Source organism: Oxyura jamaicensis, chromosome 15 (assembly GCF_011077185.1).
Source record: "Oxyura jamaicensis isolate SHBP4307 breed ruddy duck chromosome 15, BPBGC_Ojam_1.0, whole genome shotgun sequence".
NCBI classification, from domain to species: Eukaryota; Metazoa; Chordata; class Aves; order Anseriformes; family Anatidae; genus Oxyura; species Oxyura jamaicensis.
In genome coordinates, this window is record NC_048907.1 from 5363396 (window position 1) to 5420951 (window position 57556).

Here is a 57556-nt window from a genome sequence, read left to right on the forward strand (position 1 = left end):
CATCCCCTACCACCGATGTCACCCACTAAGCCGTGTCCCCAAGCACCGCGTCCAGCCTTGCCTTGAACACCCCCAGGGACGGTGACTGCACCACCTCCCTGGGCAACCTGTTGCAACGCCTGGCTGCTCTTTCTGAGAGAAATGTCTCCTCATTGCCAACCTGAACCTCCCCTGGCACAGCTTGAGGCCGTCCCCTCTGGTCCTACCACAACTAATCTGTGAGAAGAGGCCAACCCCCAGCTCCCCACCACTTCCTTTCAGGTAGCTGCAGGGAGCAATGAGGTCTCCCTCACAGTGTGTGTACAGGGAGAGGCTCTCCCCTTCCTCTCGATGTGTGTATGGGGGGATGCTCATCGTTTCCTCACAGTGTTTCACTAGGCACAGCCAGCCCAGTCTGTCCTCGGCAGCCCCGCTGAGGCAGCAGGGTGATGTGGTGGCCGGGGGGGGGGTGAGGCTCTGTGAGGGTCAGCGCTCAGGAGTGGGGCCTTCCTCAGGAGCTCTCCTAAAACCTTTGGAAAAAGAGCAAACCTGGCTAAACGCCACTGTTACACGCAGGTCGATGCCTTCCTTTGCTTCTGTGACATTCAGCTCAGCTGCAGGGACATGTGTGGCCCCTTGCCATGGGTAGACGCGCTGTCCAAGCCACCCCGAGCAGCCTGCAGCTCCTACGGCATGAGGTAATGGAGAGCAGGGAGCCAACAAGAGCTGCAGGAGCCAAAAAACACATGGAAGTTGGGAGAAAACTGATAAAGCAAAAGGGATAGGAGTGCTAAGCAGCAGAAGGGCACCACAGAGCTTGAGAGGCGAGCGGCCGCCCTGTCAGAGCGCAGATAGCAGGGAAGGGTCAGCAGGAAGCATCGCAGCTTCCAAAATGAAGCCTTAGCGAAGCCTTGTGCAGGGGAGCTCCTTTTCAGCTGCACAATTCGTATCTGGGTCTTGTTGCAAATGTGGTGGATCGTTAATGCTTTATTTTTATACATATCTTTAATTTACAATACAGTATGTAGGTCAGGATGTACTTCTGAGAGATAGTTCCACCTGCTCATGGTTGCCTTGATCTGAAATGAAATACTTGCTTGCAAGTAACTATAAAATGTACTCCTAAATTATCCACAGGACTCTCCCTCTGAGTCCAAGGCTAGTCATTGTAACAGATGGACTTCAGTCTGTCATTAAGTCATATTTAAGCTGGAAATGGCATTAATGTTTGGAGAGGACAATACAAAATACAGGATCCCAGTGTCTTTAGACTCAGATATAAGCCACACGGTGAGTTGTTTTCTAGTTTAGTTCCCTTGGTTGGGGACAGTAAACATTTGAAAGGAAGTTAATGAGCCCCTCTGAAAGGATTTTTTTCCAACAACAAACCATCATCTGAATACAAATGTGATCTAAAAGTCAATATGTACCTTCAGAGAAACTTTGGAAGAAATACAGGTAACTGAAGGGAAAAACAGGATTCCTGGCTTGTTTATACCCAAAAGCAATGAAAAAAAGTTCTGCCAGTATACCTGTACTTCAAAAGGACATGTGTTGACAGCATTAGGAAGCAGAATGCAAATTTTGAAAACTCCTTGTTAATTGTTTGCTTCTGCAGCATGCCTGGAAGGAGATCAAATGTGACCTACTTCAGGAAACTGAATCCTGGAGACCCAGGGTTTCCGTACAGAATAACCTGCTGGTTGCTCCTTCTGTTTTTGAAAGAGAGGGAACAAGCCGGAGTGCTATCACTGCGACAGCAAGGACTGAGGAAAAGCTTCCAGTTGCTTATTTCAGTGACACAAATTGTCTTCTTCAGTGTTATCTGTACCAATATGCTTAAACAGATTGCAGGCAGAGTGTCTACATCTTGTGCTCTATCTCCGTTTCTTGTGTTCCAATTTATTTTTTAATAAATGTTTGGTATGGCCCCATGTTAAATGACTTTTGCCACTATTTTCTATGACAACTGGGGCAAAGGATGATAGCTAAAGAGAATTACTTTATGGAAGTAAAAGCTTCTGTACCCAAAGGGAGAGCGAGGCCCGTGAGAACCTGACACGCAGCTCAGGGAATAAGGTGTTCCCAAGCCTTGTTCTGACAAACCTGGAACATATCCTCACTCATCCGTACAAAGTTTTTAATTTGTCAGAGTGGTACTGACTTACTGAGGAGCCACCAAAGCACTATCTGTTCTTAACCAGGAGGAAGAAAAGCAGTTCAGTCATTACACACCTGTTTGTCTGACCTCAGGAACATTAGAAGCTTTAAAATTAATGTAAAGGAAAAAAGTACTTGGGGAGAGACATGTAAGTGGTAAACAAAGTTAAATGCAACATATCTGTACCGAAGATAGATAACATTAAACTGACAACTTTATTCAATAATTGTTTTCTAGGCAATGGATACGCAATAGATGTGATCTAGGTGGATTTAGTAAGATCAGATACAACACCACATGGCCAATTGTTTATCTGGGGAGCTATTCCGTAGGTAAGAAATTAGTGACAGAGATTACAATAGTTTGGGTGGAAAAGTAGACTCTGAAGGTGGAGCTGTGCTCTTTAAGAAATGATATGGAGCAAGACTGTCAGCAGGCTCAAAAATTTATTAAATAAATTTACGAGTGCCGAGGGAAGGGATAGGAGCAAGTGGCTGGGCTCCTGTGCCCAGCTCTGACTGCTTCTCAGCGATGGAGTACTGGGCAGCAGGGACCGTCAATCAGGCTGACCCAGCAAACCTTTTCTTCCAGTCTTTTCATCTTGCACAATATTTTTCAGGCAGGTTTTGGAACAAAAAGTAGGAGCAAGCTGACTGCATTTGCTGATGGCACAAAGTTGGGAGGCAGCAGCAGTACAGAGGGAATATCTGTATTGCTGGACGAGTTGGATAACATTGAGTGCTGGCACATTAGAAATGGGATGAAATTTAATAGTGGAAAGTACAAGGTCATACACTTGGGAATTGCGAACAAGAATCTCTGCTGTGAGCTGGGAGCTCATCAGTTGGAAATGACAGAAGAAGAGAAAAATCTGGGTGTATTTGTTGATCTCAAGATGACTGAGAACTCCCAATAGGAAGCAGCTCTGACAAAAAGCATGTATCAACTGAGATATTTCCAGGAGAAGGGGAAAATGTTAGTACCATTATACAAAGCTCTGCTGCAGCCTTCTCTGGAACTATGTGTGCAGCTCTGGTCACTTTCAATCAAGGGAGACAAACTTAAAATGTGACTGGAGGATAATTACAGGGTAATTCAGAGTTTTTCTTATGTAAAGATTTTGACATAATTTCTTTAGCCAAAAAAAAATGAATGCTGAGAAGGGATACGGTCACTCTCTATGAAACTTCAGGGAGTAAACACAGAAGTAAACACATCTCCCTTAAGAGCAAGGGTGATGTTAGCATAAGAGCAAACAAGTATCCGGTGGCCATGAAGAGTCTGGGCTGAAACATGAGAACGTCGGAGCTTCCAACAGCTCAAGTCCAGAGGCTCTGGATCTTCCTTCCAGAGCTGCCTTACCTTGATGCAGTTGCCACTGACAGCTGAGAACTGACCCTGAGGACCCAAAAAGTCCTTTCCAGACTTCTCTTGCTGTTGGAGACACACTCACTGAGCTACTAGTTGGCCTCTGAAGAAGAGAAAAGGGATACCTGATGTGGAAGGATACTCTTTGGGGTGCAGTCACAACCCAAATGTCATTTCAGTTATTGGCTGTATTTGGTAAGGGCACATTTAAAATCTACATGTGGTCAGGATGCAGGCTGTCAGCACCCTGTTCTGGATCATCCCACCCCAGTCCCTCCGATCATCTTCCCACGGCTGCTGGTTCCTTCGCCCATCACGTATGTGAGGTGCAATCCTGCACCTGGCACAGTGGAAGTGGCAAAAACATACTTGTTCTAGGCACTTTCCTGCCCCTGTTACCGTCAAGTAACCTTTAATATACTTCATTCTCGTGATCCAAACAGCCAAACTCAGACTTTGTGGGTTGTTTCTGTTATGATGAGAAACTGATGGTAAGGTTAGATATTACTTAAACAAAACAAAACAAGTCCTGATCCCATAAGAACAGGAGGATCATGAAACACAGGGTAGTTTCAGGACTCCAAACCGGCTCATTCAGCCAGCTTTCTATCCAAAAGCAGCTCTCTTCATCCTCTCTCTCCTGTTTTTTCCATCCTTCACTGTGACATTTTACTCCTTTTACTCTGTTTCCCTTTTTCCTTTGGTTATTTTTAACCCATGCCCGAACAGAACGCTGTGCTCAAACATGTCTCTGCCCATTGTTTTCATACTGCGCTCCTCTTTGTGCAGGTGCTTCCATTCTTTCCCCTTCCACCATGCAGCTATTTCATTGTTCACTTCATCCGAACGGCAGGCGGTGAGGACAACAGGGGCAGCATGGTGTGAGGCTCCCCTGATTAAAATCTGCCAGCTGAGAGGCACCCGGTCATCCTGATGAGACCTGAAACACGGCTGCTCTGAATGACTGATCCCTTTGAAAGGTAGATGAATCATTTGAAAATAATGAGATTTTTATTACATATGTGTATATATATATATATTTGTAGGAACATTTTCAACAGTCTTAAGATTTTATATCTTAGTATCCCTGTGTTAACTAGTGACACTGTTGAAGGGAACATAGCATGAAGTTGTCTTGGTGAAGGCTGCTCACCAAGATGATTATCAGAGGACTAAGCAAATATGAAGTTTGAGGGGGCTTCAAGAACTTCAGCTCCAGTGGAACAGCTACAGCACTTCTGAGCAAATACTGAAAATGGCCTTGGGGACTGTTTCCAGGTAGGAGCACAACAGTCCGAGCCTGGCTCAGCACTGATGAGCGAGCTAGTTGACTCGTGAGAACCCAGGTATGCCCAGCAGATCAGCTGAAGACATACTGTGCCCGTCTGTGAAATGACAGACAGCACTGGAGTATAGAATTTGCACTGAACATACTAGTTCTGCTTGGGTTTGCGAGCACAGAGCATTCCTCTGCAGATGATGAATGACACTGTGTTGGTGCAAGGCATTTCTGTACCTGGAAGTAAAAGCTGAGGACATCAATATTGAAGATATACCAGTGTAGGCAGAATGTTTGGAAGTCTTCTTTTATGTCTGCTTACATTATTTTCTCATTCTTAAAAGACAAAGATTCTTAAGGTCCATATTGCTTGCCAAGCAAGCTAAAAGTAAGTAAAATGTTCAAAATATTTTATACAGAACGTGCCTACTTGGAAAACTGATCAGACAACTTTCAGCTGTGTCACGTTAAGTTGCTACAACAATGCAGCCTGACAAATGCTTTTAATAATAAAGCATATATGTTTTTCTTAATGAGCACACTAAAGATCCTTCCTTTTAAAGCTAGTAATTATCCCATCATACAAAAGAAAAACACGGGGCAAAGAAGGGCTAAGGAGCTGTCTGATCAGAAGAGCTGCTTTGAGGATCATTAGGAAATGGCATTATTTTAACTGGTAAATCTGTATCCTGTAAAGATACGGTGACAAAACACTCGGGTCTGTGCCCACTGTGGTAAGCAGGGGGCTGAAAGGAGGGAGTTCCCACCCACAGGAACTTGCACCATTAAAACTTGCAGAAGTTGAGCAACTCCCTTGCTCTGCTGGGCAGGCAATGGTTGTAGCAGCAGCCTCTCAGAACAGAGGGAACCGGTGCTCCTGCGCCTGGGCAGAAGCAGTTCCGTGCAGGGAACGGACTGAGAAGTGTCTTGGGCCATCCCCTGCGTCTTTCATTGAGACCAACATAAAAAAATACCCAACAGTGAGACTTTGTGCTAAGAATATAGTAAGAGGGGATTAGTTGGAGAATGACGGAAAATTGAAAAATAAAGTATTGTAGCTTCCATCAGGTCAGTAGCTTACTGATAACACCTCTGTCTTTATGACTATCCACAGCATGCTGCCAACAGCCTCTAACTTCTGTCAGTCCTTGACAAGCTGATGTATACATCATTATGATAAAATGTAAAAAAAAAAAAAAAAGGAGAAAGTGGAGCTGGGCTGAAAAAGTGCAAAGCCCAGGGCTAACCTGATTCATCACTATTACTGTAATTGCATTTCAGCTGCTTAGAAAATATAGCGACCAATTTCCCCGGCTTTGCAATTGAGTATTGTGGTTATGTCTCTTTTTCAGATCCCAGTGACATTTTCCTCCGGTCATTTCATAACCCTTTCATTTTACTTATATTTTCAAGATGTGCTGAGAAGTGACGGTCCACTGGGGTTTCCTGTGCCCTCGGAGCTGCACGTGAACACGGCACGGGCAGGCTGCTGTCCTTAAACCCTCTGTGATTTCCTTTTGGAAAAAGAAAGGGACAACGGGGGTGCCTCGCTGTGTTTGCATGCAGGGAAGCTGGTCACTTGGCCCTGTAACAGCCGAGACTCGTGTGTGAGCAGGAGGAGAACATCTATCTTTCATGACTGTACCACAAATGAAGCAGATATTCTAACCAGCCCCCGGGCTGTCATTGGGGACTTTCAGGTGGAATTTGAAAAAATGCAGGAACCTTGAAAAACAGCTCAAGAGACAGGATGCCGTACTGTAGCGCTCATGACAGACCAACACAGAAAACACTGACCTCAGATAGCTGTGTGACTGGGGGAGCTCTAGCATTTCAGTCCTCTTGGTGCTTTTTGCACTGCCTGAAATTAAAAGGCTGCTTTTGTGTCTTGTTGCTAGCCAAGCCAGGAGTGTCCTTACCACGCAGACAGAGTCCGGGCGATTATTGGTGCCTATCTGTCAAAATACCGACAGAGCTACCGGAACCACGGCAACATTCTTCCCAGGCTTTGACTTGTGACATCTGATAATCTTCATGGTTACATTCAGCACTGAACAACTTCCTCCCAGCCATTAATCATATTAAAAGAAGGACCTTTTTGCAAAAAGCTTCTTCTCTGAGAGCTTTTGTCTGGACAAGTTCTCCGCTGAGGATCTGATCCAAAGCCCACTTGCCCAGTAACTTCAGGTGGCTTTGGAGCAAACCTGGGAAGAGGGATTTTCCTGCAGACCTCAGCAGCCCACGAGCTATTTCAGTGCTTTGCTTCTCCATGCAGCCAGGGCCAGTAGTTACCCTGCGCTGCTGGAACTGGGACGTTGTGCAAGTGGAAGGCAGCTTTTCCTTCTGATTTGCATTAAAATGACATATTTGACTTCTGCCATCCTGAAGTATTAGCAGTTTCTGGCATGTGGTACACAGGTGAGCAGAGGCACTATTTTTTTGTTGTTGTTGTTGACTTGTTTAATTTCTATTAATTTGCCAGGTTAAATTTAATTTGTACAAGGAGCATGTATACATACCATTACAAACCTCAGCTATACACACATAGTAGCGCCAATAATTTGGGCAGAGGCTCCAAGAGTTCACAGTGCTTTAGGAAATCAAGCACGTAATACACAATCAGGAAGGTAAAAGGACAAAAAAATATGTAATAATAATAATAATAAATAGTAATAATAATCATAAAATAAAACAATAATAATAATTAAAAAAACACACACACACACACACAAAAAGAGGAATTGTGATTCAAAGCAGCCTGATGGAAGATTCTAAGCCCACTGAGTCACTTGGCATCTTTCCACCAGTGCTTTGGAGGCAGGTTGGCAAAGAAGGGGAAATAAACAGATGCCTTTGCAAACGAATTATGCTTCAATTGCCAAATATTATCCTCCACTAAAAAATCAGAGCAAACCTTGAACCTGACATAATTACTGGAGTTTTGTTCTGCTAAGTGTTTCGCACAGCACGTTGGTGCCGGCGTCCTGTCTGAGGGCCTGACTTGTCTGCGTGATGTTTGAGAAATAAAAATACTAGATAATTCTTTAAAAAATAGTAATTCAAAAGGTATGGCTAAAGATCGGCTACAATTGCAGGCTCCCCGACAACCTGGTGTGACATTTAAAGTGCAAATCAATAGTACCCTACGGAATGTGAAACGCAACACAGCCTGTCCATGCTGCGTTCTTGCTAGAGAGAAAATGCCAGCATGCTAATAAGAAAATACCGAATGTGACAGTGTTGGGAAGGAGAAGCTGGCAGCCAGGTTTCTCCGTGGAGCTGATGGAGGCCCCTTGGGTGTCCTCCCCCTTCCTTCCTGCTGCTGTGTGTGTGAAATGCAGGAGCAGGGACATCCGTAACGTGATTACACACCGAGATACTGGCTGTCCGGTGTTTCTGAGGGCGTTGGATTAGGGGACTGGGAGCTGGCACCTCGTTACCATCTGATTCCTAATTAGCCATGTGACAGAGGGCATGATGTGGTCATCTCAAGTCTGTGTGAAGTTTAGGAGGAGGTCCCTGCAGCCAGGGGAGAGGCCCAAGGATGCCTGAGAGCACCTGTATGGCAGTGAGAGTTGGATGCTTTAAGTCCCAGACTTTATCCACCCTTTCATCCCAGAGGTGATTAAAGCAGGCTGAGCAACGTCTGAGTTTGGAGTTTATAAGCTTGACTAATGTAATCTCTTGTTAAGATCACCAGAGCTTGGATTAACCAACATGAATTAAGCTTGTCCTGCAGCGTCCAACCGGTGGTATCCAGTAACCTCCCTCAGCAGCAAGGGGAAGACAAAGCTGAAGAAAGGGGCAGCGTGGCCACGGGGGCTGCTGGCCGTGCCGCCTCTCCGGGCCCTTCACCCCGGGGCTCTCGGTTCACTCTAAAATGACAGAGAGCCACCGGGGGACGGGGTGGCCAGCTGGCCCAGCTGGTTTCCTTTCGAAGGATTGCACTGTGCTTTTCCTCCTCCTAAAAGACAATGCTGTGGGTGCAAGTCCCAAATATATATATATATATATTGTTTTATTTTCCTGCTCTTGGTGGGATGCTGTACCTACAGCTTGCCCGTGGCCCCCTGCATGGTTCTGCGTGGGGACCGATGTGTGGTTACAGACGTGTCCCTCAGAGGGGCAGCGACATGGGCAGAGGGAATCCTACAATCACAGTCATTAGTGTTGGAAGAGAGCTCCGAGGTCACCTGCTCCAACCATCCCCTACCACCGATGTCACCCACTAAGCCGTGTCCCCAAGCACCACGTCCAGCCTTGCCTTGAACACCCCCAGGGACGGTGACTGCACCACCTCCCTGGGCAACCTGTTGCAACGCCTGGCTGCTCTTTCTGAGAGAAATGTCTCCTCATTGCCAACCAGAACCTCCCCTGGCACAGCTTGAGGCCATCCCCTCTGGTCCTATCACTAGTTATCTGCGAGAAGAGGCCGCCCCCGGCTCCCCCAGCTTCCCCTCAGGGAGCTGCAGAGAGCAGTGCCCCCCCCCCCCCCCCAGCCCCCTCTGAGGGGCTGGAGGAGCCCGACCCCCTCCACCCCCCTCAGCCCGGCCAAAGGGGGCGTGGCCTCCAGTTGCCCCGCCCCCTTCTACCAGACCCCGCCCCCCGGCGCCTCTCCCGCACCCGGCCTCCCCCCCCCACGCACTTCCGGCCGCCACCGGAAGAGCCGCTGAGGTTCCGGAAGCGCGGTGCCGGCTGCCCGCGGCCGCACGGTGACGGGGCCGGGACCGGGGGCTGGGGCCGGGGGTGTCGGGGGGCGCCACGGAGCAGCGGGGCCCGGCAGGGGCTGCTCCGCGGCTTCACCGGGGGTCTCAGGGCAGCGTGCCGGGCTCCCAGGGTGGGCTCCCCGCGCTCGGGGCCTTCCAGGCCGGGCCCGAGCGTCCGTGCGGGCAGCGCGGGGCCGGCCCTGAGGCGCCTCGGGGGGCTGGCAGGGGACAGGCGGTGCGCTGCTCCCTGCTGCGAGCCCTCGCTTCTGCGTGGGGCGTCAGGAATAACCCCGAAATTACAAGAGCCGCATAAACGTTTCTCTCCGCTTTCCCAAGCAGTGCAACGTGTTGGTCTCGGGTATTTCTTTTCGGTCTCTTCACGAAAACATCGGGCCCTGAAGCGTTAGGTGATGCAAGTTTTGGCCAAATCCGGTCTCTGGAACTAAAAAAGTTGCTGTAGGCTCAGTGCTGTTCGGGTGCAGAGACACCTCTTGTCCCAGGCAATGGGAACGGAGCTGAGCAGACGCGTAACGACACTGGTGGCGTGAGATCTTAGCAGCAGCGTCACGTTTTAGTGTCGTTTCACAGACATCATCCTCGTAAGGAACGGAGGGAATGGGAAGCTTTGTTAACTGGCTATTTCCATTTTTTTGTTACTATTTGAAGCTTTGAAAAAAGGCACGTCAGATTTATTTCCACTAACTAAGGTTTGACTTAGAGTGAATTTCAGAGCACTGATCAAAATACTTGTGTTGACAATTCAAAGGTGGATCTCTGAGCACACGCAGGAAACGGGCAGGGGAAGGGAGGCTGTGTCTCGTGAGCTCACACTGTGTCCCTTACGTGGATGAGTACTGAGGGAATCTCCCATGCAGGAACCAAAACTTTCCTTCCAGTAGTCTGTGGGCAAGCTGTCATTTGGTTGCTTCTCCAGCTCCTGATGTCAGGAGACAGGCTACAGGCACGCCAACAGACTGCCACGCGGGCAGTTCAGCACAGCTCTGCAGGAACCAGGTTTAAAGATGAAGCTCCCGTAGAGCAGCTCTCTGTTGTCCCCGGGGATATGCGTGCCCCCCCCCTGCTAGGAGCAGGGATGGAAGCACAGCACCGTGTTACAAGTTTCTTCCGAGGCGTGTGCAGCTGGCTCTTGGGTGTTCCTTAAAGGCTCGGTATTTGGGTGGTGTAAAAATTGCTCAGTGCAGGCGTATTTCTGTGGTACGGGGGGGGGCTGTGACCTCTTTGGTTGACTGACCTTGTAACACGCTTCCTGTACTGCTTTTGTTTTTCTGTTTGCCGTGGACAGGAACAAGTCAGCACGATGCCAGCCCTGCCCCTGGATGAACTCCAGCTGACAGAAAAGGATCCCAAGACGGGGAAGCTGAGAACGTTACCGGCACTGGTGAGCTGCGTTTTTCCTGAAAGCCAAACAAGGCCTTGAACAAATTGCTGTCATATATCGAGACCTGGGTAAAACTAGGCTTTGGCCTGGGATATGGGGAAATTTGGACGGCTTTCCTGTTCAGGCCGTTGTTTTACTACGTTCAGGTAGTGAGTTTTCATTTAACCACCATCAAAACAAAAATTCCCAGCTGTGTTCAACATCGCCAATAAAAGGTGTTCTCCTCAAACTCCTCATCCTTTCAAGGAGCAGCCTGGTTAGCAATGTAAGCTGCTGCAGAGGAGAGAACGCTTTGGGAGCTTTTGCAGGCTGTGTGCAGCGTAGCTCAGAGCCGGGACAAGTCTGTGCTTACCGAGACCTCCCGCCCTGTGGCTTCGGTGGGAACCGCGGGGTGGAACTGGAAGTCTCTGCCTCGTGCTTGTGCCTAGCACGAGAATGGCCTGGCTGTGCTGTCACATAAGGACATCAAAAGTCATGCACAAAGTGACATCCACAGCTGGCCTTTTCTTCCAGAACCATGGAGGCCTGGGCAGGGCCTTCTCCTGGGTGTGTTGCAGAAGCGGGGCCTGCTGCTGACGCTGCTGGCTCAGTTTACCCCGGGTGTTTGTGTGGGCTGAGGCAGAGCTCGGAGCTGCTGCTTGTTATCAAAGCGCCTCTCGTTCCTGGCTGGGGGGATCTGGGCAAACTGCTCGGTAACCCTCGGGAAGGGCAGGAAGAAGTTTCTTCTTCGTATATGGTGGTCATATCGGGGTGACTTTGTGGAATGTTGTTCGAGAAGTAGCTTGGAGGAAAAAGAGAGGGCACAGACAGCATTTCAAAGGCATGACATGAAGCTGCCGCTGTTTGTTTTGGAGGTGTGGGAGGGCTGCTTCGCAAGGCTTTCGGTTAATGGAGTGCAAGGAGCATCATCTGCTGAATTGCAGAGGTCTGAGAGCGTTGCTGAAAAGTAAGGACACAAACCTGCTGATGGGCTGTCTTTAAAAACCAGAAAATTGGAAGTTGTCAGGGAACTGAGTGACAAATTGTATCAGAGCGGGACTTTTGTGTCAGCTTCCAAAAGTTCAGCGAGCAGCGCAGATGGTAACTGGGCATTCCTGTCGCTTCTTCTGTGGTTTTAATCCAGTCTTTTGGCTTTCTGCAGCACCCAGAAATAAAAGCAGATCGGTCTTTTGTGCTATACAGACCGCCACCTGTTGTCAGAGATCCTGCCTTAGTGGAAGAGTTCCTGGAGCGAGCGAAATTCATTGCAGATGACCTGGACTGGCTGCTGGCTCTGCCTCATGATAAGTTTTGGTGCCAGGTAATAACAGGTTGTGGATGCTGGAGGAAAAATGTGAATGGTGGCAAAAGGCGTGGATTTTAAATCGTCTTCATAAAGACTTGCACATCCTCAGTACGTCCTTTATCAAGCATTTTGGGTACTGCACCTGAGATTGCAAAGGAAGCAGTATTTCCCTGTAGGTTCTTCGTTGCTGATTTTAAAAGTTTGTGTTTCATGGGTGGGTGAATCTGAAGTGCTTTGGCTTCTCGGTTTAACTGGGCTGCCCACGAGTGCGACCTCTGACTGTGCGCCGTTCCCTCCTTTCCCCTTCTCCTGTTGTGCCAGGTGATATTTGATGAGACGCTTCAGAAGTGTCTGGACTCCTACCTGTGCCACGCTCCTCGCAAGTTTGATGTGCTGTCGGATTGCCATCCAGAGGTGAACGACATGCAGAAACGTCTTCATCAGAGCGTCTTTCTGACTTTCCTGAGAATGTCCACTCACAAGGAGTCCAAGGTAAACATGTCCTTGCCCGACAGGCACACCGGGCTGTGTAGCTTAGGAAAAAAGGCAACTGGAGAAATTAATCGTGTTTCTTATTTGCATGTCCTAGCTGCATTCCTCCCCCTGTCTATTTTTATCAGTCTGCTGCTCTGTGTGGAGTTGATAACCACTCAGAGCTGAGGCATCCGAACTATGTGATGATTTCTTAGGAAGGAGAGGCAGGCAAACAGCTCTGTAATAGCAGGTTAGCAATGTGTGGTGCTCCGATACGCTGGGGTGAGAGAAGAAAGAGCAAGCTGGCCTTTGTGGCTGCGTGGCATACTGGCTTTTCAGGCTGCCGCTGGCTGAGTATTCACTGCCTTGGTCCCCCTGTGCCTGTGCCGTGCGGTGTCACGTCATCTGTGCTAACGCTCGTCTCTGCTTGAACTTTCTCCGTGTTTTGGACGCACAAAGAAATTGCTCTAAATTACTGTTTTCTTGGCATCATAATTGAGAGGCGTGCTCATCCCTAATTGTGAGTGCGACTCCCATGAGCAGCTGTGGAATTTTCGCAAGCCTTTGGGCAGGATGAGGCACCTTGTGTTGTGGTGATTACTCCCTTGATATCTTCCTTGGCTCACTTGGTGTTATTTGGTGGCGCGGTGATTCGTGTGATTATCGCAGTGGTGACATTCGGACACGGAGGAGAGGTTTTGGGGTGGGAGTTGGAGCAGGGAGGGAGCAGGTGAAAGGAATGCTGGAGCCTGCAGCTGGCACCGCCTCAGCAAAAATACTCGACACCTCTATGGTGTCTTTCATTCCGGGATCTGATTAAAACTTACCACCCCAATGAGGCAGACAAGCATCTGAAACCATTTCATAGCTGAGTAATTTGAAGAGAATGAATGGTCTGTTGTCATGCAGGCAGTCTGCAGCAGTTCTAGAAATTGAACCTAGCCAGCATAAAGCCCAGGCCTTCTGCTCTGGCAGGGAAAACGTGCACACTGCCTTTCCCTGTGATTGAAAACGTTTGCCATCCCAGGCAAATCTGTCTTCTGAAAATCGCTGGCTCCAGAACTGCATTTCAGCTTGCTTGCTTTCCAGTGTCACAGACAATGGAATTTTTGTCATCTAGAATTTGAAAAGAAATTCCTTGAGCGCCGTGAGTCACGTGTTGGACAGAGATTTTAGCAGTCAGGTTGCAGAGCTGCAGTTTCTGAGTTTCCTTCCTACTTCTTGTCACTGGTGCAGTCATCTTTGCTGCCTCGGTTCTTCTTTTCCAGGATACCAATAGCCTCGGGCTGGGATTTCATGTGGATTTTTTCAGCATCCATGCCAGTTAAGCTCTTCCTATGCCTGGCTACTTATTCCTACTCCTGAGCTGAGCCTTTTTTGTGTCAGCCCAGCTGTTCATTTCACCATGTAGTGAGATAGGACTGAGAACTGAACCAGCCATAAACCAATTGCCTTTTGTTTTAACTTCAGTTCAGGGCACAGCTTAGCTGAGTAAGCAGAGGTGCAAGGCCAGTGGCATGGTGTGGTGGCAGTGACAAGCAGCTGGGAATGGGGGGATAGAAAGGTCTGCAGAAACTGGTGTAAACAGAGTTGCTGCCTCCTGTGAAGCAGAACCTTCAGTGCACATCTTAGAGATGTTTTAACAAGACCTGCAGCATTATAATGACATTTGTAAAGTAAGATATGGAGTTTCCTTTATGTGATGTTTTTTTCTTTGTAGGATCACTTCATCACTCCCTCGGTCTTTGGAGAAATTATTTACAACAATTTCCTGTTTGACATCCCCAAGATTCTGGATCTCTGCGTGCTCTTCGGAAAGGGCAATGGTCCCCTGCTCCAGAAGATGATCGGTTAGTTCAAGCCAAAGAACGGCTTGGTGCTTTCAGGCTGTTGCTTGCCTAGGATGGCAGGCAACAAATGAGGTTTGATGCTCTGAAAACAGCTAGAATACTGTTCTTAGAATAGTTGTTCTTAGCCACAGTGTGAGAGGACTGTGAATACTCTGCAAAATCTGATAGTGTGGCTGTGCAGCTTACTGGTGCATGAAGTGGGAGAACTTGAAATTTCGATGCAGGCATTGATTTATGTAGTGCTTTCAAACTGCAAAGCACTTTGGAGCATTGCTCAAGCTGTGCTTATCCCGAGATATCTGTATCTGTCCAGTCACCCGCAGTGGCAAGTGCATGTTAAGCAACATCTCAGCCTTGGATGCTAGAATCTGGTAAAGAAGAGGGTGCGTGTTGGTTTAGCTCCTGTGTTTGTCCCGTGCTCTCTTCCCAAGAGAGCTACTTGTGATCTTTAACATCTACCTGAGCAACAGGTGGAAGAGTACCTAACCTTGGATTAAGGGAGTCTTTGTTCTTAAATGCCCAATTTGTCTGCAGTTCATGTCATGAAATATTTTTTTTTTCTTTGGTGGCTATTTCTGTCTCGTTTCCAAGTAAACTAGCACGGGAAGCGCTGGAGATCATGTGACACAGCCAAATTTCCAGACCAGAAAAGCTTGGAAGCTTGGAGTCTTTCAATCCCTTTGTCCTTTTTCACTAATTTTCCCTCTAAATTTAGCTGTCAAGCCTCAGAGGTGGGAAGGAAGCATGACAAGATAGATAGTTCTCTTTCAGATGTGAAATATAAATTATCTGGGTATTAAAATATTCTTCAGAAGACTCAAGTGTGTGAAACCTCATTTGAATTTTACGTACCCTCTGGGGTGCGACGCAGTAATGCTGCATGTTAAGTGACCAATGATTTGTTCACCTGATTATTTGCTTTATATTGTCAAGAGTAATGGCGTGAGCAGTTCTGCAGTGTAATTCATAACTTGATAAACTTTAGGTTCTTCTCCAGGAATAAATTTCTTTGAAACCTGTCTCATAACTCTTACCCATGCTCTGTCCTTGCTGGAGAACTCTGTTAATTTTCATAGTCTGAACAGTAATTCACAGGAAAAGAGGCAGCCTCTGCACTTCCTTGGTCAGGATTTATGGTGTGCCATTACTCAGAGTATTTTGTGAAGGTAATGAAGTCCTGGTAATATAATAGCAGGTATTACTGAAGCCTCATTACCTTTAAGAAATATTCTACAGAACATTTTCCAGTGTATGCTGAACTGTTATCAGTAATTAAAAGTCAACTCCATTTGTTAAACAAAGGAGCTAGGAATGTTTAACGATCGTATTTGCATTATTCATCGATTCTGCCTGAGGCGTGAATCTTCTGACATCTCCTTTGCTCGGCTGCGCATATTTTTGTTAGCGGCCCTCCAGTTTTACTGAGGAGCTGACGGAACAGCTTTGTAGGAGCGGGCACTGTGCGCGAGTCGAGAAGTGAATCTGTGCCCAAGTCCTAAATGGGGGTTAGCCACATCTGGACGGGACGAGGGGTGTCAGTAGTGAAAGTGTATCTTCTGGTTTAAATTTGCATGTTGACATGACTGTCTGAACTCATGGGAAGTGGTCTCCTTCACCCTCTCTTCTCAGAAAATATCTTCACTCAGCAGCCAAGTTACTTCGGTGACCTAGATGAAACTCTGCCCACTGTCCTCCAGGTACTGCTTCTTTGCTTAGCCCAGGGCTGAGCACAGGGGCGTAGTTTTGGGGACGGGGGGAGGGAGTGAATGTGGTCACAGGCAAGCAGAACGTATTTGTTATAGCTCTCATTTGTATTTGTTCTCTCTCATATTGTGATGTCTCTCTCTTGTATAGATGATGGTAGAAGTGGTTAGTAAGATAAAGCATGTCCCACTGCTTTCCCCAGTCTTTTTTTAACACCTTTCTGCTCTCTTGATCCAGGTGTTCAACAATATTTTGCATAAGTGCGGCTTGCAATGTGAAGGAGCCTCTGCTGAGCCCCAGAAACTGGAAGAAAGAGTAAATGTGACTCCTGGGAACATGCCCCTCCAGGTGAGCTGTTGCTCCGTGCCCTTTACTGTTTGTGGTCCTGCAGACTGAACGGTCTGTGAAGCACTGAGACCACAGAGGGTCATTCTGTTCCCATGTAGCTCGTACAGCATGTCAGTGTGTCATTGTTTTCTCTGCTTGTCATATGACTTGATGATAAAGCCTTTCCACCATGAGATCGTGTATTTCAAGCATGTCCATCGTATCATGAGTTCTTTTTAAACGTGGCTTTTTTTTTTTTTTTTCACTTAACCAGCTTATGAGCAGTGTAACAGCATCTGACAAACCTCTAAATGATCCTGGTAGGGATCAGAATTGGTCTTTTCTTCAGAAATGTTTGTTTAGCAACAGTATACCTTAACTCTGGTTAATTAATAGTGTTTTTTTTTTGTGCTGGGTGCTGAGACAGGTCATATGGTCTGTATTGTGGGGGTTCTTACAGCTGTCCTGGGAATGCATCTTGCACTGAAATGGACCACTGAAGTCAGCCCTTGAATTCCTGCAATATTGCTTTGCAGTGTTTTCAGCTAGATGGGGAAAAATACTGCATGTGGAGGATATGTAAAGGGCAAAGCCACTGTCCAGAACAGGAAGTGACGAGGATTCTTGTGATTTAACAGAATCTTTCACAAGAGTGAGCAGTCGGGATGGCACTGTAGATCTTTAAAGGACAGAAGTTTCAGTAGAGGTGTCATCTCTCTGCCTGTAGACCCAGTAACAAAGTGCTTATGGTTGATAGCAAACTCTCTTCCTGCAATCAAGAAAAAAGGCTTGGCCTGAGCATAATGTGTCCCGGGTGGAGTGGGTTATACTGTGTGCTTAGGAAGCCTTGTGTGCTTTTTCTCTCAGTAATTGTTCTTTCTCTCTCAGGAGCTGAAGGATATCGTGCTGTACTTGTGTGACACTTGCACAACACTCTGGGCGTTTCTTGATGTCTTCCCACTGGCTTGCCAGACCTTTCAAAAACATGAGTTTTGCTACAGGTACATCCTCGGCTGCAGACAGAGCTTATTTTGGTGAAGTAAAAATACTGAATGTGCAGCAGTATCCTGTCCCAGTGCCGTTACTGACAAGAGTGTACAGATTAAATGCAAGTAAAGACGGCTAGGTTCAGACCTGTGGGAATACACAGGCTCTTGGTAAATAACACAAAATATTATAGGGGTGCCTAGAGTTTCTGTTAAATGTTCACCTTCATCATATCCACGAGCGATCCTAGGGTCAGGCAACAACGACAATTTCAAAACCCAGCTTGCTTTTGAAAGGAAAGGATGGGGAGGGACAAGCAGAAAAGCTCTGTGTATGAAAATGGTTTCCTTCCATAGGACCTGAAACGTAGGAAGTAGAAAGTCTTTTGGAGTAACGACGGTCCGTCCGAGTCTGAAAAGAAACATTTTTGTTTGTTGTTGTGCCTAAGTTTTGTGCTAGAGAACATCACTGAGCTTTGGCAAAAGCTGAGTGCCTGGGAGAAGGTGACAAGCCAGCGCTGTCACAGCTGGGCTGACAGCTAATTCCCTGCCCAGCTCGGGTTTGCAGCGACGGTGAGTCAGGATGGTCACAAGGAGCAGACAGCAGAGCGTTCCCACAGAGGCTGCAAGTCCTTGAGTGACACTTTCCCAGCTTGCTCCGGGTGTTTTAAGCCCCCTGATCACCTGGTAGATTTCTGGTCACTTTGCTTAGGACCAACTGAAATGCTAGTTTATTATACTTAATTCTCTTGTTTTGTTTCCTTGTGTGAAGGAAGGCTTTTTCTTTTTCCTTTTGTTTCCAATCATGTTGCAGACCTCCGAAGTCTTGCAGCTGTCAGTGGTTTATGGACTGCAGGTTGAGTAATGCTGCTCCAGGGTGTGTGGGTTTCTGTCCTCTGCTGTTGTTGTCGAGTCAGTTATTGAAAGAAGAGCAGATTGGTGGGCTGTTGGTGGCTGTTGGAGTTGGCAAGCAGTGCTGCTTGCACGCTTGGTTACTCAGAGGAGGAAAGCTTTTTATTCCACTGTTGATGTCAGAGATGTGCTAAAATACTCTTGATCTCTGCAGCGGGACAGCAGCAACATTTTCATTACTTCTCAATATGGACTAGTCACCGGGTCTTTGGAGTATGGGGAGGGAAAACTGATCTGCGTGTCATATGTTTGGAGCCAGTCTGAGGCCGAATCTGTTGGCACGTGCTCATTTATCTCCATGACTAAAAGGATCAACCAGCTTCTGCTGCATTTGCCTCAAGGATATTCATTTAACACGTTTGGCACCTAATACGAAACACGGATGTAATGTTCCCATGGAGGCCCTGCTCATCAGTTCAGCGGGCTTGGCTTTTGTGCAAAATGCTGTAAACCTTTATTTTGTAACACCCAGCTACTCAGGAAGCAGCATTGGATAATGTTTTGTGAGGACACGCTTCTCCACATCTCTTGATGCTCTGTTCCTGAATAAAAGGGTCTGGGTGGGCTGCCCGACACAAACCATGAAACCAGACCAGTCAAACCTTTGTTTCCTCTCTGTCCATCCTAATGAAACATCCTCTTAGGCTTTCTGCATGTTGGAAATCTTCATCTAAATGCTCACTTACAGCAAGGACAAATAGCAAGACCAATAAAACATTGTTGGAAATCACACCCTGTTTCATAACCAGTTTTTAGGTAGGGCCACAAGAATATTGGGGTGGGAGGGGTTGTCTTGGGATAGACTCAGCTTTTTGCAGACTGAGAATTTGTGCTTGGGATTTTTCTCAGCTGAGCAGATTGGTTTTTCTATTTAGCAGCGTGATGCTTTTCAAACGCGTTTCTTTGCCTTTATTTTTAAAGATACGTTGATTGTTTCCTCAGGCTGCTGCTCTTTGTTTATCGTGTATTTGCTTACTTGCGCTTCAGGAAACAAATGGCAAAATGGGTAATGCCAATGAGTACTGCTAGTGAGGAGTGAAATTAAGCGTTTGATTTGTCTTTTAGTGTTGCAAATGATTTTGGAAACCTCGGTTGATTGTTACCGTTTGGTGCCTCTTTCTACAGATTAGCATCGTTTTATGAATTGGCCATTCCTGAGCTGGAGTCTGCAATTAAGAAGAGGCATTATGAGGATAACAGGTGAACATGTCTGCGAAGACTTGCCTTTTCTTTTCAGTAAGACTCTCTCAGGGCTTAGTTAAAAATGTACTTCATGCTGCTTTGCCCACCTCTGCAAAGTCTCTCTCTTTTTTTTTATGCTGCTTCAAAGAGCTCTGAAGAGGCAGCTCTTCTAATGCCAAATTTTCCTGGGCAGTGGGGTGACTAATAATTCTTTCACTGCTGTCTAAGAAGAAACTTGATGGGAGATGCATCCAAATTGTAACAAAGTGTGAAAATGGGAATGATATCTCTTTGTGTAGACTGGTCTCATTGCATTTCAAAGCACAGGCTGTGCTGATACAGTTGATATATCATGAGCCTAGCTCTCAGGGCAATTGGCGATTGAGACCAACTTTATTTAGAGCATGGATTTTTCTTAATGAGTATGGAATGACTCTAATCTCTGGTCCTCGCAGCAAATAGATGATTCAGCTAATGCAATCCCTCCTCTAGAGGGATAACTCTGGAGGAATGTTAAAGATTCGGATTTCTTGTGCTGACACCAACAGTGTGTTTTTTACTCTCTCTGAAGTGTTTTTGCTGATTTGTGGAGGAGAATTTCACATTCCAGAAAGAAAGTGATGGAAGCTTTTCACATCCTCATAAACCAAGTGTGTCTGCAGCCCATCTTAGAAAGCAGGTATCGGTGTTTGGGCTTTGTGGTACTAGCCAGCTACTTGATTTTTTCCTATTTTGAAAATAGTTAACTAATAAGTACTTGCTAGCTGTAGCTCTGTGAGTAATTTCAAAATGAAGGCAAGTGAAACTACCCTTATTTTATAAATGAAAGAACTGAAATGACCCAAAACCGTGCTGAAGATTTTGGGTGAGAACCAAGAACATGGATCTTGGTTCCAAGTCCAGTGCTCTGCTGGGCAGATCTCTTTGCTTGTGCTCATTACAGGTTTCATAGATGGCTGGCCTCCGTGGCTCCCGTTCTGCTTTTTCTTAATAGTTAATACTGATCCAATGCAAAGGGCAGCCTGTCCTGCTGCGAGTCTCGATGCATCGGCAGCCATGGAAGGTTTAGGCTTTGTAAAAGAAAGGTTGCAGCAGGAGCTTGCTTGGCATCTGTTTCTGCGTAGTGAGCAGATATTTTCTGGGAGGTTCACTGCTGTAATCCCAAGACAATTTGCAAAAGTGCTACACACCCTTTTCTGCTTATTGCAGGTCTGAGCCATCAAACAATGATTTGTGAAGTCTGTCGAGCCTTGTAATTGTAACTGTGATAATGCTTTAGATCTAACTGGCTGAAATGTTTGCTGAAGCCATAAAAGAAGCTTGTTTCCATTTGACCCTTTGCATCAATGAAAGCCAAGAAGTGAACTGAAATCTCTTTTCAGATGGGATTTTGCCTTGATGTATGAGCGTTACTAGTTTGAGCAGAATGTGGAGATTGTGCAATGTGGTAGGCTTACTGCTGAGTTTTTGACTCCGGGCCATTGTTTTCTGCAGCTGTGAGAATATTCAGCCTTTTATTGAAGAATTTCTACAGATCTTCACGTCAGTGCTTCAGGAAAGGAGGTGAGTCTGGCTGAAAAAAGGCCCAAGGGGAGGGTCAGCTTGCCTTCCTCTTCCATTCTTTACACCAGAATTGCCCAAGACATTATTATGAGGGGTTACGATGCATCTGGGAGTTAGAAATCATTCTAACTAGCTGGGAGAGCTGCTGTGAGAGGATTTCCGACTGCGGTACAGACTTTATTGTAAAGATGAGGAGGATGTTGTGTGATGCGGAAGAATGTTATTCTTCACTCTCTTTAATCCTGACTTTCAAAGTGGAGGATAGCAATTTAGTCATTAGCTACCTTGACAAGCTAGGCTGTTATTACTAATCTGTGCTTTTCAGCTGGGGTGATCAGACCAGAAAGTTGTTAAGTGCTAATGCTGAGGATGCAAAGTAAATGGCAGAACAGGGAATTTGATCTTGTCCTCCTGGCACTGCTGTCATTCTGATCACGTTCAAATCGTAAACCGTATTTTCTCTATAATGCAGCACTGGCTCACGGCTCGGAACACCAGGAGTGTTACAGCTGGCTCTGATGGGTTACTGGGAAGTGTCGCTGCAGTATAATGGGAGCAAAACCAGACAGGGCAGCACGTGCTGAAATTCCCTAGCGGGTGGGAGGCTGTACACGTTCTTGCTACCTGAGCAGTGAGGAGGCCAGGGTGGCATAGCAGGGATGCCAGCATGTGGCAGGTCTGCAGCTAATTAATTCTTTAGTTCAACTGATTAAACTTGCTTCTGCATTCTTAGATTTCTTCGTGACTATGATGAGCTGTTTCCTGTTGAAGATGATGTCAGTCTGCTTCAGCAGGCATCCTCCACGCTGTATCCTTTGCTCTCACCATGTTTTGCATACCTGGATGCTCTTAGATTCTTCCATGGCAGTGGCATTTCCACTGTTGCTGCCTCTGGTTAAGCTGAATGACCGGCAACAAAGGACTGAAAAACCTTCTCTTAAAAAAAGAGAGGGGGTAATCACAGCGTCACAGAATGGTGAATGTTGGAAGGGCCCTCTGGAGGTCATCAGGTTCAACTCCAGGCTTGGGAGTTACTGAAAAATGCATAGCTACTTCAAGGTGAGGTCTGAAAATGAGCATCTGGAACGTGAGAAACTTCCTTAATGCTGTCCTCTTAGAGATGAAACCAGGACAGCCTATATCCTCCAGGCAGTGGAAAGTGCATGGGAAGGTGTGGACAGGAAAAAAGCACAAGTCACTAAGGATCCAACATCACCAGCAGCATCTAATGGAGCATCAGCAAGGGTGGAGAGCGCTGCTGAGGACAGAGGAGAGCTTGGGGCTGCATATGCCTCAGAGGATGAGGTGGGTAGAGCACCTCTGTTCTCACTTTGTGAAGAGAGGATTGGTTTGCTCAGCTTTTCGGGCTGCATGAAATCTAATCCCATTTCTTACCTTTGCTAAACTTTGGTGCAGACCAAGTACAGCTACATCTAAACCCTGGCTTTATCTTTAAGTAAATTTCTTCAAAATCCTATTGGCGTGGGTTTCCTGTTGCTGTGTTTTTTTTCAAATACCGTGTTTCGTCATTGTAGGTCTTGTGCGTATTTTTAAAATGCGTATTTCATATGTTATTTGAGGAAAGGATTTACCAGAGTGTTCTTGCTGACTCAGGGACAGACAGAAGTGGTTGTGCGCCCAACTCCATCACAGACTTTGTACAGTATAAGCAACTTAGCTGCTTTCTCTTCTTTTGACTTCAGTCTTTGAATTCTTTGTTTAAATCCTGATAACCAAAACTGCTCCTTTCTCTTTTTTAACATGTACCCACCTTGCCCCAGCTGCTGCTGCTTGCCAGTAATGCCACCTATTCTGTTTGGTTTATGTAGTGTGCTGGTGCAGCTGCTGCCCCCCCCACCAAGGTGTCAGGGGTGGAGCTGGACTCCCTGATCTCTCAAGTGAAAGACCTGCTGCCAGACCTTGGTGAGGGCTTCATCCTGGCCTGTCTGGAAGAGTACAGTTACAACGCAGAGCAGGTGATCAACAACATACTTGAAGACAAGCTGGTGCCGTCCTTGGACAAGTTGGACCGAACGATGCGAAGGTGTGGGACAGGACTTTGGTGCTGTTTTAATGCCTTTTGATTTTAGACTGCGGTTATTATTTAATATCCTTCCTTTTGAAGGTTAGACACCTGTAGCAGAAAAGTTCTAAGAAGTTGTGTGTGTTTTCTTGGGGTAGGTAGCTGCAGAGAGAGCTTCTCCTTGCCATGTGCCACTGACTTTCTACCCTCGTTGTGTCCTCACACAAGATGGGAACATTCACAGTTCAGCATTTCAGTACAGCAGATGCTGGGTTGTGTTTTGTACTTGTCCATTAAACTCTCAAATATTAAAATTCCGTTATGGGGACATCGGCTTAGCCTGGGCTGGGCAATAGTATGTTGTTGTCTCCAAAAGTTACTTTGCTGCAGAGGACAAGGTCGCAGGTGTCCAGGTGCTAGCGCTCCTGCAGAAAAGGGCAACCTCAAAGGAACTAAGAGAGGTGGAATTCAATCTGCAGGGCAAAATACAGTGTTTGAAAGGCCACTGTTCTGTGGTTGAAGTTAAACCAGGGAGATTGTCAAAGGGTAGAGAAAATGGATTTGAATTGCCATTTCCAAACTTGCCAGCCTTTTGCTTGCTTCTCTGGGTTGTACATGAGATTGTAGGGTTTGTAACTGGCAGTGGAATTGAGTTGTTTTAGTTGTCTGCAGCTGCTAGCATGTGTTTGTGCTGCAACAGCAGTTCCTGACTAAGTGTCAGGATGTGAATGTGCTGGTTGTTCACATTTCATGGAGGAATAGGCAGACTGTCTCATTGTTGCATTAAAAAAGGAAAGCGTCCTTATCAAAAAAGTGACGTAAAAAAAATCTTAGTTCTGCAACAATCTTCATGCTCTTAGAGTCGGATCTGCTGACTCCGGCACAAATGACATGGGGTGGGTTTTTGGAAGGTTCTTTTTTTTTTCTGCTCGTACTGCAAAGCCAGCAGTTACAGAAGATATAGCTGGGTGTTTTTTTCTTGCCTTTTGCATTTTGAAACAAAACTGTCAGTTCAGTAGCAAATGTACAGTTTTGATCACTGCTGACTTTGGAAGTGAACACAGCAGCATTTTTGGATGCCCAGCTGAGCTAGCAGCACCAACAGAATGAATGCAGAGACAATGTTTTTTTGACTTACAAATTGAACAAACGTAACCTGGAACTCTGAGACAAAATTAAAAAGGAGCCACGGAGAGATAAATATCCTGAATTCAGCAGCAGGACACTATTGCAATGCTTGCTGCTGTGTAATTCATCATACTTAGCGATTGACTTTACTGAATTGGCGTTTTGAGACCAGTCTTTTAGGCGATCTATGCTCCTGAACAGTTCAACTTATCCTTTAATGAGCAAAAGAATTTCCTTTTTGCTTTCTGTTAAATTGCTTTTGGTTTCCCCACAAAGGTACTTTTCAAAAACTGTGGCTTTTATCTGAAACCAGTGCCATGTCGTGGTTGTGCACGTACCACGCTGCAGCAGTGAAATGAAGGGATTACAGTCTGTGTCCCAGTCAGCCAGCAGCACAGCGAGGATCGTGGCATGCAGTGGATGCCTGCGAGAATGATAGAGGATAAGCCAGGAAGGAGAGGACTTGGTCTTCCTCATCTTCACCTCTCTTTGCACTCTCTCTTTTAATTTATTTTACAGACAGCCAAAGCCAGACCCTACACCTCTGCTCACTTCCCGCCATAATGTTTTCCAGAACGATGAGTTTGATATTGCCAGTAGGGATTCAGTGGACGTTTCTCGGATACAAAAAGGCAAGCGGTGAGTAGTGTGCATCTTTAATTAACCCTGTCTGTCAGGAGGAATGAACCTACAGATTTGTTTCTGCAGGAAGCTGTTGGCAGGGCTAAGGCTTATCAAAAATGCTTCCTGCTTGTTCGCTCTTTTTCTCTGGGAAAGTAAAATTGAATACTACCAGGGGTTGATTTCAGTTCAGTGTTTTTCCTAATTGCCTTTCCTCTGTACGCTGCTGGCAAGTGCACTGCCAAGCTCATTTGTAATGTTGTGTTCTTGCTTCTTGGTCTTAATGTTAAACCTGCACTGAAGAACAAACCTGAAAAGAAACCATCTTCACTAGCCTGAGGTTGTGACTCAGAGATAACACAATGGTTTGTTTTAGATACAAGTGAAGTTTCAATATCCATCCACTTCCAAATCTGATAACACTGGGTTGGGGGGGGGGGGGGGGGTTAGACTGCCTTTGTTCCTGCTGCTCCAAGCCCTGCAGAGGTGGCGTTTACCTCACTTTTTGCCTGGTTTGGCATTTTGTTCTGCGCCACACTCCCTGCCCATTTCCTCTTGGCTCCCGCTAGCGTCAGCCATATCTCAATAATATGGTTGATTTGTTTCAGATTCTTTTTGAGCGCTTTTTCCTCTAATCAGCGAAGTATGATATTTATGTTGGTATGTATGAACAAGGAATCTAAATAAGAGTGGCTGCAGACTGAACCGCGTGACCCTGGGAGCTCCCAGTTAATGTTTCGGTTACAAAGCTGCATCAAACTATCAGGAGAAAACCGCTTTTGTCCCAAAGTCCAGTCAAACAGTTCTTCAGCAGCAGTGCTATGGTTATAGGCAAGGAAATACTTTTTTTTTTTTTTCTCTGGACAAGGTAAAGACTTTAGAAACGCCCGTAGCTCAGAATTCCCAGGCACAATATTGTCTCTCCCTCCGCATCGTGTTGGCCAGCTCGGAGTGCAGGCAGACACCTCGTCTGCAGGAGTGGCGTGCACTGGTGTGCTCAGGTATCGCCCGGCTGCCCTGGGCTTTGTTCCGTGTGGGTGGCTGCTGAGAGCGCTCCCCGGATCGGGTTCAGCACCGTGCACCCTGTCTGTGGAATAACCCAGCGGGGAGCTCCCTCTGCAGATGGCTTGCAGAGCTTCCTAAGTTGTAAGTCATCCCTCAGCTGGGTCGTGGGACCCTGTTCCCACGGCATTGCCCTCTGGCTGCTGCCAAGGAGGAGGCCGTGCCTTCTCTCCAGGGGTAACACTACCCCTTGAGAAAGCTGCCATCTCTTCTGCCATACTGTTACGTGACCTCTTACTGCTGCTGTTCCTGGCGTCGCCTGGCATCCCTCAGGCTATGTCTTCATTTCAAAGCCATTCTTATATGGAAAGAACTCTGCGTGGGACTCCAGACTCCTCATTATTTATGCTTTGAATGGTTCTTAAAACCTGAAGGTAACTAGCTGAGATCAGCAATGTGTGCCCTACACCCAAAGCTGACTGTATCTTTCTGAATCAAAGAGTAAGCTCTGGTACCTTGCTCACTGGGATTTAACATTCACAAGTCTGTAAATATGAGGAGTGTGTCCTTTCAGCCCTAAAAGTGGGACTTTTTCAGTAGATGTCTTTGTTCTACAAGCGAGAAACCCAGGTGTCTGGGTAATAGAGTTTGAGACCTGCGCACAGCTCTAATTGTATCTCTCTCTCCGTATTGCTCTCCTTAAAACCCTTTCCTCTCCAAATTCTGCTTCTGTTCAGAGTGCCGCTGCTGCTGCGCATGGTGTTGCAATAGTGCTTGAAGAGCCAGAGCAGGTTGGGCCCCATTGCGCTAGCTGCTGTGTGGATAAGTGTGAGCAGCTTGGGGCAGGGACTGTTAATAGAAGGAGAAAGCCACACCAGGATGAGGAGAAGAACAGGCATGAGGAAATGAATACAGTAGCGTATACGCGATTCTTTGCTGATCTGGAAGAGTGATCACAGCTTTTTCTGCATGTCCAGCCATAATCACCAAGTGAATCTGTCTCTTGAAGTCAGAGCATGTCTTGAACACCAGGAAAAAAAAAAAATCCCACTTGTTTTTTCCTGGAATTGCTGCCTGAAACATTTCATTGCAGCTTTGCTGCAGTCATCAGACCAGCTCAGCAGGAAACAATTATTGAATGTTTAGTTCAGTCTCATGCTGAATACCAACAGAAGATGTTATCCCCGCCTAGGTATGTGTGAACTAACCACATGCTCCGTAGGGCATTTTGCAGTTAAATTTCAGGCATTTAACAATGAGTCATGGAAGAGAAGGGAAGCAATATATCTATGATGTTACTGGATTTTGAAGTTCTTAAGAAAAATCAGGCTTCTTGGATTGCTTCCCCAGTTCTTGCTAGAATATCACACAGGTCTACCCGTTCCTGATTCACACAAGGTTTGCTTTGGGAAGATTCTCTGGTAACATCCAGATACCAAACAGATCACTGATGCATGTTCCTCCTAAACTCTGGGGGCTGCAAGCTGTCCTGTGAATACTTGAAAGTGGATTTCCCGTTGCTTTGCTATAGGCGTGTACTTGGTTGGTCTGAAAAACAGGACTTCCTCATGCAGCTTGAGACACAGCATCGCAGTGGCTGTTCTTCAATATTTCTGCCAAAACTTCTGTTTCTTGGTCTTTCATTCTTTAAAATGACTACTGCTTACTTGCCTTGTAAACGTTCAAAAAATTGCACCTGCAATGCCTTAGACCAGCAGCACAGGTCTGCTGTTTTGTTTCTCTCTTAGTTGTGCTAATCCTAATTTGCTGTACGGGTATTTTGGGGGGGGGGGGGGTCTTCCCATCTACATTCATATTTTGCAGCTCATATTTTGTAAGCTGAGTTTTGGACTGTGGGAGCAGGTATGTCCGTGCAGCCCTGCTCTGCAGTTCGTAGCTAGGCATGCTGCTGCAGTGAGACAGTGCTGCAGCGTGCTGTTAGAGGGCACTCTGGGCCTCGCAGAGCTGTGTCCTACCCCGAACAGTCTGCCATTCAGAATTCTTGTGAATTCTTGTGTTATCTGGGTCTTGGCCAAAATTCAGCTCGAGTATAATTGCACTTGGCCTTCTGTTAAACCTTCCTTTCTGTCCCAGCTGACAGTGGCAGTCTCCAATTCCTGTTCTTATCTCCTGTGTAAATCTTGCTGGGCTTCTGTTTAAAAATGACTTTGTCCCAAGCCAGGAGTGGCTGACTTCAGAAGGCAGACAACCAGTCCCGTTACAAATCAGAGGGGGAATAGGAAGGCCGAAGCAGTGCTTGTGAAGTTTGGGGTGGGACCTGTATTGCTTCAGCTTCTACTTAATAGCAGGAGAAAAAGTAACTTACAGAGATCTTTCCGCTGCCTTTCTGTGTCTGCCCCTTCCTTTCCACGCTGCGGCGTGCAGCAGGGAGAAGGAGACGACCAGGAGTTTGCTGAACGACAAACGCCTGATTGCTGAGCAGAAGGAGCGCTACAGCCAGTACAGCGTGGTTGTGGAGGAGGTTCCTGTGCAGCCAGGGGAAGCTCAGCTCTACAGGGAGGACTACGAGGACGAGTACGATGACACTTACGATGGAAACCAAGTGGGGGCAAATGACGCTGACTCGGATGATGAGCTGATCAGCAGGAGGTAGGTGCCGTGGCTTCAGTGTGTGCGAAATTGATGGCAATTTCCACCTAGACTTGCCGGGCTTGTGCAGAGCTCTTCAGCAGTGATTTGGGTCCTGCTTCCTGATGAGCACGTGCGTGCTTCAAACCATCCCTTTTTTTGTTGCTGGTGCTTCCTCTGTAATGTGTGAGGAGGGATATTGGGTCTCTCCTTCTCCCCTGTTGGTAGGGAGCTGTTCTGTGCCGTGCACCCAGGAAGTTATCAAGCTCCCACATTCTGTGCCTGCAGGATTTGGCCCTCACCCCTGCTCTGCATCCAGGTCTAAGAGGGGACTTTGACATTGTGTTGGAACTTGCGCTCAGCAGTGCTTCTGCTTGTAGGATACCTGTCCTGCAGCGGGGGGAAATGGGCTATCTGTATAATGACTGAGTGTAGCTGGACAGTGTAAAGGAAAATGGCTGGTTAGCAAAGGAAAAGCTCGAAATCTGGGGAATTGTATAACTGGAGATTTACTCTGTGCCAGTCCCCTCTGGCTTCTCATGCTGCCTCCTGGAATTCAGCCTGCGACGGACTGCGCAGCGTCCTGCACAGTGCCTGGCAGCTGGAGGCAATCAGCTTTTAGTGAGCAAAGGGTTAGTTTGGCACGGGTCTTGTAGAGTATTTGTTTTAGAAATACAAGCTAGAGGTAGAAAAGACATTTCAAAAGCTGCTGGAACACTTCTGAAGGTGACCTTTTAAATTTTGGTATGTTATGAATATGTCAGTATTTCCAGCCTAAAGCCAAAATGCATCTGGCAGGCAATTTGGTTCCTCTTGCCTTTTTTTTTCTCCTTCTAAAGCAGGTTGAAGCCAATTTACATCCTTTCTGTGGTTTGCCTGTAACGGTGTGGCTCTCAAGTCTTTTCCTGTCTTTCAGGTGCTCAGTGCTCTCTGCTTCTAGAGAGGCAGCAGGAACAATCATTGGATGTTACTGCTGAAAATTAGACCTAGACAGAGGCTCATCTAGTTCTACGTTGATTTCTTTGACAGTGGGATGGTGGCTTTGAATCCCAATAGAATTTAAATAAATAAAAATAAAACCACACGCATCAAAGAAGAGCAATAGGCACGTGGTGGATTTCCACTCACCTCCCTGCAGGCCCTTTGTGCTGCTTTGCATGTTCAGGGTGATTCATGAAGCCTGATGGATCTCTCCAGGCATTTCCCCCTGTGAGAAACTGGGGCACAGCAGTGGAACTGGGGCTCTGGATAACCACCGAGCGGTCACAGAGGTTTCAGAGCACGTTGCTTTCTGAGCAGTAACGTGTTTCTGGCTGAGTTTGAGGTTGAGGTTTGAGGGTTTGTCTTTGTACAATAGATGCTCCCTAAACAGTGAGCTAAAGCAAAGAACAAGTCCACTGCTCCTGACCAATGCCTTGTGGGGTGCCTGGATCCCCTTCTCCAGAGGAAGCAGTCATTTCCCTGGAGAAATTCCTTGTGAGGTTTCAGGATTTTTCTTTTTTTTAAAAAAAACTATTATTTTATGTCTGTTAACTGCCCATAGTAAATATTAGCTACTGTGTCTTGTTTTTTCTCCAGAGACAGAAGCGAGTCCATGAAGCTTGTGTATTTTGTTTGAAAGCTCTGTTCCTTCACTGTTTACTGTTTGTGTCTTCATTCTCAGGCCATTTACAACTCCGCAAGTCTTGAGACCAAAAGGACAGGACGAAGGACAAGAAGAGGAGGAAGATGATGAAGAGGAAGAGGAAGAAGCTGAAAAGGAAAGACCAAAGGTGACGTTTAGTTTGCTGTTGGAATTGCATTACGGTTCAGTTACGTCTTAGCAGTTTCACCTCTTAGTGTTTGCCAGAGATGATGGGAATTGATTTCCTCTTTGAGAGGGAATCTTTTCACACTAGCACAGAGGATGAGCTGCTTTCCAGAGAGGCTACTTCTGTGGTCTGCTGGACTGTGAAATGTCCCCCGAGTACAGCTATCTACAGCTTCCTGGGCTAGCCTTACTGGAGTGATGACACTTACTCCGTGGAGAGGTTTAATCTCCTTTATTCCGTAGACAGATGATGCCGGCAGAACGGTGTCAGGGTCACTGAGGCTCTGTTGTCATGGATATATTGGAAGTGGGGGTGTTAGTGGTGTTGCTGGCAGAGGTAGGATGTGGGAAGAAGTCTCGGTTTTTCTGCCAGGTTTTGTGTTTGGTGTCACTGACAGCATCCCTGCGGGTTCTGCCGGAACAGATAACGAATAACGAATTCTCTGTTCTGTGGTCTGACAGAACTGCTCCTGCTCGAGCTCTGAGTGATGCGGGTGAGTTTACTACAGCACTGACCTCTTTCCTTCCTCCCCACGGTAGGACCATTTCGTGCAGGACCCAGCCGTACTGCGGGAGAGAGCTGAAGCCCGGCGGCTGGCTTTTCTCGCGAGGAAGGGCGGGTAAGTGAGCATCTCCCTCTCTGGGGTGAAACCACAGCTCTGCTGGCATTAGTGAATATCTTGCTGCTGACTTGAGTGGCTGAGGGGCCGTACCTGTTCCTTAGCATTCCTGTCTTCAGGGTCACTGCCGTGCTGGTGTTAAACGTCCTTGCCCAGCTTTTACTTCGCTGCTGGTTGTGCTATCTCATCGACTGTGGTGGCACGTCCCTTTAATGTAATCGGCAGAACCCCGTGCAAGATTGGATCTCGGAAAGCACCACTTCCCGGAGCCTGAACAGCTCCCACAGGGATTTCAGGGCAGTGTAATCACTGGCGTTAGCTGACAACCTCAGAGTGTAAAAGGGTGGAGTTGCAGTGTGGCTGAGGCTGATGCTCAGCCACTGCAGGAACCCTGCAGAGCTGAGGCGAGCCACGGCTCGGGGTCTGACGGCTCAACTCCCCGCTCCCGAGTCAGTTCTTAAATGGTGCGTTTTATCCTTGGTGCGTGCGGCGTGCTTGTCTTGACGTCCTTCTCCCTGTGCGCTGCAGGCACAAGCACGACAGCTCTGCTGTTGTTGGGAACGTGAAGGGACACGGGCAGAACCGGGAAACGGTGCAGGAACGAAGGAAGAAGGAAGCAAACAAAAGCACAAGAGCTAATCACAATCGGCGAGTCATGGCTGACAGGAAGCGGAATAAAGGCATGATTCCTTCCTGAAGGACTTCCCCAGGTGTTGCATCATCCCCAGTCCTCTGGTTCGGAGGCAGCTGTGCTGCGTTCCCCCGGCCCTCCCTTAGCTCAGGGGACTGGATGTCGTGGTGCAATACCTGGCACTTCAGCTCGATGTGGAATCGCACACCCCGTGGGAGGGCTGCACGTCTTGGAGAGGAGCTGCCCCCCCCCAGGCACACCCTGTGGCCGATTTCTGGTCTGTGGAGGGGGGTGCGTGACAGCGGGCTGCGACCTGGTGCGTCGGGCAGGCTGCACCAGCCGTTTGTTTCCTTTTGTACTATTTATAATTCGGAGAGGTTTATTTTCATACTGGCTCCTCCCGCCCTCGCTGCAATCCGAGGGGGGCTTCCAGGCCACGTGGCTGGCTGCCCAGAGGGCAGCTCTGTGGCTTGTGGCAAGGCTTCCCCGGAGCAGCCCGAACAGCTCCCCTGAAATGCCTCGTCCTGCGGTAAAGCGTGAAGGCTGGCAGGAAAGCGCTCGGGCTTTTGCCATTGCTGACACCTGGGAGTTCAGGTGAATAAGGCTCTGTCATAAATTCCTGTCCCTCGAGTGAGGTGTGTGAAAACAGAACACGCAAATAAATGATTTAAATCTTGTAGCTGGTGTTTTAGGCTCTCACGAACTGTATGGGTCTTTAAGGAACGTCGCTGCTGCGCTGCATCTGCAGGCAGGGGAGTTCACTTGCTGTTTCGTGTTGGTTCAGGTAAATGAGCTCAGGCCGCTGAGACTCGAGGTGCTTGAAAATCAGGATCATGGCATCCCGTGTCAGATACCAACGAAATGGGAGTTGAAGATAGCAGGGTCAGAGTCCCCGGGGAGCTGCCTCCTCGATAACTGCTTGTCACACACCGTGAAGCAGAACTGCCCCGATCCTCCTGTTTGCTGTTTGGAGCCATTAGGAAATAGCGCTTTCTAGTTGCTGAGAGGACTTTCCCTGACTGTCTTTCGTGATGGAGTTGCTCCCTGCGCAGGGATGACCGGCAGGTCCCTCAATTTGCTCTGTAACCTCCTTTGTAAGGTGCTCAAACGCCAAGGCGTTGGCTGCTGCGCTGTGCCTAGACGAGCCTGGCATCCCAGCAGCTGGTGGAAAGCTGCTCCAATCGCTCTTGTCACAGAGCGTGTGTCTTTTTGGAGCGTGCTTGTCCTCGTGGAGCCCAACTTCCAGGTAAACAATTTTATCTTCGCTTGGTTAATGTGCTCCGGAAGCCCCTCACCACCACCACGTTGTGTTTTTTTCTAGTGCTGCCCTACGCAGCAGAGCAGACGAAGCTGCCTGTGGTCATCCACGTGCTGAATAAATCACCCCGGGGTTGTGCGGCGTTACTGCTCCTGTTCAGGGTAACTCCAGTGCTGTCCTCCCCCTTCCCAGCGCCGCAGGAGCAGTAAGCACTGGAGGCACGTAGGTTGCCACCTCGTTTTACGCAGAGGGCGGGGACTCCAGGGCTGTACGGTTTCGTGCTGCTGCCAAGCGCGGTTGTGGCCGGGCTGTTTTCGGACGCGTAGCAATGGCTGTCACCATTATGCAGATCAGGTGAAGTCCTAAATGCTGCGGGGATGAGATTCTCCTCTGTGTATCAGTGCTGCCCCAACCTCGTACCGACACAGCACAGGAGAAAGTGGGGTTTTGAGAAGTTGGTGGACGTAATTCCCTGTCGAGGGAAATTACCTGCTGGGATAACTAACTCTCTTTTATAGCTGCTGTTCTCTGGACTAATAGCTTCATTTATTCCTTGCCAGTCTGGTACGGTGCTGTTTTCCCCTTCCTAATACCGTATTCAGCCTTAGTCCTGGCTTCTAAGAAGCTGCAAATCTCCATCACCTGCTCAGCATAGCGTGAAGCCATCAGCGCCGCAGACAGAACTCGTAGTAAAGCAGCACTCCTTTTGGTAGGAAATTACCCCAGGAAAGCTTAAACAGCTCCTCTTAAGCAGCTCTATAAAAGCACAGCTGGGACTCTGAAAGCCGCAGTTGTTTTTTGCTCAAAATCAAGCACAACGTTTTAAAGTCCTCTTAATGTTCTTGGAGCAAACGTTTTACTCCTGTCTGGCACATATTTACAAACACAATGAGGCTGCTTTCATTAGCACCGGCTGTGATCTGCTCTGTCTCATCCATTGCTGGAATTGCTGCTTATTAGTGAAAATATAGTAGGGAGGGAGAGCCACGGTCTCCGTGTCCTGCAGCAGCAGGCTCGGAGCAGGGCAAAGAGCAGGCGCCAGGCTGGAAGTTGCCCACCCTCCCCCTCGAGTCCTCACAGGCCCTTCACTGCCCTTTCACTGCTGCAGCTGTGAAACGACGAGGGGCCGTGCACCAGCACCGTCCTGCGTAAAAAGAGTAACTGAGTGGTTTGAAAGAGCCTGGAAAGGCCCTGCTCTTCGAACAAGGCTAGAGGGAAGCAGACAGCGCCTTGCCCCTCTTACAGCTCTCAGCGGCAGAAGCCCGGGCTGTTGGTACAGACCCCAGCTGTGTAAGTGCTCTCACGCCGTGCTGAGACCGGCTTTCTCAGTGCCCTGCACCTGGAGCTGTCCTGAAGCATTTTTCAGCTCCTAGGTAAAGAGACATTACAGGCAGAACCAAGGACAAACCAAGTAAACACACAAGCCTGAGACACGGGCCAAGAACTTTTTATTTTAACGCAAAGTTTCAACGCAGCAGCAGAACTCCTGGAGTCCAACTCAATTTACATCATATCAGGAGGTGGCTGATACAATCTGGCTCGGAGGCGATGGGGAACCCAATTCCATTTTGATCCAGCTGGTGTCAGGAGACCAAATCCTTCTCTGCAGTGCATTTCGCCACCCCAGACTGGATCCTGCTGCTGAGCATTTCAGTTGTCACTGGTTTCATACTTGTGCTTGATGTGTTTCCACAGTTTCTGTATAAAAACAGACCCAAAAAAATAAACAATTAGCTTGTGTTTCAGCGGTACCAGGATAAAGCTGCACTTTAAAACAAGTTGTTCTGAAGCCTACATCAGTAACAGACATTAGGGGAGAGAAGTGCCTGCAGGGGCACACGTCCTACATGACCGCTTGCCCGCTGTGACTAGCACACCCCATCCCCCAGCAGCACAACACCAAGGTTTCAGGACACACAGCCGAGTGCCACCGGCCCGCTCCTTGTTCACGAAGCTCACGCAGAACAGACCTGGTGGAGCCTTTTGTCCTCTGATCCCTCTGGCTCTCCTCTCTGCCTTCCTGCCCTTCTCACGGGGCTTGCAAAGCGCAGCACGCTGCCTGTGGTGGGAGGGCCCGTGGGTGCTGCCCGGCCTCAGCTCCCCAGGCTGGTCCTGACACAGGTGCACGGGTCCTGCACGCAGCGGCCCTGAGGAGAGGCAGGGCAGGAGCTGGAGCCCTCCCTGCGCTCTGGCTCCACAAAGCAGAGATGCCAGGACTTGGCCTCCACACGAGCAGGCCCTTCTGCCTGGGGAGATGCGGGATGCACGAGGGAACCCAACCCCGGCTGGGAAATCTGGTGGTGTGACCAGGACTAACAGAAGCACCCTGCGTGCTGTGCTTTCCTGTTTGTTCTAGAAAATGCTTCATTTTTTAAAAAAAAGTTAATTTTGTTTTCAATCCCTGCTTAAGAAAATGTTAACGCATAGAAGCTTCAAGCCACAATTAAAAAAGGAGCTGAGCACGAGGCTCAAATGTAACGTTACAACAGTGACTGCTGCTGGGGATGGGGCCCCCGCTCTTGTTCTTGCTGAACTTTCTCAGCTCCCTCACTGCTCCTGGCCAGAGCTCCTCCGGCCCCCGGGGAGGCGGTGACCCCACCGCTTTGCGGGCGGTTCTCAGCTGACTCCTGAGCCGGCTCAGAGGCCGAGCGGCGGACGGAGGACGCGGGACGGCTCCTTTCAGCAGCGCAGCCACGGAGGTGCCTTGGCTTCCCCTTGAAACCAGGCCCCGAGCACTGACAGGGCCCAACGCTGCCCCGAGACGCGGCACTGGAGGGCAGGGAAGACGCCTGAAGCGTTTTGGAGAGGGGCACGCCCCGCACCGGCGCTTCCCGCTCTCGGTGCCCGTCCCAGCCCCGCGCCGCCCCCCCCGGAACCCTCGGCCCCGTGAGGCGAGGGCAGGGCCGCGCTGACCTTCAGGGCCCGTCCCCGCGGCGGGGCGGCCCCGGGCCCTCCCTTACCCCCTCGTTGAGGTGCTCGAAGATGGCGTCGGCGCCCTGGTCGAAGGCTCGCTCGAAGACGACGGCGCCCAGCACGATGCTGAGCGCGAAGGTGGACGTGCGGCGGAACAGCGCGCTGTACGCCTGCCGCAGCAGCGCCATCTTGCCCGCGCCTCCTGCGCCTGCGCCGCCCCGCCGCGGGGCACGCTGGGAGGTGTAGGCGGCACCCCCCTCCTCCTTCCTCCGCGCGAGGGCTTCTGGGAGTTGTAGGCGCGGCTCCCGGCCGGCGGCGCGGCGCTGAGGCCCCGCGGGCGGTGAGAAGAGGGGGGCGCGGGGAGGGGGGGAGGGGCTGCGGGGATGGGGGGGGCCGCGACCGGGGGCGGCGGGGCGGGGGGGGCAGCTGCGGGCCAACGGGGCCTTGCCCTTCCTCCTCCTCCTGCCCCCGCTCTTCCTCCTTCTCTTCCTCCTCTTCCTCCTCCTCCTCCTCCTCTTCTCTCCCTGCCCCTCCTTTTGCCCCTGCTCCTGCTCCTACTTTAGCCCCTGCCCCTGCTCCTCCTGCCCCGCTGCTCTTCCTCCTCCTCCTCCTCCTCCTCCTCCTCCTCCTCCTGCCCCTCCTCCTCTTCCCCCCTGCCCCTCCTTTTGCCCCCACTCCTGCTCCTGCCCCTACTTTAGCCCTTTAGTTCCTCCTCCTCCTCCTCCCCCCCGCCCCTGCTTTTGCCCCCACTCCCGCCTCTGCTTTTACCCCTGGCCCACCCCCCTGCCCCTCCTCCTGCCCCCCTGCCCCATTTTTTGCCCCTGCCGCCCCCGGCAGACACGTGCTCAGGACGAGGACCCCGACTTGGCGTCCCCCCACGGCGGGCCCGCTGCCGGGCCAGCACCCACACGGCTTCCTGGCAGGTCCCAGGAGGCCGGTGCCATCCCCTCGCTCATCCCAGCTCCTCGGGCCTTCATGGGGGGGGTCCTGGGCCTGCGAAACGCCTCGGTGAGACTCCCAGGGGGCTGGCGGCTGCCTCGTCCCGGCCCTTTGCGGAGGGTTCTGCACCGTCGGGTGCTGGGGCTGGCTCTGACGGACCTACCCCGGCTGCCAACGGCCACCACGGTGCCGCGTCCGCGTGGTGCCGATGCGGATTTACACCCGGTGTAAAGGAATTCACCCGGCCCTCCGTCACCGGGAAGGTGCCGCGGGCGTTCTGTCTGCTCCCGGAGAGCTAGGAGCGCGCTTACGTTGGCACCGGGACCTCATCAGCGTCACGCCCGGGGACCCGAAGCGGCTGGAGCGGCCCCGAGCTGGGGCTGAGGACGAAGGAGCTCGGGGCCGTGGCCCTGGCAGCGAGGCCTCGGGGTGCTGCGCTCGGGGGATCCCTCGTCCCTCTCGATCCGGGGACCCTTCGTCCCGGGGCGATGGGCTCGAGGAGCCCCAGAGCCCTGCACGAGGTCTGCAGGGCTCAGCGCGGGAATCCCAGAGAGAAAACACGAGGCGACGCCGGCGGGGTCGTGCCTCGAGTTTTACCGAGCGAAACGCCCGCCGGGTGTCGCAGAACGTGGGGATTTCTTTTCCGTTTCATCTCAGAACGTGGCGTTTCTTATAAAGCATCGCTCCGAAGGCCTTAAGGATCCTTCTGTTAATGCTTTAAAGCACCGAGACAGAAGACAAAGCCCTGATTTTTGTAATTGGATTTAGGCAGAAGGACTTTTAATCTGGTACGAGGCCCATCTGAAGCCGTTTATGGCTGCGTGTGGGTGCAGGGGTCTGGTTGCCTGAATTCAATTGCAAATTAGGGTCTGAAAATGTTAAAAGGAAACTGAGCTGAGGCGGTTCTTCATAAGGCAGCCGCGCTTGCTTTATTTCCTAGTGGCGGGGATGGATCCGTCGGGCAGCGGGGATGGATCCGTCGGGCAGCGGCACTGCTTCCAGCTGAACCTCGCTCTTTGTGCACCGCCGGAGCCAGCTGGGAGAAGGGTCGTAGGTTAGGCAGGGCAGCTCGGAAGCAGCTTTTCTTCTTACGGCCCCGCTCGGCGCCCAGCGCTGCGGCGTGCTGATACGGCGGGGAGCCGTCAGGGCCCAGCCCGGGTGATCCACGCCGCTGAATTCTTAAAAAGATGAAAATAAAGTGTTCGGCCTCATCTGCGGAGAGGAGATCTCCGGCAGGATGTGGTGCTCCTCCAACGGCGTGGGGTTTTTTATTATTATTATTCCATTCACCCCCCGCGGTGGGAATTGCTGTGGGAGTTTGGGAGCCGGCTCCTCTGGGACGTGGGCTCTGCCTGCCCGAAATCCTTAGGGGCTTTTCTCTGCTGTGATTATCGCTGTCAGCGCGATGGAAGTTGGTCTGAATTCAGGGGCTGGCTGCTGTGGGGCTTCTACGGGCAGGATCCCCGTCGGGATCTGTGGGGATTTGCGTGGGACCTCTGCAGAGCCCGGTTTGTTTCTCCCTCTTTCACAGCGGCTGCGGGAGTCGGGGCTGAGGCAGGAAGCCTTCGTGTCACCAGAAACCCGTGGCAGGGAGGTTTTTCGGTTCCTAAAAGCCGCAGCAGAGCTTGCCGGTGGGCACCGAGGGCAGGAGCCGTCCCTCTGGCTGCCAGCAGCTCCAGCCCAGCTGCACAACCCAGGGCTGGTCTGGTAGAGGGCTGGGGGGCAATTATGGGGTCACGTTCGTTAAGCAGCGCTCCCTGGGGCTCCTCGGGCTGGAGAAGCCAAATTCCGGACCTCCAGCCCCTCAAACTGGGCTGAGCCGCACCTCCGAGCGCGGCGTAGCTGGAGCAAGGCGAGGCGTAGCAGAGGGAGCGAGGAAATGGCAGCGGAGAGGTTGCAACTTGGGCTGACTCTGCCAAGGCTTTACCTAAGGTGTGAGGGCCTGCAGCCCGACCCAGAGAACTCCGGAGGGCTCCCTGCGGGACGCACCGCGGCTGGCTGCGGGCGGAGGAGGCTGTGCCCCGGGGTGAGCGCCAGGGGCTCCAGGGACCTGGTTTCCAGGCAGCAGCCCTCGGCCGTGCTCAGGGCTCGCCTGGTGCTGCTCTGCCCGCCGGGCCTGAGGACCTCAGGGGGGCCGTGATGGATTCTGACCGGGTTTTATTTATAAGATCTTTATTTCTCGCGCCGCTCGCCACGCTGTTCGTTAAACGCGTTTGGCTGTCAGGGCGCCTAAAGCCGGAGAATTGCCTGGGGAGCTTATCTGCCGGCCCGCCCGTCTTCGGCGTTTATCAGGCGCCACGACTTCACGAGCAGAGAACTCACGGCTCCTGCGGGGCAGGATTCACCCCTGGGAGCCCTCCTGCAGCACGGGCAAGCTCAGCTGGCCTGCCGTCCCCGCCGCATCCCTCAGTTTCTTTCCTCATGCCGTGATTCGTGGCCCTGGGCTGGGATCCTGGGCCCCGGCTGCTGCGGTGGCCTTCGGCCTCCTAAGCCGGGTGGCCCCTGCGGCCACCTTCCCTGTGCGTGGAGCCCTTGGGCTCCCGGGGCCGCTGCGGGCTGAGCCCCGCGGTGCTGCAGCGTGGGGAAGTCACTGGGCAGAGCCCCGGAGGTGGGAGTGGGAGATGGGAGCCAGCTCCCCCGCGCACGTGCAGCGGGCGCTGCCTTGCCGGCCTGTGATGGACAGGGATATATATGCTGTCGGGTCTCACCCCCTTCCTCCGCCCGCCGACCCTAAATGATTTGTGGTGTTCTCCTTCGGAAGCAGGCGCTGTAAATCTTGGATCCTCTGGCACGTCCTTCTCCGTCCCCGGGGCGAGGATGGCTGATGGCTCCCGGGCGGCGCTGAGGCTGCTGTGCTGGAAGAGAGATGGGGAAAAGGTACTTCTGTGATTACTGCGACCGCTCCTTCCAGGACAACCTCCACAACAGGAAGAAGCACCTCAACGGAGTGCAGCATCTCCGGGCTAAGAGGGCCTGGTACGACTTGTTCCGAGGTGGGTGCTGCCTGCCCCTTCCGTCCCAGGGCTGGGGGGGGGTCGGGTGAAACCAAGCTGCAGCCCTTGGTTTTCCTCCGATTGGCGACACCCCTCGTCCTGATGGGTTTTGTCTCGTCTTGCCTCCGGACGTCCCCAGGCATTCACATCAGGCGGTGCGAGTTCTCCCACAGCCTCTGGGAGCGGCCGTGGCACGGGGCTCTCCCCAGCCCGTCGCTGGGAGGCGAAGGACCGCGGCGCTGGGGTCTGCTGGGAGCTCAGCTCAGGGTTCAGTGGGGGCTGCCCGTGGGGTTTCTGAAGCCCCGCTACCCTGCCTGGGCTTCCCGTGCTCCACGGGAGCGTTGCAGAGCCCTTGCTTTTCCGCCAGGCTTCGTTCGCTCCAGGTGGATGGGGAGAGGAGGTGACACCAGCAAGCTGGTGAAAAGCGGAGCGTAGACGGGGGCTGTCAGTTTGCTGGAGTGGATGATTATCGCGTAAAATGTCTTCCCCTTAGTCAACGGGCCCGCGTGGGACCGCGATGGGGCTGGTGGGGGCGTTACCGTGCGGGAGGTCTGACCCTGCCCCGCGTTCTTTCATCTCCCCCAGATGCTGCTGCCATCCTGCAGGAGGAGCAGAGCAAGAAACCATGCCGGAAGTTTCTGCAGACAGGCGAGTTCTGGGCTGGGAGCACCTGCCCGAGCTACCGCAGCTCCTTGGTGAGCTGCCGGGGCTGCTCAGGGGTGCCTGGGGTGTGCGCGTGTCCTCCCTGTGGGGAGCGAAGGGCTGGGCTCCGTGCGTCCCGAGCGCTGCGGATCCCGGGTTTGCAGGCCCGTTGCCGTGGGAGGACCTCGTGCGCGCGGCTCTCACGGGGCTCTCCGTGGCTTTTGTTGCAGGCCAGTGTGATTTTGGGTCCAACTGCAGATTTTCCCACATGACGGAGCAGGACCTGGAGAAGCTGAGCGCCCAGGTGCAAGGTGAGTCCTGGAAGCTGCCCGCAGGTCTCTGAGGAAGGGGGGAGCTGCTGCGGACAGCGTGGGCTGCCGGGGGCACGTGAGGAGCTGTGCGGCGAGAGCTCGTGGTCCTGTGCTCGGTGTGAGCCTGGGTCTCCCCCAGCTGCCTCCCCTGGCTCTGCCAGCCCCTGGGCTGCCCCTGAGCGCTGCCGTTTTCCAGATGCTTTCTGCTCTTGCTCTGCCGGCACTGACACAACCCTGAAGAGCTGAGCCATGCCCCTACCACTTAGCGGCGAGCATCTGAGGGTGGGCTTCCCGAGCCCTTGGGGTTTTGTTCAGTCAGGGAATAAAAACTGCCAGCAGCAGAGGGCACTGGTACATCGCTTCCCCTGGAATTTATGGATTTCATTTCCCCCTGACTCTCTGTTATGACCAAGGACCTGCTGCTTCCGCTCCTCGAGAAGCTAGCTACGGTCAGCCACGTTGTTCTGAGGGGAGGATGTGGGGTCCTGGATCCAGAAACAGCCTCTGCTCACGTGCTGTGGGGTGGAACTGGAGCCTGGGCAGAAGGCAGACAGCAGCTGCTCCCCTGCTGCCAGTGGGCTCCTTTTTTTTTGTACTAAGAGAGCAGGAGCATTTTTTTTTTTGTACCAAGAGAACTTCATCTTGCCGACAGCACTGCCTCCTTGCCCTAAAAAGAATGCAGCTCCGTTTTCCTCTAGTATTCACTGCTCCTGTGTGTAGAGAACATGTGAGTGAGGCGTTGGAGAGGACTGAGTGCCTGAGGTCCTCTCTGGAGACCGCCCAGGCCCAGCCCTGCCTTGCTCCAGGTAGGGTGAGCTCAGCAGGCTGCTCACGGCCGTGTCCGGGGGTGCTCTGAGTACCTCCAGGGATGGAGACTCCACCTTGGAGCTCCACCTTTCTAGTAAAAACGTAATTTCTCCCCCTTTAAAGGGAAATTCCTGTATTTCAGCTTGCACCCGTTGCCTCTTCCCCCGGGCACCGTTAAGCACAGCCTGGTTCCATCACCTTATCTCCCGGGTCTGTGCGCCCGCGGTGAGATCCCCCTGAGCCTTCCCGTTCCCATTGCGTTTCGGGTGCTGCCGACCTCTCATGGTCAGCGTGGCCCTTTGCTGGACTCCCCCCAGTAAGCCCCAGCGGCACTGGGGAGCCCGGGACTGGGCGAGGCAACGCGGGGCCGCCGCAGCCCAGCCTGTGAGCTGCAGCCGGCTGCTGTTTCGCCAAAAGTCTGGCAAAAACAGGCGGAAACGTTGAGAATCTGTGAGTGCCTGCGGGGTTTGGGCTGCGTGCGGGGCCGGGGCTCCCTGCTGGCCTTTGGAGGGGACCCGGCTCGGGGAGGCAGGGCTCCGTTGGTGCCCCGGGGGGCAGGAGGAAGGAAGGCAGGCGCTGCGGAGCCTTGCTGCTGAGCGAGCAGGGCGACCCTGAATCGATGGCTGAGCAGTGCTGGCGGTCCCTAAAACCCCGAGGCCGTAAACTCCAGCTCCCTTCTCTGCTGCAGGGCTCCCAGACGTCGGCCTGCCCGCAGGCACCGAAGGCTGCTTGCTGCAGGGGGAGAGAAAGCTCTCCGGAGAGGAGCAGAGCTGCAGGGGAAGTCTGGCGAGCCGCTGGGTGCTCGGGCTGCCTTCCTGACGCGCGTTCCCGAGTATTGACTCGAGGTAGATGGGTCAGGAGGGAGCGGGGAGCTGGCTAGGACGGAGCCGGTTCCTGGGAGATCACTTGGACACCTTGCGTTTGTATTGCCAAGGCCAACGTTTAATTAAACAATTAGACCTCGAGGAGCGATGGCTGGGGGGATGGCAGGGTGCCTCCTCCTCGGCTGTGCCGAGCGGCGCAGTTGGGTCCTGCCTGCCTCTCTCCTGGCGGTGTCCCACAGAAATCCCGTGTGAGCCGAGCTGAGGACCACGCAGCCACCCCCCAGCCCGGGCAGCTCAGCCTGCAGAGAGCCTGCAGGGGGTCGGTGGAGGGCAGAGCTCGGCTAACGATGCTTGTGGCTAGCAGCCGAAGGCAGCGGTACCGTCTTTGTCCCGTTTGGCCTTTTTAACCTGGGGAGCTCGCCCTGTTGGTGGCAGTCTCGTGGCTTAACCGGGAACGTTTCTGGACGCCTTGTAAGAGCTCAGAGCGTGCCCTAGGTTGGCTTCGGCCGTTCCGCAGCCGGTAGAATACGCTCACAAGGAAGCAACAGTTCCCACCGTCAGCGGGGAGAGAGGCATGTCCCCAGCTGCTGCCGCCTCAAAGCCTTCTCCTGCTGCATCATTCATCAAGGAGACGCTTCCAGGATGCCGTCCTCGGTACGCTCGTGTCAGGAAAAGTCACCGTCAAATCGGCGGCGTCTTGCTCGCAGCTAGGGGCTCCCTGCTGCCCCGGCGGTTAGCCCCGGGCAGCCGGAGCTGCGAGGAGGAGCGCGGCTGGGTGAGCGCTCCTGACCCATCCCGGAGGTTGGGACAGCACGGCCGAGGCTGCTGGGGGCTGAGCTCGACGAGGAGCAGGACGAGGAGCGCTCTCATCGTTGCCTGCGGGGCGGCGACTCGCAACGGTCGAGGGTGGCGGCGGCCCCGTCCCTCAGCCCCCACGTCCCGTCCAGGCAGGGAGCTGAAGGATCACTCGTCAGCCTCTCTGCTCGGTGCTGGTGGCGGTGCCTGGTGCGGGAGGACCCACGTCGGCCCGCTGAGCCGGGCTGGATGCGTGCCTCGGGCTCCCTGCGAGCCAAAGCCTGGGGGTTCCTCGGTTTTATTTCCGAGCGGGGGCAGCTCGCGCTAAAAGGTGCGCGGGGAGAAAAGATAAATCGGGAATTCTGCTCCGGCATCATTAGAGAGGCACGTAATGACTTCGGCCGCTCTTTTAATTGGCTGTAATTAGGCTTTGAGGCTAACACCCGGTGCGAAGGCAGGGCCCTCACCTCACCTCGCGGGCGGTTACGAGGAGCGAGGGCCGCTCATTGCGGTCCCGAATTTCCTCTTGCAGCACCTGTTGGCACTCAGGGAGCGCTGGCAATCTGCTGGAGGGTTTGGCGGCCCTCAGGTGGGACGTGCGTACCTGGGAGGAGGGTGAGACAGAGATCTGCCCCTGCTGGACGCGTGCCCTGACAGCAGAGCCGGGCGTGTGCCCGCACCCGCTGCCTCCCGGCCTGGAAACGCCGCTCATCCCCGTGCTGGAGGTGCCCGGTCCTCAGCAGGGGGAGAAACGGGGACCCGAGGGACCCGAGGTGGCGGCGGTCGGTGCTGCAGAGGAAGGCTAACAACATGTCCGAGCCGGAGCCAAGCGCCCAGCTTACCGCACCGCTCGTGTCCTGCTCTGGGTCGGCCCTGCGTGGCTCCGCTGGCGCTTTGCTCCTCCAGAACAACCCCAGGGCACACGGAACAGCCCCGATTCCAGCCGGCGTCCTCATCGCTGGGCTGCAGAGCAGCGCCCCGGCGTCGGGCCCGCAGCAGGCTGGCCTCGTGGTGGCGGCGAGCCCATCGTCACCTCCTCCCAGCGGACGGAAAGGCCGAGTGACAAGTTATCCATCTCGGGCTGCGCGTGGTGTAGTAGCACGTCAGGGCCGTCCTCATTAATATTCAACAGGCAGATGAGTAATTGGGTGCCACCGTTGGGATGGAGCGATCCTTCACTCTGCCCAAGCGATATTAATTTCACACCCTGTCTGGAAACGTATAACATTTTCCCAGAAGGCGTGACATGCGGCGGCGAGGCGCCGCGCGGGCTCCCGGCGGGCACGGCTGCAGGTGGCCGGCACCAGGGGGGCACAGCTGGGTCTCCAGGTGGGATTGGGGGTCCCCAAAGCTCTTTTCCCCGGAGGGTTCGGTGAGCAAAGGGGGACGCCGTGCAGCTGCCTCGGCGTCCTTTTTATGGATATCATATTTTTTTTCCCGAAGTATCACGTTCCCTCCTGGGAGCTTGCCCCTGGGCTGGAGGTGTGATGGCGCCGTTTGGAGCAGGGCTGTGCCAGGGGCGTGCGAGCGCCCGCTGCTGCTCTGTGCCTGCTCTCGGGGGGCACCGGGGAGCTCCGCGGCCGATTTCTGCACCCGGAGAGGTGCTGGTGAGCACCCGGGCCGCCCTGCTCGCCCCCCTGGGTGATGGGGGGGGTGTTTCAAAGCTTGACAGCACTGCAGGCTGCTCTGCCTCTGCCCTGCCTCCGAGCGGGCAGCCGAGGTTTCTGCTGGCACTGCCCTGCTTGCTCCAGGCTGCAGGAGAAAAATGCAGGAGCTCTTGGGAGCTGCTGGGGAGTGCTCGAGGTGAGGAGGAGGAGGAGGAGGCGAGCAGCCCCGGGGAGATGCCAGCTGCCCCCCAGCCAAGCGCCTGCGCTGTGCCCGGCGAGCGTCCGACGGCAGGCAGCGGAGGAGGAGGGGGTGCTGCGGGCAAACTGCAAGCTCTCGACTCCAAGAAACTCTGCAGGGCGATGAGCCCTGGGGGTAATGGAGCGAGAGGAGTGCGGAGCGAGCATCTGACAGCCCTCTCTCAAGCAGGGGAGCAGCGGCTGAAGGAGCTGCGGCAGGAGGGAGCCGATGTCCCGCTTGGCACCATCGAGGACTGGCTGGAGAAGAGGGCAAAGAGGCTGAGCGCGGCTCAGAGCAACAGGTACCGGGGGCTGGGGGGCATCCCGCTGGGGTGGGGTCCCACGAGGGGGCTTGGGGACCCTGCAGGTGGCCGGGGCTGCCACCCAGCTTGATACCGGAGCCGCGCGCCGGCTCTTGGCACCCGCGGGGAGCCGCACGCAGACCCAGTGTGGCGCACCTGCCTCGGGGACACGTGCACGTGCGTCCCCGCACCGTGGGGGCGAGGCAGGTCCCGCTGCCTGCGGCTGCTCCCGCGGGGAAGGCAGGCAGAGGGTACCCCTGTGCCCTTGGCAACGAGCACGGATGCGTCCTGGGAGGCCGCAGCGGCGGCGGTGCTGAGTTATTGGTGCCTGCTGTGGGTGGCAGGAGGCCGGGCTCATCTGTTGCCAGCTCCCCCATCCTCTGCCTGCCCTGTCTGCGCATCTCTGCCCGTCCCTGCCTTCTCCTTCGCCAGGCAGAGGGTGGGATTAGCTCCTCCTCACGGCAGCGGGACGCCTGCCTGCGGGTCCCTGCTGTTCCCTCGCTCACCTGACTGTGCCGCAGGCTTAATTGGATGACATTTGGGCAGGTGCCAAATCTCTCTTTTGTTCTTTTTTTTTTTTTTTTTTTTCTTCTCCGTTTGCTCCTGTCCTCTCCGTGTTTGGTCTGGGCAGGATCTTCCTTCTGGTGCTTGTCTGGGCGCGTTGCGTTCTGCTCCCTCCATCCATCAGCCTGGCTGCTCTGCGCCCTGCGGCCGTGCTCACCGGCAGCAGCAAGCTCCCTCCCCCGTTTTGCTTGCCCTGTTTCGTTTGTCCTGCCCGAGATCCCTCGGTCTCGGGACAGATCCTCTCCTGCGGAGGGTACCCAGCAGAATTCCCGGCCTCCCGTCGTTACTTGGTCCCCGCTGCCTCCAAGCACGCAGCAGACCCGGCGTTCTTCAGGCTGTTGCTTTCCACCCAGCCTCTCTGCCCCCACAGGCCCTGAGACTGCTGCAGCAAACCAGCACCAGCCCCTCGGCGCTTCTCTGGCCGTGCCTTGCCTCGCCGGTGTCCGTCCCCGTCTCCTTCCTTCTCCCCTCGTGTGCTTTCCAGCCCCGCCGTTGCCCTTCCGAGCAGCGGCGCGCTTCGCTTCACCGGCCAGAGGTCTCGTTGTGCTTCGAGCCCCCCTCGGCTGCCTCCGTCAGGAAGGGGCCGGGGCCCTGCGAGGTGTTGTGGAAATGGGCGAGGGCAGCGGAGGGGGACCCCATTAGCGCCCCGGGGAAGGGAACAGCCCTGACCCAACGCCGGAGAACCCGCGTGGGGCGGCCGGCCTGGGTGCTCCGGCAGCGGGTGAGCCTCCGACCGCGCTCGTATCCGATGAGACCCCGGGGAATCGAGGGCCCAGACAGCAGCACCCTCCCTGTCCCTCAGCTCGGCAGCTCGTTAGGGGAGCGCCGTGCCGCTGTGCCTCGCGGCGTGCCCTGTCCTGCTCCCTGCCCGCTGCCCTGGCACCCGCCTGTAACCGGGGAAATGCCTCGCTGTGGAGAAGTCTCCACCGAGGGGAGAAGCTTTGGGCCGGGTGGCCTCACTCCGCGCTGGCTGCTCGGAAAACACAATGCCTGACTTGGGGAGCTGGCGTTCGGCCACGGCGGCGGCCCTGCAGGGAGAGGAGGGTGCTGCTCCCCCGGAGCGTTACGTAAGGGAGCGCAATTACATTTCTCCTGGCATCACAATTAAAAGGATCCATCAGGATCAGAGCGAGAGGCCCGGGAAGCTGGGAGGCTGCTGTCAGGGCTTGTGCTGAAGGACAAGTGAGTTTCCTGTGCTGAGGAATTAAGGAAAGGGCACGTTTCCTGGGGATTTGAACCTGTCCGGCCCAGCTCTTTCTCCGGCTGGAGATGAAGGAGCGATGCTTCTCGCCCTGCACTTCTGTCCCGCGTGATGCTCGCAGCAGCCTCCCCTAATAAACAGGAGCGAGAGAGAGAAAAAGTGTTCCCCAGGCTGCGAGCTGTAGGAGAAAGCCTCTTCCCTCTGGTGAAGGGTGCTTCTGTGAAAACACCCTGGCGTTTTGGCAGCTCCTCCGCTTCCGAGGGGCCCTTGTCCTTCGGGAAGTGCGCAGCTGCCTTGGGATCGGGGCTGCTCAGGAAGAGATCATGGAAACATCTGCTGGTGTGGCTCCCTCAAACCCCAGCTGTGCAGGGAGCCGTGGGCAGCTGGGGGACAGAGGGGCTGGGGTCAGCGCTGCTCCGGGGCCGTGCCCCCCGCCAGCAGCTTTGCAGCCCCCGCAGAGCCCCGCTGCAGGTGGTGCTCCCGCCTTGTCTCGCTGCTGTGCACAGGGCTGGCAAACAGCAGCTGTTCAGTGGGATTTGGGGCTCAGGCAGGCGGCTCTGCTCTTGGTTTGAGGGGGGGGAACACACCTGCGTGCCCACAGCCGAGTCCCTCCTCTGCTGCTCCCCTTCGTCTCATCCGAGAGTTTATTTCTGGGACAAGCAGAGGGGGCACGGGCAGGGTCACCCCCCGAGGACACCGCCGCGTCCCCAGGCGGGGCCATGCTCTCGAGCTGAGTCAGCCACGGCTCATCTCGGCCCTTTCCCTCTCCCATCTCCGCAGCGCCCTGCCTGAGAAACCAGTGCCCTTCCAGTACCCGCCGGGCTGGCCGCCGCCGCAGGAGCTGCCCCCATCCCTGCAGGCCCCCCCGGCCGGGGGGTGGCCGCTGCCCCCCAACCTGCAATGGGGCTGAGGCGCCCTGCTGGGGCTGGACGTCGCCCTCGCCTGAGAAAGGCACCAAATTACTGACGTGTGCTTTTATTTCAATAAAATTCTCCTCCTCCTCTCGCAGCCTCGTGTTATTTCTCGCCTGGCAGCCTCCGGTGGCTCGAGCTGGTCCCTGGGGGTCATCGCCGTGCTCCCCAAACGGGGGGGGGGGCGAAGCTGCAGCCCCGCTCGCATGGCTGCTGGAGCTCCTAATGAAGAGCTTGGGGAGCTCCCGAAAGCCCCGTGCTCCTGCTCCCACTCGGCTGGAGGTGAGAAACAAGGAGGGAAAAACATTGCAAGGCTCCTCCTGCTCCAGGAAATTAAGTAAGGGGTGAGTGCCAACGCGGCAAGTCTCTGTGGGTCGCTCCCTGCTGTGGGAGCTGGCTGGCCAGGACTGGGTGTTGGGCCTGGGCCAGTGGCAAATGAAAGTCAAATATTGGGTGCGAAGGAACCACGTGAACGTGGGGAGAGCAAACAAGGGGCTCGCTCTGCCTGCCCCCAGCACCGGCTCTTCGTCTCCTCCTCCCTCCGGGAGCACGTGAGGGTGCTCGCAGGGTGCAGCTTTGGCTTGGCCGCCACCACCCAGAGCTCGGCGCTGTGCGCCCCGCTCGGTGCTCGGCTCCGGCACGGAGCTCGTGGCCGCAGCGTGCCGGAGCAGCGACCTGCCAGCAGCTCCGTGCTGCCGCTGCCAGCGCACTCCAGGTTTGGCCACGTGGGCGGGTGGCGGCTCCAGGTTCATGGAGAGCGCCGGCGGCCGCCAGCTGCCTGCGGGCAGCGATGCGCGGCGGGAGCTGCCAGCCCCGGCCCGGGGCTCCCGGGAGCAGCGGCAACCCACGCTGCCCCCGCCTTGGCACGAGCAGCGGCTGGATGTGAGCGTGGCTGGAGGCTGGCTGCGATTTTAGTCAAGCTCAGGGGTGGTTTTACCCTTCCCAGCATTGTTCTGGCCTGGGTTGTTGCGCCCCGTGCTCTGTCGGCTTCGGCAAGGGGGAGCCCAAGGGTGCAGCACCCATTTGGCACCTCTCGGCCTCCCCTGGAGGATAGGAACCCCCTGCCCTGAATGCGGAGGCTGTTCGCCTTTGGGAGGCCAAATGAGGCAAGAATAACCCCAAAGGGGCTGTGATGCTCCGCTCTGGGCCACCCGTGGGAGCAGGTTTGGCTGCTGCTCCCACCCCGCGTGGAGCTGCAGCCCCTGGGGAGAGGCTGGGGGGGCTCAGCCCATCGCCCCTGCAGCGGCGCCAGCTTCAGAGGGTGACAAGTGGCAAGAGGCCGGCCACGTGCACGGGTCCCTTCCTCCTGGGGCCACAGCTGCTGCTGGCGGAGGAAAACAGAGAGCAAAGCCTCCCTTCCCTCCTGCAGACATCCCGAGGGTGGCCGTGAAGCGTGTGCCTGCGCCTGCCTCTGCAGCGGTGTTTTGCAATCCACCATCAAAACATGCTGCTCTTCCCAGCCCCGGGTTCCGAGACTTGCTTTGCTTTCCCTGCTGCCGGCCCGGCACCCTGCTCGGTGCCACCCGCGTGCCCAGAGCAGGGAGATTTGCAAACTCGCTAAACCGTACACGAATGTGGCATCGCAAACGTCTGGGGACCCAGTGGCCTTATCTCAGCCACGCTCGGGGCGTGTTTTGGAGCTTCCCTGCTCCAGAAGGGCAGCTGCTCTGGGCCGTGCTGCTCTACCAAATACCCACGGCTCCGAAGCCGCTCCCCAGACGCGGCTCGCACGCGGCAGGAAAGCGCATCTCCAGCCGCGCAGCCCGGAGCAGCAGGGAGCCGCGTGGCAGGGCCGGGCAAACCGCAGAAATGAAATGTAAATGAAAATCACGGCGTAAAGCGCGCGCCCGGCTGCAGCCGCTCCCAGCCAAGTGTGAAAGCCGCTGGCGACAGCGGTTCCCGCGCCTGCAGCAGCGCCTGGCTGGGGAGGCTGCGGGCAGAGAAGGGGGTTCATTAAAATAATTTTCTTTCTTTCTGTCTTTCTTTCTTTTTTTTCCTGCAAAAACTTGCGAGATCTCCTTCTCCTGGGATTAGCGGGGCACCGGTGCCACCCAGCCCTGCCGTGGGTGCACGGAGCTGCCACGTTCCTGCAGGAGCCCCGAAACCACAGGTCTGCATGGGGGTGGCAGCTTGGGGACAGGCCCCCCAGCACATCCCCCCCCCCCCCCCCCCCCCGGGCCGCGGTGTCCCCGGCCAGGCCGTGCCGGGGCTGGCAGAGGAGCTGCAGCCCGTGAGCGATGGCACGAGCCAAAGTGCCTTTGGTGGGGCGGGAGTCATTGATCGGGAAGCTTTTAGGGAAATGAGCCGCTCCTGGGACCCTGCCAAGGCGCAGCCCCGCTGGGCTCTGCCCGGCGTCCTCTGGCCGCTCTTGCTGGGAGAGGAGGGGGACGGGGACGGGAATGGGGATGGGGTGGGGATGGGAACGGGGACAGGATGGGATGGGAATGGAGCAGGGATGGGGATGGGAACAGGCTCAGGGACAAGGCTGAGGCCACCCCACGCTGCTTGCACGATCAGAGACAGAAACAACCTTTCCTACCCCAAAACCCTTCTCGGTGCTGCAGAAACCCCAAACCCAGGTGTTTTCCCTGCCGGCACGGCACCGTCCAGCGGGGACCGACAGCAGCAGGGTCCTTCTCACCTCCCGCAGCCTCCCCTCGTCCCGCTGCGCCGCCGTCAAACCGCTCGCAGAGGGAGATTTTTTTTCCCAGCGAGCGTTTAATTAAATTAGCGGGGCGCGTCGCCTCGTGGCAGCCGCAGTGAGACAGCCCCGGCTGCAGCACCAGCACCGGGACCAGCACCGGGACCAGCACCGGGACTGGCACCGGGACCCGGGGCAGCTCAGGTGCTTCTGAGCCGGGAGCCCAGACCTCCAGAAACCCGCCGTGAGGAAGCCCCATTCAATTCCCATTAAAATTAATTGAGCAGCTTTGCAAAGCCGAGCGTTGGGGACCGCGCTCTTCCTTACAGCTCGTTCTTCTTTTATGTCACTGTATTTTCTAGCAAATTAAATTGTCCTCGTTTTCTCTCTTTTTTTTTTTTTCTTTTTTTTTCTTTTTTTGTTTTTTTTTTTCGCCTTCCTTATGTTTATTCACAGCATCTATAATAGACCTGGTTAAATATATCTGTATGGATGTACATCTCCCAGGGCACGTGGCTTCCTCTGAAAACGCCAGTTCATAAAAAAAGAAAAAAAAAAAAAAAAAAAAAGCAAAACTTTCTGCGGGGAGATGGATGAAATTTCATTACGGGAGCGGAGCCTCCCCCTCTTTTCGAGGCAGCCGAGATGATTTCACTGCCGTGGAGCGCTTCCCATTTTCATTTCTCATTTGGACGTTGGGTTCAATTTGCGTGATAAATCATACGAGATCAAAATAAATAAATAAAAAATCCCAACCGGCCCCACATCACCCCCCCGGTAACACGCAGCCGATCCCTGGCAGCGCCGCGCCGAGCCACGGAGATCCCCGCGCCTTGAACAGATCCCTGCACGCCTCAACTTCCCCTGCCCAGAAATTCCCTTTTTCAGCAGTTTTGCACCCAAACTGGGGTGTCCCCAGGCAGGGAGCGGGCTGGTGGCTCACGGCCCCGACGCCCCGGGGATGGCCACCTCCTGCGGGGAAGCAGCCGTGCCCGTGCTGCTAACGGCACCGAGAGCTCCCCGTGTTTTTATTTATTATTTTAATCTATTTGCCATTAAAAATGCATCGTCTGGGGGCTCGGGGAGGGCTATCCGTCAGGCGGGTGCAGGACCCCCCGGAGGGCACGGGGAGGTGATTTCCAGGGTGCTTTCATTAGCGGGGTGCTCTCATTAGCGGGACGGCGTCGCTCGGGGTGGGGGGCAGACCCCTGCCGTAAATTAACCAGGAGCTGGGGGGGTCCTGACGGTGACCCTGACGGTGACCCCGGGGCCCTCGGTGCCACTGGCCGGACCCTGCCCCCCCCGGCTGTGCCGCAAGGTCGGGCGACCGCGCGCTAACGCTGCGTGTTGGGCACGTTTTGTAAGGCAGACGGGCTTCCAAATGAATCAAACACCGGTGTAAAACAGCAGGGCCCGGCTGGGGGGGGCACAAAGCCGGCTCCCGGTGCTCGCACAGGTCCCGCGTGGCCTCGGCAGAGCGGGGCCGCAGCACCCATGCGTGCTCCTGAGCCCCCCCCCCCCAAACCGAGCCCGAGCGTCCCCGAGCAGTTCAGAAATCCCGGTTTTATTTCGGATCGGAAACGACCGACGAGGAAGGAAAAAATTAAAATAAAAACGGAACTCCCAAAGAATGAGAAACGGACCCAAATCCAAACCGGTCCGGGGCCCGGGCGGGTGCTACATACAGGCTGGGGGGGGGTCGGAGGGGGGGGGGGCCCCCAGGCTGCCGGGACGGGCGGCTCTTCCCAGCGGGTCCCCGCAGAGTGCTGGGGAAACTGAGGCACGGCACGGGGCTGGAGGGGTGCACGGGGGGGGTGTGTGTGGGGAAGATCCAGCCCTTGGCGGCGAGGTCCATGCAAACGCTCCCCCCGCTCCGAATTGAAAAAAAAAACAAACATCTCAGGCGCGTGTATTGCTTACGGGGCGGTCGGTTCGGCCATAAACACGGAGCTGCAGGGGCTGGACGTGGTGCAGCGGGGGGGGGGCCGGCACCGCGGGCACGTTTCGCCCCGGCTCGGGGTGTGGGGGGGCAGCGGGCGGGCTCCATGCACGGTGCATGCACTTGGTACTTGCTGGCGGGGTTCTGTGCGCGCGTGCGGCTCTGCCGCGGTCCGGGCGTCGTGCGAGCGGCCCCCGCGGGCTTCACCCCGCGCCGGGGTTGGGGGGGGACAGCCCGTTCCCCCTCCCGCTGAGGGGGGGAAGGGGGGTTTGGGGCGTCCCCTTGCGGGACGCGGGCGTCCTCCTGGCGGCGTGGGCGTCCTACTTCATGCCGCTGCGCAGCACCTGGTTGGCGGCGATGAGCATGACGCTGATGATGAAGGCGATGGCGAAGGCGCAGATGAGGCTTTTCCGCACGCACGTCTGCCGGATCTGCTGGCTGGAGCAGGCTGCGGGGACAGCCGGCGTCACCCCGCGTCCCATCCCCTCCCCGTCCCCCCGTCCCCCCCCAGCTCACTCTCCACGTCGACGGGGCACTCCTCGGCCGTGCCCATGTGGCTCTCCTCCTCGGTCATGATGATGTTCTCGATGTCCTTCATGGAGAGGTGCTCGCAGAAGGTGTCGTACAGCAGCCGCTTCAGCTCGTCCACCGTCAGCTTCTGCATGTCGCACTGCGGGGCGGGCGGGAGGGCTCGGGCACCCCGGGGTGTCCCCCCCGTGCGGGGGGCTGCTCGCCTCGCCCGAGCCTCGGCAGCGCGGGGCCGGGTGCGCCAGCACCAAGGGTGCTTGGTCCCGGGCTGGGCTCAGCTCGCTGTGCCCAGGGTGCAGCCTGACCCCAAACCTAACACTGATCCTGACCCCAAAGGTGACCCTAAGCCAGAGTCGGACCCTGACCCCAAACCCGACCCTGACCCCAATCCTAACCCCAGCCTGAGCCTGGCCCTCACCCCGACCCCAGCCCTAACCTGGAGCCAGAGCCTGAGCCTGACCCCACGCCCAACCCTGACCCTAATCCTAAACCCAGCCCCAACCAGAGCCCGAGCCTGACCCTGACCCGGGCCCTAACCCCAACCAAACCCTGCCCCTGATCCTCCCAAGTGTCAGATTCTGACCCAGAGCCTGAGCCTGACCCCAAGCTCAACCCCGACCCTGACCCAAACCTCCACCCTAACTCTGACCCCACCCTAACCCCAACCCCAAGCCTTACCTTGACCCCGACCCCAACCTAGAACCTGACCCAGTCCTAACCCTGACCCTGACCCAGTGTCCCTGGTGTGTGGGGGGGGATCGGGTCCCCCCCTACCTTCCAGAAGACGGTGTCGAAGTCCGTGCCGTGGAACTTCTCCGGGATGCCCGAGGTGGACAGCTTGGGCCCCAGCAGCGTCACAAACTCCTCGAAGTCCACCTGCCCGTCACCTGCGGGACACGGAGCTGGCCGACACCCCCACAGCCCGGCCCAGGCACGGGGACAAGCGTGTCCCCTCTCCCCCCCCCCCCAGATGGGGACCCTGAGAAGTGTCCCCACGGCACCGTTTTGGGGGGACACCGCTGGGCTGGGTGGTTTGGGTGGGACCCCGCTCCAGGGCTTGGCACTTTGGGGGCTCTGGAGGCACCCAGGGACCCCCCCCCGACCCTGGGACTTCACTGACCGGGGACCCCACACTGCTGGGGGACCCCAGTGCCAGCCGGGGACCCCTACAGCCACCTGGGGACCACGACACCGGCTGGGACCTCCTGCGCTGCCCGGGACCCCCGCCTCAGTCGGGGACCCCCAGAACGAGCTGGAAGCCCAGCTCCAGCCGGGACCCCCATGCCCTCTGGGTGCCCCAGCCCCCCCGTGCCCCCCAAACCCCGCAGCGCTGGGGCCGGGCTGCCCTCGTCCCGCGGCTGGGGAGGAGGAGGCCGGCCCCGGGGCTGTCACGGCGGCACTAACGATGAGTAATGGAGGGAGCCGCGGCTTGGCAGCCTCGCCTGAAAGGCTTTTAAATGGGGAAAAAAAAAAAAAAAGGAATCCAATAAATTAACGCGCTCCTTAAGGTCCCGGTGAGTACGGGAGTGATGGGGACAGGGCTGGTGGGCGCAGGGCCCCGGGGTGTGGGATCCGGCCCCGGGGTGCGGGACCTGGGCTGGGCACCCCAGTCCCGGTGGGTTTGCCAGGTCAGGATGCGCACACGTCCCCCCCCCGGAACGGTTCCAGCATCGTTAAATCCTCCCAAACGAAGCCACGGGGAGGATGACGGATGAAGCTCTGGGCACGAGGCAGGACCCAGACCCGAGTCCAGCAGCAGGGAGAAAAGGGGGAGCATCACCGGAGGGAGCCGGGGGTGCCGGGGTCCCGCGCCGGGGTCCTACCGTCCATGTCGAGGCGCTGGATGATGACCTCGAGCTCCACCTCGTTGGGCATGTAGCCCAGCGAGCGCATGGCCGTGCCCAGCTCCTGCTTGGAGATGAAGCCGTTGCCATCCCGGTCGAACACCTTGAAGGCTTCACGGATCTCTGCAGGGGGAGCAGGGCTGAGCCTGGCCGCCCCCAGCAGCCCCCGGCCCCCCCAGGCCAGGCACTCATCCCCTGCAGAGGGGAAACTGAGGCACGGCGGGGCCGCGTGCGTCCCACTCCTGGGCACCGGTGCCGAGCCCCAGATATCCCACACCTGCAGCGCTCGACGCCCTGCCGCCCGGTGGGGCAGAGGGGGAAGGAGAAAGTGAGCAGATCTGGGCATTCTGGCCCAAAACGCAGCCGCTGGGCGCTGCGGGAGGACGGGGGCAGCTCGGAGGGTGCTGGCTGCCCTAAGGCCACGCTCGGCCCCGTTTCCCGGAGGCGCCGGTGGGCAGCGTGGGGCGGTTTTGCCCCGATCGCTGTTTTTTAGGGGATTTCCTTCCTCTTGGATCTCCCCCGGCCAGCAGAGCCCGAGCCAGGCTGAGAGAGCTCAGGGCTCCGCATGCGGCAATGAGGTCTTTCACTGGGGGGAAACGCGGAATTGTGCTGAAATCAACCCAAACTCCAACGTCGCGCCCCAAAGCCGCGGGGATGGGGTGGCCTTTGGGGTCCCCGGGGGGTGGCATGTCAGCGCAGCAGCCGGTAAAGCCGTGTGTCCCGGCGTCACCGCTCGTGTCTCGGGATGTAAAACGCCGTGTTTGGGAACGGTGCTAAAAATGTGAAGTTTCATGCCGGGTGGTTTTCCCCCTGCTCTGAGCCCCCAGCCGGGTGCCGTCAGAGATGTCCTGCGAGGCGTTTTGGGGTGAATTTGGTGGGTTTTGGCCTGCTGGCTTCATAGCTCCACTTCTCCCTGCCAGTCCCCCCAAGCCAGGCACAGGGGGCTCAGGGCTCGGGGACACCCCAAGGTTCAGGGGGAGCCAGCAGCAGGTGGCCCCCCACGCATGGCCCCCCCGTGGGGTCACCTCGGGGGTCTCGGGGGCCGCGGGTCGTGGCAGGAGCACCCCGTTGGTGCTCTGCACGCCGGGTGTGTGTGTGCGTGTGTGCAACACCGCAACGGGGCTGTGCACGCGCACGCTGCAGCGACGCCGTGCTTGTGTGCACACACAGCTGCACGCAGCGGTGAGGCCGGGCTTGTGCATGCGGGCACACACCCCGGAGCAGCTGGCGGCGATGTCGTGCTTGTGCACGCACACACACGCACCTTGAAGCGATGCCGCGCTGGTGCATGCACACGCGTTCACCTTGCAGCACCGCCGTGCTTGTGCCGCGCAGGCACACTTCTTGCAGTGATGCTGTGCTTGTGCTGCACACTTTGCAGCCACGCTGTGCTTGTGCGTGCATGCACATAGCTTGCAGTGACGCTGTGCCCGTGCATGCACACACCGACACCTGACAGCCGTGCTGTGCCCCTGCGTGCACGAACCCTTTGCAGCCACGCTGTACCTGTGCGCTCACAGGCACCTTGCAGCGATCCGGTGCGTGTGCACACACGGACACCTTGCAGCGCTGTCCTACTTGTGCGTGCATGCAAACACCTTGCAGGGACGCCGTGCTTGTGCATGCACACAGACGCCTTGCAGCAACGTTGTACCTGCACACGCAAACACCCGACAGCCACGCTGTGCCTGTGCGCGCACCACCGCCTTGCAGCGACGCTGTGCTTGTGCACGCACACACACACACACCCGCCTTGCAGTGACGCTGCCCTTGTGCGTGCACACACAACCACCTGACAGCCACGCTGCACTTGTGCGTGCACACACGCAGCCCCCCGCAGCAGGGCTGCGCACGTGAAGCCATCTCTCCCCGGCGCTGCGGCGAGGCCGTCCGTGGGCACACACGCACGCTGCAGCGACGCGGCCCGTGGGCATGCACACGCACACCCTGCAGCGGGGCCGTGCGCGTGCACATCGAGGTGCACACACGTACACGTGTCGGGGGGGGGCTGCAAACAAGCGCACGCGCTCACGCACACACACAGAGCCCCCGTCCCTGCACACCGGGGCTTGGAGGACCCCTGGCTGCGTGCCCCCGTGCCTCAGTTTCCCCCGCGGTGCCGGAGGGGCCGCGAGCAGCACACGGGGGTGACACCGCAGCCCCCACGCCGGCTCCCCGGGGGCCGCGTCCCCGTCCCGCGGGCAAACTTTTGGGGTGAAAACCCCCCTCCTCGGGGCAGCCCGACCCCACGCGTGCCACTGGTGGGTTCCCCCCCCCCCCCCGCAAGCTTATGGCAGGGGCGGGGGGGGCAGCCACGCGTGGGGACGGCCACCGGCCCCACCGTGCCACGCGTGGGGGGGGGGACGGGGCCACCCGGGGCCACCCGGACCGCGGTGCGGGTGGGGGGCTCCCTCCCTCGGGGTCCCCCCCGGCTCACCCCCGGCCCCCCCCCTCACGTCCCCAGGGGCTCACCCTCCAGCTCGTCCTCGGGGATGTCCACGGGGTGCTGCTCGGCCAGCAGCGGGGGCACGCTGTAGATGCCCCGGTACATCAACGCGGCGGTCACCGGGTGGAACGGCATCTTCGGAGCGGGGCCGAAATCCCAAAGTTTCGCCGGCAAAAATCCGAGCCCTACCCGGGACGGGGTCGGCCCCCAGCCCCCCCTTCGCGCCCCCCCCCCCCCCCCCCCCCCCCCCCCCCC

The 57556-nt window shown here is 54.5% G+C and overlaps 4 protein-coding genes across 6 annotated transcripts; 2 read left to right on the top strand and 2 right to left on the bottom strand.

Moving 5' to 3' along the window:
• The first annotated feature begins 9419 nt into the window (after positions 1-9419).
• ASCC2 (activating signal cointegrator 1 complex subunit 2) lies at positions 9420-32278 on the top strand. 2 transcript variants are annotated; one of them, XM_035340523.1, is made up of 19 exons: positions 9420-9499; positions 10797-10892; positions 12034-12192; positions 12499-12669; positions 14372-14501; positions 16131-16198; positions 16443-16553; positions 17421-17533; positions 19556-19630; positions 20184-20291; positions 21107-21175; positions 21909-21983; positions 22294-22480; positions 23005-23219; positions 24846-24965; positions 28335-28559; positions 30202-30310; positions 30889-30968; positions 31497-32278. In XM_035340523.1, the coding sequence occupies exons 2-19, from the start codon at positions 10812-10814 to the stop codon at positions 31663-31665; spliced, it is 2265 nt and encodes a 754-aa protein (XP_035196414.1). In that variant the 5' UTR covers positions 9420-9499; positions 10797-10811; the 3' UTR covers positions 31666-32278. The 2 variants fall into 2 exon arrangements, with proteins under 2 accessions (XP_035196414.1, XP_035196415.1); XM_035340524.1 differs by having other exon boundaries at positions 9457-9499; positions 12075-12192.
• Positions 32279-34288: 2010 nt separating this feature from the next.
• On the bottom strand, positions 34289-35986 carry LOC118174851 (cytochrome b-c1 complex subunit 9). The gene is made up of 2 exons (XM_035340533.1): positions 35818-35986; positions 34289-34555 (listed from the first exon to the last, which is right to left on the bottom strand). The coding sequence occupies exons 1-2, from the start codon at positions 35956-35958 to the stop codon at positions 34508-34510; spliced, it is 189 nt and encodes a 62-aa protein (XP_035196424.1). The 5' UTR covers positions 35959-35986; the 3' UTR covers positions 34289-34507.
• Positions 35987-39470: 3484 nt separating this feature from the next.
• On the top strand, positions 39471-48000 carry ZMAT5 (zinc finger matrin-type 5). 2 transcript variants are annotated; one of them, XM_035340531.1, is made up of 5 exons: positions 39471-39702; positions 40288-40350; positions 40575-40655; positions 45101-45227; positions 47773-48000. In XM_035340531.1, the coding sequence occupies exons 1-5, from the start codon at positions 39576-39578 to the stop codon at positions 47900-47902; spliced, it is 528 nt and encodes a 175-aa protein (XP_035196422.1). In that variant the 5' UTR covers positions 39471-39575; the 3' UTR covers positions 47903-48000. The 2 variants fall into 2 exon arrangements, with proteins under 2 accessions (XP_035196422.1, XP_035196423.1); XM_035340532.1 differs by having other exon boundaries at positions 45116-45227.
• Positions 48001-52800: 4800 nt separating this feature from the next.
• Positions 52801-57494, bottom strand: CABP7 (calcium binding protein 7). The gene is made up of 5 exons (XM_035340530.1): positions 57328-57494; positions 54835-54978; positions 53786-53898; positions 53000-53153; positions 52801-52931 (listed from the first exon to the last, which is right to left on the bottom strand). Exons 1-5 carry the CDS (start codon positions 57434-57436, stop codon positions 52804-52806), a joined length of 648 nt encoding a protein of 215 aa, XP_035196421.1. The 5' UTR covers positions 57437-57494; the 3' UTR covers positions 52801-52803.
• Between the last annotated feature and the right edge of the window lie 62 nt (positions 57495-57556).

Bases quoted from the DNA above. Each gene is read 5' to 3' on its own strand.
- ASCC2 (XM_035340523.1), top strand. From the start codon at position 10,812: ATGCCAGCCCTGCCCCTGGATGAACTCCAGCTGACAGAAAAGGATCCC. The intron at 21,984-22,293 runs GTATCCTTTGCT...CTGTCCTCTTAG, and splicing joins CAGCAGGCATCCTCCACGCT to AGATGAAACCAGGACAGCCT. The intron at 23,220-24,845 runs GTGTGGGACAGG...TTTATTTTACAG, and splicing joins TTGGACCGAACGATGCGAAG to ACAGCCAAAGCCAGACCCTA.
- LOC118174851 (XM_035340533.1), bottom strand. From the start codon at position 35,958: ATGGCGCTGCTGCGGCAGGCGTACAGCGCGCTGTTCCGCCGCACGTCC. The intron at 34,556-35,817 runs GTAAGGGAGGGC...GTTTTTATACAG, and splicing joins TCGAGCACCTCAACGAGGGG to AAACTGTGGAAACACATCAA.
- ZMAT5 (XM_035340531.1), top strand. From the start codon at position 39,576: ATGGGGAAAAGGTACTTCTGTGATTACTGCGACCGCTCCTTCCAGGAC. The intron at 40,351-40,574 runs GCGAGTTCTGGG...CTTTTGTTGCAG, and splicing joins CCGGAAGTTTCTGCAGACAG to GCCAGTGTGATTTTGGGTCC. The intron at 45,228-47,772 runs GTACCGGGGGCT...CCATCTCCGCAG, and splicing joins AGCGCGGCTCAGAGCAACAG to CGCCCTGCCTGAGAAACCAG.
- CABP7 (XM_035340530.1), bottom strand. From the start codon at position 57,436: ATGCCGTTCCACCCGGTGACCGCCGCGTTGATGTACCGGGGCATCTAC. The intron at 53,154-53,785 runs GTAGGGGGGGAC...CCCGCCCCGCAG, and splicing joins TCGACACCGTCTTCTGGAAG to TGCGACATGCAGAAGCTGAC. The intron at 52,932-52,999 runs GTGAGCTGGGGG...CTGTCCCCGCAG, and splicing joins GTGCCCCGTCGACGTGGAGA to CCTGCTCCAGCCAGCAGATC.